The sequence below is a fragment of the Jaculus jaculus genome, chromosome 2 (assembly GCF_020740685.1).
Source record: "Jaculus jaculus isolate mJacJac1 chromosome 2, mJacJac1.mat.Y.cur, whole genome shotgun sequence".
In the NCBI taxonomy this organism is placed as follows: domain Eukaryota; kingdom Metazoa; phylum Chordata; class Mammalia; order Rodentia; family Dipodidae; genus Jaculus; species Jaculus jaculus.
The window spans coordinates 200,587,157-200,659,245 of record NC_059103.1 but is presented as its reverse complement, the minus strand read 5'-3'; positions in this window follow the sequence as shown (position 1 = coordinate 200,659,245).

Below are 72,089 nucleotides of genomic sequence, written 5' to 3'. Positions count from 1 at the left end.
TATTTATTTACCATAGACATTGCCTCAATGAGTACAGAAGCCAATAACCCCAAGACTTGCCATCTTCTCTCTGGACAACAACAGCCAGTGGTGTAGCTAAAGATTGGAAGCCCAAGTTCCAACAGCTCTGATGTACAAGGGCAGAAGAGGGTGAAGGTCCCAGCTCAGAATCTGTCTTCATACTCTCAGTAGGCCCTCACCAGATTTAGCAGATCTGAAAGTATCTATCTGCATTAGTGAAATGAGCTTTCCTTACTGAGTCTACTGATTTGAATACTAAATTCTTCTGGAAACATCCACATAGACACAATCAGAAATAATGGTTTTCTGTCTATGTGGGTACTGCTTAGCCCAGTCAAAAAAACACAAAAAATTAATAGTCACATCAAATGACTTGTTTTACATTGGATTATTTCTGTTTTAGACCAGTGAGCTCCCTCCACTCTCTAGTTCCTATGGATGCAAACTGGAATAAAAACTAATCATGAAAGGCATTTTCCTAGACCAATCTTCATTAACTAACTTTATTCCTTTGTTCTTCCTGACACTGAGCTTCAGTGTTCCTACACACTGATTTCTTATGACTTCAGATTTGAGTCTTGAAACTTAGCACACTAGTTCTTGCTGAATCTCGTGGGCCTTGATTTGCACTCATTTTTTTTCCCCCTGTGCTAATTTCCAGCCTTATTAATTGTGCCTGAAAGACCAATCACAATCCTAGGCTGCACAATGACAGGTGTCATAAGACACACACACACAAGAAAAATAAACCTGCCAGTCAGAGTGAGCTTTTCTCTTCATTCCCTATAAGGTGTATATTACCCAGAAAGACCCTTAACCCAATTGGCTCCACAGGCATCATCTAATAAAAAATGGCTTATCGAGTGTACTGTGAAATTTTGATACTTAGTACAGCACTTACATGATGTTAGAGTCTATCTGCTCAAAATAAATGTTGAATGAAGGAATGTTTAGGTCCTTAAAGTGTCCGTATATTAAAACCTTAATCACCAATGAAGGAGAATTAGGTTACGTCAGCTCCTGAGGCTGAAGCCTCAGGATAGATAGAATTTGGAACCTTTTATGAGGACCTGGAGAGTTACCTTGACCCTCTATACCAGATGAAGTTAAGGTCAGAAGTCAGCCTTTGCCAGATATAAAAGTTGCTCTACCTTGATCCTGGGCTTCCAACTGCCAAAGTCATCCAAGTTATGGTATTTATTTTCTTTATTTATTTGATAGAGAGAGGGAGATATATAGAGAAAAAACAGGTGCACCAGTGCCTCTAGCTACTACAAACAAACTCCAGATGCCCTTCTCAGTCAGAGTTGTTGACTCAAAACTCTTCCCACACTTGGTACATCAGAAACAGTTTTTGTGCCAGGGCTGGAAGACAGATGTGTTAGCATTTGAGAGGCTTCTTTGCTGAAGTATATGTTAGATGCACCAAGAAATAGCTGGACCCATCAGCCCACACAGCTCCTGATGGCTATGGTTTGGATCAGCTGGAAGGCTGGACCTAGCCCTCCTCCCTCACCATACTCTGACCAGCCAAAAAGGGAGTCTTCAAGCTTAGTTCACAGGAGGCCCAGGCTGCAGCTGTGCTCCAGAAGGACCATTTCCAGCACAGACTGGCCTGAGCTTCCTGGCTGAAGAGTCAGCCTTTCAAATGGGAAAAGTGATTACACTGAGCAGGTATTTTAGTCTGGCCCTTTGAGTATCCCTTATGAAAAGTTCTTTTAAACATGAGGCATTGTTAAGCAGAGACTAAATAAATTCTGATGTAAATTTGGTTTAAGAAATTTTTAATTTCAAACCAGAAAACACAATCCTTGAGTGGGATCTGTAGGGTTCTTTCCAGTTACTAATCTGAAACAGCACCTACCTTTCCAGCTCCAATTATCTTCTCGGCAGCATACACAGAATCCCCACATCTGGAACACTTCTCAGCACCTCCATGTTTCTGAGCAAACTTCGAAGTGTTTGGATTTGTTGTTGGCCTATAAGGTTGAGCACTTGTGCATCTGACTTACATGGGTACTGGTGAACCAAACCTGGGTCCTTAGAGTTTTCAGGAAACTGCCTTAACTGATAAGCCATCTCTTCACCACCAAGTTATGGCATTTTTTAAAAATCATTTTTATTAGTTTTGTACTCAGTGAATGTAGTCAAGTTGGTACCATTACTAGCCTCCTTCCTGGCCCCCCACTCCCACAGGGATCCTCCTTGTTGTGGAATACGGGTCATGTATTGTGGGGTTAGCCAACAGTTCTGAGTAGGAGGCAATGTCTCTGTGTATCATGTTTAAGCTTGAAAATTTGTGATATTTTATTACTCACAAAGGTAAAAGGTAAATCATCTACAGTAAAGGTGACAAGTTCAAGAGAAAATATAGAATAGATTTACCTGGACTGTAATCAATGAAGACGCTTAAATAGGAAAAGCCAAGTTTCACATCCTGCTGATGTTCCCAGACTCTGCATAGTGTGGTACCCATCAGGACTCATATAACAGAAAATGAATTGGATTAGTGTCTAGAGTGAGAGCATTCAATAAACATTTTATTTTGGCCCATCTGCCCATTACAACAAGTAGTAATTTGTTGATTATTTTTACATTGTAAAGTTATTAATACCAGATGTTCACATTCTGGAGTTTTCCATATGCAAATATGTCACTAATGGAAACAGAATTGCCGTAGAATTACATAATTGTTCAATAAAATTCACTGTGCTCCAAAACACTACTTGAGTATTCTTCAGGAAGGGACACTAACTGATATCTGTTTGACTTGTTGGCTAAAACAAGTAGCTGAATATAGACTAAGCTTTGAGTGTGCTACCATACTGAGTATGTGAAGATTGAATGTGTGTTTCATTACAAGAGCAGAATGAGGATTTTTGGCTGAATTTTACAATTTTGTCATAATCAAGAGAAGATATTATAGATGCAAAGGTATATCAGCCTGGAGCCAATCAAGTGATTAAGAACCACACACAGACTTAACAAGAGAAGTGGCAAATACATGGTCACAATGGAAGGAGAAGAATTATTTGAATTAAAAAACAACTATAAAACACTTGGCCAAGGGTTGGCAGTGTCTCCCAGGGGAGGCGCTGAGGTATGGCTGGGCTCCAAGACCACTGTGGAAAGTGCTGTGACATTCTACAGTATGACTGAGAAGGACATGGTTATCCAGGGCCGAAAGGATGCACAGTTGCTGGACAAGCAGACGGAAGGCAGGTACAGAGGCATTCAGAGGAAGGCGAAGTGCCACTGTGTCATGACACTTCTCATCTACATGAGGAGGGCCTTGAGAGACAAACCTTGAGAGGATTGAAGGAGCAAAAAGATTTGGGGTGTTGTTAAAGGTAAGAAGCAAGAAGACACAAGACCAGACCAGGCTAGATTAAGTGTGAAGGTTCACAGAAGACTGGACCTTGGTTACAGGACTCCTGCAGAGTACTATCAGAGATGCCCTCCCAGCCACACCCCTCACCATGCCTCCTGAAGGAGAAGCTCTTTCCCCCTTTTCCATGACACCTAGCCATGATTTGCTGATAAAGCTTATCATCATGCTGCCTTTAAGAGAGAAATGTGGATGGGAATCCGTTCACTGTCATGAAGGACATACTGGAGGATGAATTGGAATTGACAGACTGTAAAATGAGATCTAGCAAAGAAGGTGAGTGTGGCTTGCCCGGAATAACACCATGCCTTAGTGACATTGTCAAGATGGGAATGAGGGCTCTGTCATCTCAACCAGGAGACTGATTGCATCCTGATGACCTTCCCCTCAGTTTAATAAAAGAGGGGAGCCATAAAAGATGGGCACTGCCTGGAATGGAAGGGTGGACCTTTAATTGCTATCATATTTGGCTGTTGCATCAGAAACACATATGTGGGGAGCCCAAGTCCATTGTTCAGATGAGCTTAGAGTAGTTAACCAGCCTACCCCAAGTAGAGAGGAGTTTCAACAGCCTATACTGACTTTCATAGGCCAGATTAGCCATATCAAGCTCTTTGGAGCATAAAAATTTTGCCACAATGTTATATTTTTAGGACACTGATGGTATAGCAATGAACATGGCAAACACATTTCTGGATTCCTTAACTTTACATTTTATAAGTAAAAGGAAGAAGGCAGACAGACAACACACGATAAGAAGTACTGGTTTTCTTTTTTCTTTTTTTTTTTTTCACAAACTCATCTTTCCAAACCTTTCAGCATTACTGAAGTGCCAGGTACATTCAGGACTCAAAATCTGCACAGCTGGTTACATTACACTTTATGTACATTATGCACTATGCGTCTGACCAATCCCTTCTCCACACAGATACTTGCAAGAAGACTCACTGATCTGTGTTGGTGGCTAACTTCCACATACTTTTTTTTTTTAATTGTGTGAGTGTGTGTGTGTGTGTGTGTGTGTATGACATGGCATAGATGTGGAGGTCAGAAGACAACTTTGTTAGGTATGCTACTCTGTCCAGTGAGCTTCCAGATTCTCCTGGTTCTACCTCTTACTGCCTTGGGCACACTGGGGTTAAAGACACACAAGCTGTTTGTGTCTGACTTTAAGAAGGTGCTGGGAAATTGAACCCAAGCTAGAAGTCCTGCAAGCAAGTTCCTTTAATCACTAAGATATTGCCCTGGTCAACTAACTTACCTATTTCCAACTTCAGGGTGACACTTTCTGGGGTTGTGTTTCAGCAGTTGCCTAATCCTTTTAAGGACTAACTTGGAGCATTAGTTAACCTTGCACATTATGATACAAAAGGCATTAGAAATATGTAAAGCCACATGAAAATGTGAGGTTTAAATCTCAAGCAAAAGGTACCTAGACACCAAAGCATTTATATAATCACTTATTAAAATCTATAGAAGTGGGCTAGAGAGATGGCTTAATGGTAAGGCACTTGCCTACAAAGTCAAAAGACCCAGGTTGATTCCCCAGGACCCATGTAAGCCAGATGCACAAGGTGGTGCATGTGTGAGGAGTTCGCTTACACTGGCTGGAGGCCTTGGTGCACACTTTTTTTTTTCTCTCTCTCTCTGTCTCATAAATAAAAATTTTAAAAATTAAAAATTTACAAAAGTAATAGTAATGTGAGAAAACTTTAAGGTAGTAATCTAATTACTAAGAGATTGTAGAACAGATCATAATTTACATGCTGCATTACAATGCAAATCATATTACTAGATATAGATATGAATATAGAGATAAGTATGGATATAGACATAGACACAGATATAAATAGAGGTGGAGGCACATGGATGTAGATTCCATGTAATGGGACTTGATGCACCTTTTATTATTTTTTTATCATTTACTAAATTTATTTTATCCACAGAAAGCTATTTAGTTTTCCTAAAACTAATCAATGCACTTTGTAGTTGTAAGAACAGATTAGGAGCTAGATGTTTAGCAAAAACGTGTGGTGATTTTCATGTCCTGTGACTTTTCAAAGCACTATAGCATACCTTACTTATAAATAACCATTTTGGAAAGGTGCTGTCACTTTTTCAACTTTATTGTGAGGAAGTCAAGGTACTGACGTGGGAAGCTAAGGCACAGCTAACATGGACTGCCAAAATGGGCATCAACCCAAGGCAGGCCTCTGCCAGAATTCAGGCATGTGAGCTCTTAGCTGAGCAGTTCCCAAAGGACAGTAACTGTAAGTACAACATTTCCTGGAACTCATTATCCAATTTTGTATTATAATTTCCAACCTCTGGACTCCTGAGCAAGGAGCTCTCTTAGTGGGGTAGGGAAGATCAGCTATCAAGTAATAAATGCTATCTTTCAAAGTGATATTTTGTTTAAGTTTGATAATCAGTATTCTATCATTTTCTTCTTCATTATTTTCAATGGCATTCAAGATCCCTGTGTCTAAACTTTATCCATACCAAGTTCTATTGCAACCTCAGCTGTCTGTTTCTGAAGTGATAGATCTGTCCCACATAACCCAAGGTGAACGCCAAGAGCACTGTTGAAAATAAACTCCTCTATGAAAAGAAATTATATAAGTGGAAGAAATCAGTGGAGATATGCTACTTGAAAGAAATGAGGCCTTGATGGTGTGAACTGAACTGCAGGTACTTAATATTCTGCTAGGGAAGACAATTGTTAGTTCCATCTTCAAAACAAATAGTAGATACTTAGCATCACAAAGCATTAAAAGAAAAACACAGCACGAAAGGACGCAGAAATCACGTAAGAAGAGGGATGTGAGGCCAAGGATCTGGAGATACAGGATTGTGGGTGGGGGTCTTGCCATAATGTCACAAACATAAGCAGTGCCAGTAGGGCTATACCCCAGTGTCACAGACAGTCAGTCTATGTCTATCATGCTATCTCTCTTCTACCTATCCATCTCTCACGTATCTACCTACCTGAACAACAACAAGGGGATTTCAACATGAAAGCTTTCTGCTAATGTTCACTGGGTCTTTCAAAAGCACATTTCTCCTTCCTTCCAATGTATGTATTTACTGCTTTCACTAAAACCACACAGGCAATTTTTATGCCCCCAAAGACAAAACAATGTTCAAAACCAACTTTAATGTGTGCTCTTATTGCTCCTGTAAAGGAATTGAATCTCACTCATAAGACTTAAATGAGAAATGTTTTTACCTATTTGACACATTACAGACCTTTAAAATGCCTACCCAGAAATCCCTTCCCTGTGTTTAGCACAAACACTCACCCTGGGTGCTATGGAGAACAAACATCAGGGCACAAATGGACTATTTAAAGCATTGGCCCATCTCCTCAGTTCTTCTGGTTTCTGATACTCTGACAAATTTGCCTCTTTATATTGTATCTCCATCACTTATATTGATTGCATATAATGTTCTTGTAACTTAATCTTTTTCCCTGGGACTCACTTCTTCTGTCTCAACAAACTGATTTATGTCACACAACATCCTGCTAAGACCCTTTATGCCAATTTCTACTCAGAGCATCTATTGTGTATTACAATCTCTTCCTTCACTCAGGCATTATTTTCTCAAACATTTGGCCTCATGTCTATTCAACCTTTCATTCATCACATAACTTGGATCACATTTACAGATAATTTTTAAATAAAATTTGTAGCAGTTACCTTTTCATTGCAAGGACAAAATAAACACCCAGCCAGAAGCAGCTCATGGAAGAAAATGATTTATTTCAGGCTTACCTTTTTGAGGGAAGTTTCATCATGACACGAAAATCATAAAAGCTATCACTTATCTTAGTGGAAGTAGTCTTGAATACTGGGCTTGGAGCTGGGCTAACAGGCCACAAATTCTGCACTCAGTGACACATTTCCATCAATTCTCCACCTCCTAAAGGCTCCACACCCTTCCCAAATTGTCACCAAGCTGGGGACCAAGTGTTCAATACACATGAGCCTATGGGAGAGGGCAGTTCACATTAAAAACACCACATCATCCCTCTCTAACCTTCCCTAGCTATCTGGTAGTCCCAACTGCTGTTCAGCCCCTTAATCTGAGAACAGTTTTCATCTAAGTCAGACACTAGCATTGAACCCACATGATTAATTCTTTTTGTCCTGGAAGTTCAATCCTGAGAGCCGAGTATCCCACCTATGCATCTCCGATCCCCAAGTGGATCAGCTTCACGTGGGAAAACAGCATTTTGCACTTTGCATGTGATTTGTGCTCCTGACATTTCCAGTGGTGGTGATCCTTCGCCTTCCCTCCTCACATCAGGTTTGCCTCTGCCACATTGAATAAATCAAAGGTAAAAGTAGAAAACAAGGGAAATATTCAGCAGATGGCTGAGAATCCTCAGCTGCCTCATAGGTGATCTGGGAGACTAACATTTTTGTACCACAAGATGAGTATTACATTATATGCAAATGGGATTTGAGAGCCCATAAACCACCACAGACTCTCAGACACAGTGTGAACGTTCTCCACTTTCTGTTCTTTCCTGCCTATGGCATTGGCAGTGAGTTTGACATGTTTCACAAATAATAATTGGTTTAATCATCACAAGCACCAAAATAAACCCAGATATCTTATTCAGACATAACTGTGAGTCAAGTCAAGGGTTGTGGCCTATAATTGCTAGATCATGAGAAAATGTGAGATAAAGGGAGCTGAAGCCTAGGCTCCAAAACATGAGCTGATTATTAATTTATGTATATAGTGGTTTTTGTTCCTTATTTTATTTAGTTGTCATTCAGAGATTAGGTTATCATGCATTCTGGCATTTTCCAATACAATTTGTTTTTGTTAGCCCCTGTCCCCCTTCCTTTCCCATTGCTCCTATCCCAACAAATTTCCCTTACCCTGGTATTTTTTGCCCTTCTTTTTCAAAATTATTTTTATTTTTATTTATTTATTTGAGAGTGACAGAGAGAGAAAGAGGCAGATAGAGAAAGAAAGAATGTGCATGACAGGGCCTCCAGCCACTGCAAACAAACTCCTGATGCGTATGCCCCTTGTGCATCTAGCTAACGTAGGTCCTAGGGAATTGAGCTCGAACTGGGGTCCTTCCGCTTCACAGGCAAGTGCCTGTTATTTTTCTCTCTACTCCATCATTCATGTTGAAATACTGATGGGCCCAATAAGGTGCAGGTCATGACAGCTGCTAAGGGGTCAGGAACACAATGACCACTTGATGTCTCTTACTTATCTTCACTTGTCTCTTAACTTTCAAGAATATGCAAAGGCTTTTTAGTTTCAAGTTATCAGTTCACAGAAACAAATGAAGCATTGTGGGGCAAACTAAGAAATCAGAGGTCAATATAATGACATAAGCTGAATATTCATACTGTCCTTTGTCTGGGATGCTCAGCAAAGCCATGAGGTCAGTGTCCTCTGTCCTGCAGTCCACACATGAAGCCATACTCTTTTTATTTTATTTTACTTTTTAATTTGAGAGTAACAGACAGAGAAAGAAGGATAGAAAGAGAGAGAGAGAGAAAAAAAATAGGCACACCATGGCCTCCAGCCACAGCAAACGAACTCCTGATGCATGCCTTGAGCATCTGGCTTACCTGGGTACTGGGGAATTGAGCCTTGAACCAGGGTTCTTAGGCTTCACAGGTAAGCACTTAACCACTAGGCCATCTCCTCAGCCCAGAAACCATACTCTTAAGTAAAGGACTTGGTGAGGAACCCAGGCTCAGGCAAGGGAGTGCGTTGGTATATCTCTGTAATGGTCCTCCTGGATGCAGGGTTTCCTGGGCCAGTTCCTCTCTCTTTCTTTTTTTTTTTTTAAATTTTTTTTGTTCATTTTTATTTATTTATTTATTTATTTATTTGAGAGCAACAGACACAGAGAGAAAGACAGATAGAGGGAGAGAGAGAGAATGGGCACGCCAGGGCTTCCAGCCTCTGCAAACGAACTCCAGATACGTGCGCCCCCTTGTGCATCTGGCTAACGTGGGACCTGGGGAACCGAGCCTCGAACCGGGGTCCATAGGCTTCATAGGCGAGCGCTTAACCACTAAGCCATCTCTCCAGCCCCCTCTCTCTTTCTATTTAGCAATCCTTGCATGGTTCCAAAGCCACAATGGCAATCGCAATATCTCTCTCTCTCTCATTCCTTTTCCTATTTTTCAAGAGTCTATGAGTTCGCTGATCCTCTTCATGGCCCTCCTTATCTATGGCTTTTGATTCTGTGGACTCTAGCAACTGCCATCCAAACACATTAAGAAATATTAGTGGCACCTATCCTAAGTACATACAAACTTAATTTTCAGTACACAGACTTATTTTCCATATGTAGTCCAATGCAACAACTATTGACATAACATTTAGATTGAACTAGGTATTATTATAAGTAATCGAGAAATGATGCTAAGGATAGGAGATACCATGTGTAAATTACATGCAAATATTATCATTTGTGTGGTGCTTTGAATGTAAAAGCTCCCCATAAGGTCATGTGCTTGAGTACTTATCCCTGAGGTGGTGGTGCTATTGTGGAGTGCTGGGGAATATTTCAGGTGTTAAGCCTTGGGAAGGGAGGTATCACTGTGGGATGAGCCTTGTGGTTCTATTGTCTAGCCTTCTACCTGCTTATTCTCTATGGTCTTTTCCTCTCTACTGATGTGACAATATGACATCAGCCACCCGTTCCTGTTATGCTTTCCACACCAAAGCAGACTTTACTCTCTGGAACTAAAATTTCAATTAAACTGCCTTATGCCCTAAACTGTTCCTGGTCTGTTATTTTTGTCCCATAAATTAGAAAGTAATTTATACATTGAATGTAACCTGTTTGATATGTGAATTATTGCATCTATACTTGTCCTGGAAACAACCCTCTACTGATACTGTGATGATTATGCAATATTTTAGTGGTAGTGCATTTACTAAGCACTAATTTATTGGCTATAATTACACCATGTTTCAGTTGTTCTACAGTTTGCTTGAATTTTGCAGGATGTTCCATGGATTAAGAAATGTTGTCCTGCCGAAATTCTCAACAATGAGCAGTGTCATATACTGGTCCTGATGTTCTCATCATTTACTTCTCAAGAAGGGACTATTCATCTGGAGTAGCCCAGCCAAGAGGCATGTGCATTTATAACATGTCCACTAACAACTTTCATGCATGTACATAATGTATTTTGAGCATAACTGTCTTCCATTACTTTTTCCCCATATTTTTGTCCTCTTTCCATTGAATTACTTCTTCATTCCATTATTCCCTGTTCTATTTCTTTTATTTCTTTTATTTTTTATTTTTTGGCCTTTTCCATAATGAATGACAAAATGTAAAAGGAGTGCAGGTAATCATAGATACTATGATACTATATAATATACTATATTATAGTATCATAGATACTATAATATGCAAATGGAAGTGAACATATTTTTATCCATGGAGTAAATGAAAATGATGAGGATACTGATTATGCCAAAGTGCTGATTTGAATAAAACCACCCACCCTGTTTCCAGTGAGGTCAGAGACCTTTTCAGCTCCTGTGTTCCAATTCAAGCAGCTCCTGAATCTTGTGTGAGTGGGGATTGAGTGTAGTTATAGAAACCCCATATACCATGTAAGAGTCCTATCTTTCCTTCTACTAAAATCAACAACCTGCCTATTACCATGTGTCTTGAAGCACAAGGACTAACTCAAGTGAATTCTTTTGCTCTTTCTTTTTTTTTTTAATTTTTATTTATTTATTTGAGAGCAACAGACACAGAGAGAAAGACAGATAGAGGGAGAGAGAGAGAATGGCCACGCCAGGGCTTCCAGCCTCTGCAAACGAACTCCAGACGTGTGCGCCCCCTTGTGCATCTGGCTAACGTGTGACCTGGGGAACTGAGCCTCGAACCAGGGTCCTTAGGCTTCACAGGCAAGTGCTTAACCGCTAAGCCATCTCTCCAGCCCTGCTCTTTCTTTTAAGAAACCTCGGTCATCTTTGATTTCATGGGTTCTGCCTTCCATGTGGCTCACTGGATAGTGAGACAGATCCACCCTGACCTATGAGTTCTCTCGTCACTCTTTCTTGAACTATAATTCATTTTAAAAACCATACTGCAGGCTATGTTTGTGTTTATTTGCTTGAGTATTTCTCATTTTAATTGGTGCATATAAGAGGGTAAACTATTTTCCATTGTTCAATTGGACAGTTGTAACATCTAGAAAGGGCTTAGCATGTAGTAGATGTTTGGGAAATATAGTAAAACAATTGTGAGAGAATAAGCAAGATAGAAAAGAAACTGCATTTGAAATCTGAAAGGCAGAATGGTAAAGAGGCTGTTCCTTGGGGAGTATCAGAGGAGGCTTGCTTGATGACAGACACACCTTAGGATAACTGAACATTGCAGAGCTCTTAATTAGCAATCCTACCCTTCCACACTTCAGAAAGAAAGGAAAATGAAGCTTCCTCTGGCTTCAATTGTTATCCATGGCCACGGGGCACCTACCTCTTCCTGCTAAGACTCTGCCTTTGTACTCAATATTAATTATGAGTGAAGACTTGATTCAGTGACTTTTTATATCTTGTATACCTAGCTGTTCTCATTTTGTCCATATCCCTGAGTGAAATAAAATGGCATTTACATCTCCATAGAAAACATGCCATTAAATTGGCACAATGGTATCAAATTTTTCCCAATCTTCTTGCTTTGGGAAAGGCAACTATGAAAATTACTTCAATGACGTAGTGACCTCACTGGAAATTGGGTGAGTGGTTTTGACCACATCAGCACTTTGGCATCCTCACCATTATTATTTGTTCCATGGATAAAAATGTGTTCACTTCCATTGCATTTGACCTCATTGTATCTATGATTACTTGTGCAATGACTCATCTAAGCTGGATACTAGGAAGCAGCTTGGGGGTTGGTCTCACAGTGCAGACCTGTGCCCTTCTATTTCATTGTCCCATCCCTTACAACTATCCCGGTTCATGTTTGCTCCTTCTACTCAATTACCTTAACCTACTTCCTAGCTTTAATATAATTTCCTATCCTTCCCACTTGAAATGCCCCAACAAGTTAGCATTTGGTGTGATTATTTTGACTCATCCTTCAGTACTCAGATATTTCCAAGCTGTAAGAAATCCCGTTGTGTTGAGGACTTCCATCATATTTTCTAGGTAGTGGTACATTATCAGCTTACAAGCCTGTTCTTGGAGAGACTAAAAGAGTCTGTGAGTGCAAGTACTTGCTCTGCCCCACCCTATCGCTGTTTCTTTAAATATATTACTTTACATCTCCATGGAACATATTTGTCCATTTACATCTATAAAATGTAAATCTTAATAATTATTTCACAATGTCTTTGTTGTAGGACTATTTATCATTGTGTGTACAGTGCCTACAAGAATTATTTTATGAGGTTTAGTGCATATAAGAAGTACTTTATGAGTGCCCCCAACATAATAAAATTTAGCATAACAATGAATGATATTACTTTAGATACATGTATTTACATATAAAAACTTGAAAAGTGTATCATAAGCATGTGCTTTGAATGCTTTGAATGTATTCTGGAAATTGAATAATGAAATTCAAAAAAAAATGAAAGAAACCAGACAGTAGAAATAACAACTGCATGACACATTATGCATTATAGCCAATTAGATACAGTAGTTTTATTGAACTGGATGGAGTCCCTAGCATGCCAATTCTCTCTTTCTCTCTCATATAAAAAAAAATTGAGATAAACAACTCACAAGGGAGTTTAAAGCATGTATGAATGAAGAAAATAAACAAAAAGAATTCAAGAATGAACTGAAAGCATGACTACAGAACCAAATCAGCAGAAAGTATACAATACACATCTAAAAGAAATTACCTAGAACCAAAAAGAACTTGGACTTAGTGGTTAAGGCACTTGCCTGTGAAGCCTAAAGACCCAGGTTTGACTCCCAGTATCCATGTAAGCCAGATGCACAAGGTCATGCATGCATCTGGAGTTCATTTGCGGAGGCTGGAGGCTCTGGCATACCCATTTTCTCCTTCTCTAAAATAAATAAAATAATAAAGAACTTGACAGATGGATAAAGAAAATGGAGGATAAGCAACAAATAAATAATTTCAATAAGCAGTAGAATAAACTCAATGAGGTTATATAATTAATTGCAGGAATGAATTCCAAGAAACAGCAAGCAAACTTAATCAAGAAATGAAATTTGAATTCCACACATATGAATATTCAAAAACATGGTAATAGACAGTATTAATAAAACAAGTTTTTTTTTTCAAAGCATCCAGAGAAAGCCTCAGAAACATAATAGATCATATAGAAGGTAGTCTATCAGAACTTAAGGACAAGAAAGAAGAAACGGTCCAGCAGTCTAAAAACACTGATAATTTTGTTTAAAAAAGTGAACATAGTATGAAGGAAATATGGGACATCTTAAACAGACCAAACATTTGGATTACCGGAATGTAAGAAGCAGAAGAAATATCTCAAATATACAGAGAACATCTGCCACCAATTATTGAAGAAAATTGGATTGTCAGACACCTAAAGAATATTTCACTCTAATTCCATGGAATACACATTCTTCTCAGCAGCTCTTGGAACCTTCTCTAAAGTAAATCATATACAGTAGCTTAAAACATGATCAACAAATTCTGGAAAATCCGCATAATAGCATGCCTTATGTAAGACCTCGATGCAACAAAGCTAGAGATTACCAACAAGGAAAACAACAGAAAATCCATCAATACCTAAGGAAGAAAAAGTTGCTATTAAATAATGCATGGCTAATAGAAGAAATCAAAAAGGAAATTTAAAAATTTCTGGAATTGAAGGATAGTGAAAATTCAATATAATATAACTAAAGGCAATCATAAAATGGAGGCATATAGTACTGAATGCTTTTATTACCAAAACAGAGAGATCCAAGTCAACAACTTAACAATCCAGCTGAAAACATTGGATCAAGCAAGAACAATTCAAAGCCAATAGTACCAGATGTAAAGAAATAATCAAGATTAGAGCAGAAATCAACAAAACAAAAAAATTTAACTGATGAAACAAAGAGCTGGTTCTCCTAAAAAATAAAGAAGATAGATAAGTCCTTAGCCAATTTGATTAAAGGGGGGAAAAAGAGAAGGCTCAAATCAACAAAATCAGAAATGGAAAGGGAGATGTTATAACAGACCTTAATGAAATTAGGAAAATCATCAGGACACATTTCAAATATCTATACTTCACAAATTGAAAAACTTAGAAGAAATGTGTGACATCCTTATTCATTCCATCTAGCAAAACTAAACCCAGATGAGATAAAGTGCCTCAACTGAGAAACAACATCAAATGAAATTGGAACTGTAATTCAAAAACTCACAACAAGGCTGGAGAGGTGGTTTAGTGGATAAGGCACTAACCTGCAAAACTTATCTGCAAAACCTAAGTACCCAGGTTTGATTCTCCAGGTCCCATATAATCCAGATATACAAGGTGACACATGCATCTGGAATTCATTCGCAGTAGCTAGAGACCCTGGCACATGTATTCTCTCTCTCTTCCTCTCTCTTTCTCTCTCCCACTCTCTCACTCACTCGTTCTCTCTCTTTCTCCTTGTTTCTCTCATTCTATTCTTCTCTCTGTCTCTAATAAATAAATTAAATAAAAGTAAATTAAAAAAAAAAACTCACAAAAAAGTACAAGCCCAGACAGTTTCATTGTTGAATTCTACCAAACATCAGTGAAAAGCTAAAGCCATTTTTCTCAAACTTTTCCACATAATTGAAAAGGAAGGAATACTAATTAATTCCTTCTATGAAACCAGAATTACACTCATACAAAAAGCAGACAAAAACACAAGAAACTAGAACTATAGGCCAATATTCCTGACAAAATTACTCACAAAATTCTCAATAAAATCCTTGCAAACTGAATTGAAGAATGTATCAAAATAATCTCCATAGATACAGAAAAGGCTTTCAACAAAATTCAACATTCCTTCATAATTAAAACACTGTGGAAAGTAGGGATGGGGGTATAATAACTCAACATAATAAAGGAATATATAACAGACTTAAAGCCAATATTGTACTAAATGGGGGAAAAACTCAAATCATTCCCATTAGGATCTGGAACCAACCAGGGGTACCCACTCTCACCAGTGCTTTTCAACATAGTATGTGAAGATTGTGTTCAAGCAAAAATACAAGGAAAAGAAATAAAAAGTATTTAAATTGGACAGGAAGAAGTAAAACTAGTCCTATTTGCAGATGGCATGATTTTGTACATAAGAGAACCAAAAACTCTACCAAAAAACTCCTAAAAGTGGTAAACTCTTTCAGCAAAGAGGCAGGATATAAAATCAATACACAAAAATCAGTAGTCTTCATATATGGCAATGATAATAAGGAAAAAAGTTCACAAAAATTGTCCTGTTTAAAATAGCCACAAAGAAAAATCAAATATTTTGGAATATCCCTAATCAAGGAATTAAAAGACATATACAGTGTAAAAAAAAAAAAGCATTGGAGAGAGAAGTGGAGGAAGACATGAGAAGATGGAACACCCATCCATGCTCGTAGATTAGAAGAATTAACATTGTTATTATGCCCATCTTATCAAAATTAAAATATTGAGCCAACACACTTCCAATCAAAACCCCCATAACATTCTTCAGAGAGTTATAAAAAAATTAATCTCAGTATTCATGTGAAAGCACATAAGGTCTCAGATACCCAAAGATGTACCCAGTGATAGAAACACCCCAGGTGGTATCAATATACCTGATATCAACTTATACTATCAGGCCATAGTAATAAAAACTGTGGTACTGGCATTAAAATAGGCACATAGATCAATTGGGTAGAATTTATGATCAGGAGTGGGAGTAACTCATCTTTGACAAAGGGGCCAAAATGCTCACTAGAGCAAAACCAGCATCTTCAACAAATTGTACTCGAGAAACTGCATAGACACATGTAAAAGATTGAAGCTGCACAAAATAACAACTCCAAATGGATCAAGGACCTCCATATATAACCTGACACTCTATGTTTACTGGAAAAAAAAAGTATGGAGAATAAACAAAGATATCGTTGTAGACAAGTACTTTCTGAATAAGACTCCAAGGACCCAAGGAATTAGGCAACACTTAACAACTGGAACCTCATGAAAATAAAAAGCTATTGTACAAATAAATGAACCATCAACAGAGTCAATAGAAACCTACTGAATTGGAGAAATTATTCACCAGCTATACCTCTGATAAAGGTTTAATATCTAGAATCTACCAAGAACTTAAAAACCTGAAAAATAAAAATTCAAGTACCCCACTCAAAAAACTTGTCAGAGAATTGAACAGAGATTTCTCAAAAGAAGAAATACAAATGACCATTAAACACAAGAGGTGTTCAAACATCTCTACTCATCAGGAAATGAAAATTAATATAGCCATGAGATTCCTTCTCACTGAGACCCTACCTTAAAACAACAACCAAATATATATATAAATATGTATATATGTATATATGTATATATGTGTATATATATATATATATATATATATATATATATATATATATATATATATATATCTCAAATGACAGCACATGCTGGTAGGAGTGTGGAGAACGTGGAACCCTCATCTACTGCTAGTATGAGTGCAAACTTGTACAGCCATTACAGAAATCAGTATGCAGAATCCTCAAAGACCAAATTACCATTAGAATCAGTTCCATAGAAACCTTCCTCTTGGATATCATTCTAAAAGTTATCACCCCCCAAGAAGGAGAGGGAGACCCAAACAGAAGAGTCCCATAGAAGGTGGAGAAAGCATGACCCTATATCCATGTGCCCTGGCTGGTGATTTCAGAGCTAAAATTGGTTTTTCCCACAGTGTGGTGTTGGTCAGGGAGACTCATGTAGTTCCCAAAATAATACAGACCATTGTCAAAATACTTGGTTACCTCTAAGAGCTAACAGGTAAGTCCTTATTGCTGAAGACATCACAGGGCACCACGTCGCCATGCTGTAACTGAGAGGGAAACCAGCTCCCTCTCAGGTTGCCCTCATACTGCTGAAAGGTGCTATGAGAGCTGATGAAGAATAATGGTTGCCAACAGAGTGAGTTAGCAGGGGATCCTGCCAGACATAAAATCAACCAGCTGAGCAAGATATATACACGGTACTACAGTGTGACACAGCAGGTAGCCAACTTCTTGTGGGTTGGACATGAGACCCTCTCAGTGGGGTAGAAATCACATCTAGTTCTCGGAACTATGCCAGATTCCCTGGGACAGGAAACCAATAGGCTCCAGAGAGAAACTCAACTGCTCTTTAACTAAGAATAGTGGACATACATATCAATACGTGTTTCTAATAACTAGGCTTACTCCCTTTAATTCAAATTGCTCTCACTTTTGGTTAGAGACGCTGATCTTTCTTACATATGGTGGAGAATAGTGGGGAGGCCAAGGATAAACCAGTACATCAAGAATAGAGAGAAATATGTCTACCATGAGATGGGTCACCTCCACCTCATCTGCCCAGAACCAGCAGTCATTAGAGAGAAAGTGCTGACGTGAATACTGGCTAGCCTGAAAACCGGTTCCCAGGTGGTGGTGACAGAAACTGGTCACTCAAACCTCATCAAAGTAGAGATCCAGAGGCTACAAAGAAAGCAACACAAAATCATATCCCCATCTTGCTTGTTAAAAGCTTTGGGAACATTGCAGAAGAGGGGACACAAAGATTGTGAGTTGCCTCAGGATGGGTGGGAATAACCTAAGGCACCACGTCCAAACCCTCCACCCTGCAGAGACTGACTGAGACTTCTTGGTTCCCACCATGAATACCAATCACCCCACCAAAAAAGACCCTCAGCAGAATTAGAGTGGGAGTGAGAGGGTCTAAGGGCATAAACCTTATTTTTTTTATAAAAAAATCAATAAATAATTATAAAAATTTAAAATGCATAAGAATTATATTTTTTACCTTTAATTACAATAAAGTAAATGATTCAAGTACATAAAGTCCATGTTGATTGCTCATTTCAAGAGGTCATATAGAATACAGTCCAGAGAAGAATCTACAAAGAACTCAAAAAACTAAACAATAAAAAGTAAAGCAACCCACTCACAAAATGGGGCAAAATACTGGATAGTCAGCTCACAGAGGAAGAAACACAAATGGTAAACGCACACGTAAGAAAATGCCCATCATCCCTAATCATCAGGGAAATGCAAATTAAAACAACTATGAGATTCCACCTTACCCCAGTAAGGTTAACAAACATCAAAAAATCAAATGAAAATAATTGCTGGAAAGGATGTGGAAATAGGAACCCTCATCCACTGTTGGTGGTTCAGTCAAGATTTTTGACTAAATTATGTTACTTTATAGACCAAAGTTCCTTAACAATAACCCCATGTACACACTTTCTGATCTTTCCTTCATTGTGTTAACTTAGGAGCATTTTCTTAACTTTATAAATTCTACGGAGTTCTTTAAGGAATTCCATGAGAGTGTATATGTGCAAAATTTTAAAAAAAGGATTATTCAAATGTGAGAAGTTATTATCAAATAACGAATGGAATGAGTTCAAGGTAAATCTTCTTTTACTGCGCTTGTCTCTGGTCAATAAATTACATGCCAGGATATGGACATGATGCCAAAGTGATCCCTGGACAAAAACCTTCCTTGTTTCTGGCATTGTTTGTTCTTTCCTTTTTATCTCTTACACTGAACCTGTGCTGGAATGATAGGAAGAGGAAATATAGGCCCTGCCCTCCATTTCCATGAATGTACAGAAGGGTGAAGAAAACTTGAGTATGACTTCAGGCCCTGGCGTGGACATTTCATACTGTTCCTCACCCACATTACTCTCTGCAGGATACATGGAAAAAACAAACAAACAAAAAAAAACAGTACCTCTTTCTCTTTCGGTTTTCTACTCATGTGGAAAAAATCATTAAAAAAAGACCAACAGGATAATAAAATAGAAAAATATAGCCAAGAACTCAGGGATTTTCAGTCTGTTAACTGGGCATATGACGTGCAATGAGAGAAGGACAGCAGCTAGAGACTGCTTTGGGGAGATAGAGGGAAGAAGTGGCCATTGGTAGAGTGCTGCAAGAATGCCCTACAATTGCTGTGTCTGCACCCCAGAAATTTTGCCTTGGGAATTTTGATGCAAAATATATCATAGTACAAGAACCCTGGCAGAAAGTAAGAACACTTTTAGTGATTGTTTTACAGAGGGCAGCTTGGGGTCCTGGAAGTCCAAAGCCTTGGATTCATTACTTCATGAACTTAACAGAGCTTCACAGAATACTCGCCTAGTGTCAGAATAGTCATAAACAGGCAGTATATAAATTTAATATGTTTCTGTCCATAATGTGAAAAGTGCATTTGGTCACCAGGGAAACAAAATCTTAAATAGTCTGGTTGGAGCATTTCGCAGGAAATTTCCGTCCAGACGGGGCAGAGAGTGAGGAAGCTGAGTGGAAGTGAGCACGACATGACTGAGGACGGATGCAAACCTGTTTAAGTCTAAAGTGGTGAACTTTTGACTGGATGAGCATCTTATAAAAGATGCTTTGAGAGCATGAACAAAGCCACGATGGTTGGTATGAGGTTCTAGGATAATATCAGATTCCCAGTGCTGCACAGTGCATGGAGAGAAGCAGACCAGTGTGAGGAGCACAGAACAGAGTCCTGCACCTGACATGATATCCAGATGCCAGCTTCAAGATCATCTTTAATGTTCTAGGTCCCCTTTTGTTATAGAACTTGCCACATTAATGAATAAATGAGGAAGAAAGGTGGGGAAAGGCACTGAATGTCCATTACAGTCTACCATCAAGATTCAATTGTGTACAGTGTACCAAACTTGAATTGCTGAAAATGCTTTTATCCTATCTTTGTTTTCACATATAGTTTCTCTTTCCCCTCCAATGAGCTTGTTCTTTGGAACCACACAGTGGCATAGTTTTCCCAATTCTCATTTCCACTCTAAAGACAACTCGTTTCTGTCATCTATAGTTAGCTCCTGAGCATTTTTTTAATGCAACATTCTCATGTGTTAGGGATTGTAAAATGTGTAAAGGGGAGACAGTTGCTCTATATTTTTAGTTTCCCAGCTTTGATATCCTTAGAAGATTAGGAAGCATGAAGTAATGGTTAACCGTCATTGTCAACTTGACTGGAATTAGAATTATTTAGGAGATACTTCAGGACATGTCTGTGAGGTCATTTCCAGAGAGGTTTAACTGAGAAGAGTAGACCCAACCTAAATCTGGGTGGCACCACCCCATGAGCTAAGGTCCCATCCTGACTAAAAAGAGACAAATCTAGCTGGCTTCCTGAGTGTGGATGCTATATGCCCATCATGCATCTTTCCTTCTTTCAAGTATTTGGTCACAGCAATGAGAAAAACAAGCCACCTTGCATACAGCCAAGAACTAAACCTGTGAATGCATCCAAATGGGCTATGTGCTCACATAGTAAATAGTGACAATTATGATAAGCTTGCATTAGGAAAAACTGGAAGGAGCTTTATCCTTGATGTATGTGGTCTCAATTTTGACATAGCTGTCTGCTTTCAGAAAACTTGGCGGCAGGCAATTCTAACTTTGGAAAAGGCGCTCTGGTTTTAACTACCGTCAGTCTTTCTCAGAATCAGCTTCTATATTCCTAACTGTTATGTTCATTTCTCACCTCAACGTTTGAAAAATATCAGGAAGTATCTATCTCTTGTTTCACATGTGAAGTTGTTTATGACAAGCATCCCTGCTGTTTCTTGGAAACTGGACTCTTATGAAACTTAACCAGAAGGACTAGAAGCATGAGGAAGTTATAGCTCCGACCTATCATGACACTGAATTGCTTTACTGTGATGATTGCAGACAAACAGTCCCAGGGCTCCTTGGGTGCAAACGCTTGTGTTTTACCAGTCCTGATTTCCTTCTAAGCAGCATTGTCAGCTATATACGATACCAATATCTCTCCGGTGAAGTATTTACCTGTGACTCACTAGATATTCACAGGTATCTGCTTAATATGAAACCTGACTATGAGAAAGATTACATGATCCTCTATGAGGGTCGTCTAAGAATTAAGACTAGGCATTAACAAGGGGATCCAAGCCTGGCTGAATTATGTTCGGCTTAGCAGCAAATGGTGGGGAGAATGTCAGAAAGTTCGATGAGTAAGAAGAGCTAAACATGGAGGCTGAAGCTGTGAGGAAGAATGGAGGTCACAGAGGTGATCCAGAAAGAGGAGGAGGCTGCCACGCAGGGTGTTACCTGAATGCCCGCCCTCATTTCACATGCCCAGAGATAGGAAAAGTCTGGTTTTGAATAGGACAGGGAAACCTTTGTCTTCACATGTCTCATGGTATGAAAAGACCCCTCCATAGATACAGACTATGGGGCTCAGTGACCACATGCTATTTCTTGGTGTCTCTAACTGCTTGAATTTCACTGAAGTAAGAAGAATTAATGAAACCATGCTCTCTATATAAAAAGCTGAATGTCTTTTCTTCCCCAAAATGAGGTCCAAGGTCGTTAAGGACAAGCTGGCAGGTCAGATTTGATAAAAGAAGCTCATGGTTAAAAATGTGATTCCACTTCATGGATCTGAATCAGTGAACATCATATAGTGGCATCATTTCTCCATGAAAAAAATAAAAGACAAACCATTGTATATAAGACCTAAGGATATTAAATGAAATGACTCAAACTTGGAAAGACCCAAATTGCATGTTCTTTCTGATATACTGGACTTTGGTTATTTAACCAAATGTGGTTAAACACTATAGACATATAACTATAACAATTTTTTATGTAAATAGTTAAGCCAGAAGAGGTGGGGGATAATGGCAAAAGAATACTTCTGACATGTCAACAGAAACAAGAAAAATACAAAGGGATGGAATTAGGGAAGTGGCGGCATAAAAGGAAGGATCGGAATCAACATAAACATTATATTTAAAAATTCCATAAATAAAAAAATTCTGGGAAAAGAAATGAATTGTAATAATGTTTGTCTTTTATCTGCATGTCTAGTGACAATCAACTCCAAACTTCGCGTCTTTTGTATATGACTCACACTTACTAAGGTCCACAGTGAAGACATGAGTGTCACGTATAGAACATGAGATAAATAGAATGAAAGAAGGAATAAGAAGGGGAATCAATAAATTAGCAGGAAATAGTCCTTATACCAGCACCCTATGAAAATCTTTCTTTATGGAGAGTTTTGGGTTCTTTGGCACTTTTCAAAACTCCATACCTTATTTATAATTGTTAGGGAGACAATGATGGCTTCTTGTTAAGAATATAGTAAGGAGAAATCAGAGTTACCTACAGAGGTTGCCCTGAATTAAGAACTCAAAATTGCTCTGGTCAGCCCTATTCCAGGTGCTCACGTGTCTCTCTGTTCCTTAGTGTGGGTTTATCCATTGCACAGCTGTGTGGAGTATACATTACATGAGTTGCTCTGAACAGCAAAGGGAGCTCTTGCCAATCCAGTGGGTTTCCAAGCAGGAGACTTCATCAGCATCTAAATCTCACTTGGGCAACATGAATTACTGCAGGGCAGCCCAGCTGGCTGGCTGACAGCACAAGGTCTTGCAACAGGTCGAGTTATTTATAAGGAGACAACAGATGTGAAGAAAAGAGAAGCTCCCATATTCTTTGGGAAATGGAGGCATAAAAGTCACCCAGCCTACCCTAAGGAAATGAGTGGATTTATATCAGCTTTGAGCTAAAGATATGACAGCTTGAGGGAAAAAAAAATATGGACCCAGGACATGATGTCCACAACTTAAGATGAACAAGAACCTAGAAACTCAACTTCCAATCAGAATACCTTGTGCAAAATATACCTATCATTATTTCCCACTAGCTGGAGGATCTGAGAGAGGGTTCACAGGTAGATAAACATTTACATGCATTGGGGAAATGGTGACCCTTTGGCCTTCTGAGAAGCAGGAGTTCTTTCAGCTGGTCTTCACCCACAATTCCACAAGGAGTCACAGAAACTGACACCTTATTAATAGGACATTAGCAAATCTTTTCTTGGCATCTTTTTCCTTTCTCCCAGCACCACCTGTTTTGGCATGCCACCACTTTAAGGAAGGGAACATTTCAAGGTTGCATTGTTTTTGCAGGGGCAGACAGGCAAGGGAAGCTCAGGGTTCAAGACCAGCACTTACCTGGCTAACAACACCCCAGTGTAAAATGAACACAGCCACCTGTAACACAAAATGTATGAGCCAATATCATCCACCCACCTTGCTCTGACCTCACACCTGTTTTCTTGGAACAAAAGTGACTGTTTTGTAAGTATTGGGTGGCAATATATCATGATGGAATAAACCATAGATCTTTGTATACTTATTTCTTCCATCATTGTCTTGTACAAGCTCACTGCCCATGTATGTGTCTTTATTAACAGGTTATATACTTTTATCCCCTCACCCCAACTCCCATTATCCTGGGGGTCTTCCTCAGTGGGGTAATGATAATCACTGGGGGGGGGTCATGAAGTTCTCAATTGGTCGCTATTGATCCTTAGCATTGGAACTGAAATTTACCAGCAGAAATTTCCAGTTCTATTAACATGTGACATACAGGATACAAGTAAGCAGGGTGACAGATAAAAGTTCTGTCTTGAGAAATCAGTAAAGATGAAGTGTTCTTTGGAGGAAAACAGAGGAAGAACCCCATCCATTCCAGATCCACTGTCCCTACACTAAAACATTTAGCCAGTCCAGTGTGTCTGACGTGTCTCTTTCTACAACACCTCACTCACTTTCTCCTGGAATGAGTTCTACATCAGGGAAAGGATTCAGACATGTTAAAAGTAACAAGATACACCAGGAGGACCAGATGGCATAAGCTGCTCAGAACTTTCACAGGACTGGCCGGTGCATCTTCCAAACTAGGTGCTGTGATCCCTGCAGTACACAGACGATGTTGTAGACCGGTACAGACTACAGCCATGGCTGAACACCAAGGGGCCTGCTTCAAGAGTGCAATCATTTCTTCATACATATATAAATATATATAAAAAAATGAGGCCACACATACTGAAATGTAGGTTTCCTTTCTATTCAAGACCCTGTCTACCCTGGAAAGAAGCAGCATTGTGAATTTCTTGAGGGTGCTTTTGAAAACGTCCTGTTCTCTCTCTTAACCACTCTTTTAGCTCACTTCATCAAGCCCAGTAAACATGCACTGTGAGTTACGATAAACTGGGATATTTAGCATAAAAAATTATTTTATAGGTAGATGTGTGGCTGAAAGGAGAACCACCTGCATGGCAAATTTTTATGGAAGGGATAACTTGAAGAAATGAAACAGAGGGTTAGTTGTTGGCTCAAAGTCAACAAGAAACTTCTAGAAGTCAAATGAGAGAATAACCAGAGTATCCTATGTCACAAGCACTTCAACAGGGGTCCTACCTGTGCTAGGTAACAGGTCAAATGGAGGACATCCAAGAATTCATGTAACTTGTCCAACATGCCTAGAAACACAAAGTATCCTGATAGTGGCCTGGCTCAGCCTTCCTCAATTCTGAAACCACTTCTCTTTTAACATTCCTCCACAGTGATTACATATATTTCTGTTACACCTCAAGTATAATTTTACCAGTGTGTGTTTGTCTCCAGAAATGTTTTGAACACCTTGGAGGTGGGAGGGCTCCTGAGTCCCCCAAGAACACAGCACTGTGCCCACTGGGAACCAGTGTTCCTAGGACTACTAGGTAGATGACCAGGGACCATGTGTGGCCCAGCATGAGGCTAGGGCAGATTATGCCTACGGAGTTAAATTCTCCTCCAGCTGAGCCATGCTGGGTGTCCAGTACTGCGTAAACTCTGCTGGATGGTAAGTTTTAGAAATCTACATATCAATGCACCTACCTAGGATAAGCCAATGCCTTTGATACCTGTTCACATTGATTTAGCAGTTTACCAGTGGCAGGGGATGGAAGTTTACATGGATAACCCCTGAAGAAATTACTGAGGCAGACATCACTCATTACCCCCTTTTTACAAAGAAACTGAGGTTCAGCATCTATAGCAAGGAGGAGCAAGTGAGCAGAGAAATTAGAACTCTAATCAGGCCCCAGAGTCTGTCCTGCTATGCCTGTCTTCTGCATCACAGCAATATTTACGAGGAGCCATTGGACAGCTTCTGTCTTTAGCAGGCGTGTCAGAAACTTAATAGTCTCTGCAATTTGTTCACCATGCTATGTGCTTAAGGTAAATAGGACAGTTCTCATTTTATTTTCATTTATTTATTATGTAAATGTGTGAGAGAAAGACAGACAGAGAAATGGGGGAATGGAGGATAGACATGCCAGGGAAGGTCCCTGGGTCCCCCGGGCAAGCTGTGGTTCCCCTGAAGACATCCAGGCAACCATGGAGAGTGAGCACAAAAACCCAACCAACAAACAAAACAACAAAAACAAAAACTTTCAGGAGACAGTCTCTGTGAACAGCTCAGTTTAATCAATAGGGAAATAGGTTTATAAGCAGTTGAGGGTTGTAAGAGGATTGGCTGTAGAAGGTTGTTTGCTGATGCCTAATCAGCATATGGGAACATACATTCCAGCACAGAAGCAATGGCTGGGAGAGGGCATAGGGTACAGGGGGGTGGGCTGTGCAAAGGTTGCTGGCTGATGGCATATAAGGAGTTTCCTAGGCAACTGACCAAAAGTCACAGGGAAAGGCCTAAGCCCAGGAGTGCCGGACTTGGAGAGGGTGTGGTGGCCTCCTATAACCTGGGGGACCTTAGCCATGTCTGGGCAGCACAGGCCCATCTACTAAAGGCTCCAGCCTGTGCCTGGCAGTGCCCAACACTTCTCCTTTGTTTTTATAATTGGGCAGTGTCATTCTGAATGAGTTTTACATAATTTACCATAGGTCCAGATAGAGCTACATGAGGACCTGATTAGTAGCAACCTTAGCAATATTAGTTATTTGTTATCTGAGAAATTTGATGAGACAAGGGGCTATAAGCAATAGGGTTCCTATAGCAAGAAGGGGGCTAAGGAATTGAAGAAGCCGAGTAACTAAAGGTTCAGAGAACCAGGGGGTGAGGTCCTCAGGCTTGTAGCAGTTAAGCAGCTCCTTGCTTGAGTTTTTAACATTTTGTTTAACATTTGATTCATTAACAAAAACAAAAACAAAAAAATGTTCCAAAACTACATATTTTCCCCCAAGCTGCAGTAATAAGGTCTAAGGCTAGACAGTTTTGAAGTACCACTCCTATGAGAGAGCTCAGTTGTCTCTGGAAAGATTCGAGGGTGTTGGTCATGGGAGGCACCCAGAGATTGCATCACTCAGAGGCCCACAAACTCATCTCACCCCAAATTAACCATCTTTTAATAAGACTATTAAGAGAAACTACACCAAATTGATTAATCCTATTACTCACTGACAATCAAGTAGTCTAGATTAAAGACAATTTTATGTCACTAATACCTCTAACACACTTGGAAATGACTTTATTAGGAGTGACTAAGGCAAATTCTGTTTCTCTCTTGAGGCAGGCTGTCCTTTTAAGTAACAGAACATAACAATCTTGATTAAAATACTTGGCAAATTATAAGTCACCACCTCAGAGTGAATTTTGTTTTTTTCAGTAATCCTCTATGTAAGTTGAAGTTGACCTAGAACATAAATTCAATAATTATATTTATGATATCATGTGACAAATTAAGGCATTGTTTACATAAAACTTCAGTTTACCACAGGCTTTAGTTAAACATGACCTTTTGCTTTTTCCTTACTACTTCATATCAGCCCCAACCTGCTCCTGGGCTCTCACCCTGGGTAGGGTCTGGTACAGGTGGAGGTGATGGTAAAGACAACTGCTGGCTCACTGGCCCCCCAAAGGAGAAAGAAGGGAGGGGGCCCCGAGTCTGCCGGGGGCTGCTAGAAAAGGAAGGAGGCTCCCAGAACCACTAGGAGCTGCTGGAAAAGGAGGCTGAGAAATTGCACCTACATCAGCTGAGGCGCCATTATCTCAGTACCCATGAACCTGTTACTGGATCCAAGCCACTGTGGAGTGGAGTGCTGGCAAAGCTGGCTTGTAGTTTTGCTGCTGCCCTAGTGGAGAAATTTGAAAGGAGATGAAAAGGGAGTGAGGTGAAATTTCCTTCCTGAACTTTTCATTTCCTAGCCAGAGAAGCTATGCATGTCCACATGTCTGGGACACATAGATGCCCAAAGATCATCCAGAGGGTGACCTGGAGGACTTCTTGCCAAAAGGATCTGGCCTCTCTCTGGGAGAGTTTAATTCCCCTAACTTTTGTGAGAGCCCTTAATCTACGAATCTGTGATTTCTTTTGGTGGGAGACAATATTATTAATGATAGAAAAAGAGTGGAAATGCAAAGACCAGAAGGCAAGTTTCTCAAGGTCTGACAAACACCGTGGGAGATTCCCCAATAGTCAGGGCATAAGCTTGTCCACAAGGTTAAGAAACTGGTGACCTGCCCTACAGGATTTTACGAGGTTGATGAGTTGCTGGATTTTTTTGTGTTGGAGAGAAGCAGATAGAAAGCCTTTGCCAATACCCAACAGGCTCTCAAGGTCCAGGCAGAGGACCTTGAGAATACTGAAGAGTGGCCTCAGCCAAGAGATGTCAGTTGCCAGTTAATCATGTCTGGTCCCTCACAATGGGGTGAACCAAAAATAAAGGAGGAAAAAGAGAAACCTGCCAGCCCTCAAAAACATGGAGGCAAGGCCACATGAGCCAATATCTCCCAGTCTGTCTGGGAGAGCACTCACCTATCCTGTCCCATTGCATAGGGTCCCTCTTCAGGTGCCAGCTGTGGGTTCCTGAGAATTCAGGGCAGCTACATTTCCCCTGAAGGTGTCCAGGAAACCTTGGAGAGTAAACGCAATAAAAAAAAAAAACACTTTCAGGAAACAGTCTCTATGAACATCTCAGTTTAACCCATAGGGAAATGAGTTTATAAGCAGTTGAGAGCAGGAAGAGGTTCCTAACAGGATTAGATGTACAAGGCTGCTTGATGATGCCTAATCATTCCAGCATTAATGTCCAGGAGACATTCATTCCAACACCTAGGCAATGGCAGGGAGAAGGTATAGGGTACAGGGGAATGGGCTGAACAAAGGTAGCTGCTTGATACCATATAATGAGTTTCCTAGGCAACTGGCCCAAAGTCACAGAGCAAAGCCTAAATTTAAATGTAGTGGGCTTGGAGAGAGAGTGAACTCCTGTAGCCCAGGGGTCCTTAGCAATGCCTGGCAGCTCAGGCCTATCTACTGAAGGCTCCAGCCTGTGCCTTGCAGTGCCTGACATGCCAGGGTCTCTTACCACTACAAACAAATTCCACATTCATGCACTACTTTCTGTGCTTGGCTTTATGTGGTCCTGACAGTTCTTATTTTAAAGGCGAGCCAAAAATATTGACCCACATTATATAAAAAATTAAAGGGCACTTTACTTTTGCCTAATTCTCAATCAGGGATCCTACAGGAACTGAATATTTTGAAAATTGGTATTGAATACTGAGAATATCTCAAACTATAGTGTTGGTAGCACTTCAGCTGTTTTGCTTCTACCATCCTCTATCCCAGAGCTAACATGTGACTACTATGAAGGACCCTCTTCAACTTCTTACATAAATCTACACAGACTGCAGAATCCTTCTCCACCATGTTATTGTAATATGCAATGTGCTAAAAGTAAAGGGGTTCCATTATGATATGTTGACTCTAAAATACATGCATGTACTTTTCCCACAACATTGATGGCTTTCTATAGCAAAGCATCATAGAATGGGGATGTAGAGACACATCCCTTTTTACCAGAAGAAGCATTGTGGTCAATGTCTGGAGACTGAGAAGTCCAAGGTCAAGGCACTTACAGACTCAAGGTCTGACAAAGACTTGTTTTTGTTTATAGCTTTCTATCTCCTCACAGTCACCTCACAGGCCAGAAAGGACAAAGAGACACTCTGGGGTGTCATTTATAAGGACATTAATTCCATTCATGAAGGTTCCTTCCACTATCTAATCACCTACTAAAAACCTCCCATGATAGTACCATCATATTAGAAGTTGGCACTGAAAATATGAATTTTGGTTATACAAATATTCAATATAATACCATGTAGTCAAACTTCACTTACTGTTTAATAAACTTGTTTTTCTCTGATAGCATAATTTATTATATTTTTGTCATATATAATTGTTTACTAATGCATTATAATTGTTACTTTCTTATTGTGGGGATGTTTGTTTTCTGTTTTGTAATACAGTCTACCTCTATCCAAGGTTGACATAGAACTCAGTCTGTAGCCCAGGCTGGCCTCTAACTCATGTCAATCTTAATGGTTCAACATTTCAAGTGCTGGTATTATAGTCATGATTCCCCATGTCAGGTGAGTGTTTTAATGATGTATACAATAACTTAATAATAAGTAGCTATTGATGTGAATATCTTTTCCATCTTAAATTAAATTAAAAAATAAATTAAATTAAAATAATTAAAAATAAATTAAATATAATTAAAGTAAATTTTAAAAGCTCTGGATTAATTTTTCTTCTATAAAAATAGATATGCATATTATATGTTTGTGGACATATAATCTGAGCTCTTAGAGGAATTTTGAGGGTCAGGATGATTGCACACCTGAAGCTTGTCATCTATGTTACCAAAGTGTCCCCTGGAGTCTGTCATTTTCCAGTCCCATAATGATGGTGCGAAATTAATCATAGCCCAGGCCCTCAGCAACTGAGGTTTAAGACTTGTAACCTTTAGTTATCAAATAGAAAGATGATGTCTTCTTTCTTATGCCCTGGCATGCATTTACATTTAAGTCATTCCTCTCAGTGCTTTGGGACTGGTTAGATTAATTTGCCTCCACTTCTAGAACTTCTGAGTTACTTTGGAGCAGAATCCACATAACTCACTTCTTTACAGACAACCTGCTTCAAAGTATATGCCCAGTGATGTTTTTACTGAATAAATACAACTTTCTGTGTAGTGATAAGGATGGTGAGGAGTCTCAGGAATCCATCTCTTTTACCAATGTGGAAAACAAGTGCTCACAACGATGCCAGGCTGGAATTAACCTATGTCTACTTCTCCTAGCTCCAGATTCAGAACAACTTTTCCTGGCGAACAGGGCACTAAGTGAACTGTCACACTGTGTCTGCTGACTGCACATCCATAGCCTGTTTCTTCCTATGGTGCATAGAATTTTCCTTTCCTGGGAGAAGAACTCACAAGTTGACAGAATATACAGACAAGCTCCCTTTGGTATTTCCACTTCGAATGCAGGGATTTCCACTTCTCCATTTGGAATAGAGCCACATTCTCAGAGCAGGTGTGTGTGAATATGCATTTCCAATGTCACTGCCATTCTCCTCTACAGTCGCAGCTTGGATTTTGGTATCCTTCCAGGGCAATTTACCCTTAGGGGGCACCTGGACATACCTCATTGCACCTACCTTGACTCTAAATCTGTCTCAAAATGTTTTACAACCTGGGACTTTCTTACAAGTCCCCATCCCTTGCCAGATTTATTAATTCATTAATTCATCCACTTATTAAAAAATAGCTAACATTTATGGAATGTTTACCATCTGCCAAGCATTATCCTAAATGCCTTACATATGGTAAATTATTGAATCCACACGAGTTCTGTAAGGTGGATACTAATACCTTCACTCTGTGGTGCAGCTGGGGGCTTTCTAAGCTGAAGCTGCAGTGCCAAGACAGAAAAGAAAGCTGAAGCCAGGTATATCTGACTCCAAAGCCTGAATTCCTAAAAGATTCCTAAAACAAAGATTTCTTGAAATCTATGAAGTGCAACAGTCTTAGCTTTGAAGCCACTTGTGTTTGCATGCACTTCCTGCCTCAGGTCTCTTGTGTGAGGTTTTGTTATTTGGCCATCTTGCATGGGGCTTTCTTTCTGATCACAGTTACAGCATTGAGGTAAAATTTGTGTCTGAATGTGCTTGGCATATCTGAACAAAAAAGGTAGTGTTTTGTACAATTGCGAAAAGCAAAGCTATGTACTAAAATATTCCACATGCCTTGTGTGTTGGTTTTATTTACCACAGCTGACTCTTAAGGGATGTTATTGCCCTATATCTGATTATTTGGTGCCTCTTAATGGTCTCTAACTTTTCTCTTCTATCACCTGCCCCACAGAGTAATGTCTAACTCGTATTTCTATTTATTGATAGCAACTTATACGTGTATTTGATCTTAATCCCCTCCTATTACATTCTCTTGGCTTCTTTCCCCATTCCTTTCATCTTAACCTCACCATATTCCTAAGCGCTCCTATACTGTGAAGTCTGACTGCCTTTTCTAAAACATAACTCCGACAATATTACCATTCAATTGAAAATCTTTCTGTGAATCCCAAGTTCTCTCATAGCTTTTTCTTTCCTAGTCACACTTACAAAGATATATTTAGGGTGTAACCAATATACCCTCCAGTTAAATAAATTTATTTTCCAGCTATATGTTAATCTGTTTCTTATAGTCTGTGCTTGTTTCCTTCTGACACACAGATAAGTCATGTTTGGGATAACTACCCATTTGTTGACTCGTTATTGACAGTCTCTACACATATGGACAACATACCATGATAATAATCTCTTCTTGCCACCCTACCATCCTCCTGTTTTCTCCTCCAAAATCCCCTCGGTGGTGTATTCCATTCTTTTCTAAGTAGCCTTTATTCTATTTTTTATGTCATCATTTTTCCCTCCCATGATGCAGGTCTTGTGTAGGCAATAACATCAGCCCCTGTAAGGTCATTACTATCACAACTATTTTGTGTCTAGAAGACAGGACTGTGAACACTCTCCCTTTCTGTTATGGCATTTCAGCCAATAAATGTTTCTTTTGGGGGATGTCTTACTTCATTGGTGTTCCTTTTCTCTGTCTTCTTTTCCTTTTTGAGAACTTTTCTTTTATGCTTATAATTCATTCATTCTTTTCCTCTCTTTATTTTTTCCTGAACACATGTATGATATCACAAAATCTCATCTACATTTTACCAATTCTGAAGGTTTTGAATCCCATCATCAAAATCAAGAATAATGCATGGGGAGAAGTTTGGTATTACACCTCCAATGGCAAAAATACCTTCCATCTGTGAACATGTGAAAGTAGAAAAGGAGTTATCTGCTTCCTAAACATAGCATTATGGCAGATGTTGGATAGCATTGCATTTCCAGATGGGGAAAGTGAAAGAAGAAAGGATGCTACTCATCCAAATCAAATCCTAAACCCAAGAGGGTAGGAATAGTTTGACAAAGTTATAGGAACACATATTTTTTTTAAATAGCTCTGTTTTTATAAACAACAACAACGAAAAAAAAAACAGGACTGGAGAGCAGTCTTTCGCAGTTAAGACCTTTGCATGGAAAGAAGAGATGTCAAAGAAAAGTAGCAGTTGTACAGAACTCAGAGATCAGAGAAAGAAGCCAAGTGCCAGGAGTAAAAAATAGCGAGAAAACATCTCCATGGGAGCAAAACTGAAGTCTAACCAAAGCTGTTTCCCTGACATCCCTGAGATCACTCAGTCAGGGATGTACCAATTTGGGCCCATCTAGACTTCAGAATTGCAGAATACCTGAAGTGGCTATGTCCTTCATATCCCTCCATATGTAACAAAAGGTTTCATTGTTTATCTAAAGATGGTCTAGAACTTCAAATCTTCCTCCTTCAGCCTCCTGAGTGCTGGGATGGCAGTACCACTTGGGACTTCCCTCCCTATTTCAACACAGGTGACTGTATTTTATTTTTGAGGCAAGCCCAACAAGCTGGCCTTTTTTTAAATGTGAGAGAGCAGCAAGAGGGGGAGCAAGTGGGAGTGAGAGAGGGACAGAAAATAGTAATGCCAGGGCCTCTGGCCACTGTAATCAAACTTGGCACATGTACCACCTAGTACACATTTGCAACCTTGCACACTTGCATCACCTTGCGTCTGGTTACATGGGACCTGGAGGATTGAAGATGAGTACCTTAGGCTTTACAGGCAAGCACCTTATCCTCTAAGCCATATCTCCAGCTCATAAGTGACTGCATATTATACTTTATTTTCAAAGATGGTATATAATTTTAATTTTGGCAAATAGACATCCGGACCTGAGTATCAGCCAGGTAGAATCTGTCCCATCCTACTTTGATGAGTGATTTCCTTGTTTCCACGATTTAATGCCCAACCAGATGCAACTTAAAGAAGGGAAGGGTTTACTCTGGCTCACAGTTTTGAAAAAATATATACCATCATGGCAGGGAGGTATGCCCAAAGGAGCTGCCATAGTCAGTAGGCAGAGGATAAATAGGAAGTTGGGCTGTCCCATAAAACCTCAAGACCTGCTCCCAGTGACTCACATCCTTTAGTAAGTTTCTATCTCCCAAAGGTTCCACAACTTCCCTTAACAGTGTCAACAACTGGGAACCATGTGTTCAAACACAATAGCCCAAGAGGGACATTTCACATTCAAACTATCCCACCAGTGGACCAACCCAACTTGAGATCAGAATTTATAGCCACCTGTTCTAACTGATATATGTTTTGAGGGTCCTGATGTTTAAAGTAGCTTTAACTGTAAGCTTGTTTCTCATCTGACAAGAGCTGGAGATTGGCTTTTTATTTTAGAAGAACAATTCTATTACAGCCACAGGGACAGGCTTCTCCTGGCTCTGGTACCCAACAAGGAATATGTTGGTCAAGTTACATGTGTGACTTCTCACTAAATGGCAGAATAAAGGGAAAGAGGCAATTAATTCTCCAGCCCTTACAAGTAGACTCCCAATATATCTTTCAGTGCTCCATGTTATTGTCTAAAACCAAAACTCAAGCCTTAGTTGAGTAAGTGGAGAGCCAAATCTTTGTGAAAAGTGTCCAGGTAAGACATAGGCTTCTGGAAAAGGTGATAATGCATAGAAGAGTAGATGAAAGGGGATTATGCAGTGAAATGGGTTAGAATGTATAGCTACATATTGTGACTGGTACCAAAGAGATATTCCATATCCTATGTATTTCTGAATATCATCTTCCTACTGAAAGTGAATGTCTTCTTCACCTTTTCCAATAATTGACTTGGAAGAAAGATTGTGTTTACCACAAAGAATTGTAACTAAAATAAAAGGATATGTACTATAGCCTCATATTAAGATCAAAAGCAATAAAGACAGCTACCATTTTAATGAACTACTCATGCAATAAAAAGCTAAAGATTGGTAGGGAGTTATCTTTTTGATCATTTTTTTCAACCCTGAAAGATTGTTGTAAAGCTCCCATTTTAAAAAAGAAAGACAGATTTATTTCAGAGTACTTGATGACCCACCAAAGGTTAGTGGTAAGACCCTACTGCTGAAGACACCTTATGGGGTCGACACATAAAATGGAATGGCATGGCTGGATGCTAGAAGAGAGTCAGTCCACAGACAGTTAGCACATCTAGTGCCAGAAGGTTCTACATGGGCGACTGGGGGACATGACCAATATCTGTCCAACCAACTCATGGTCTAACCTACTTGGCAGCAAATAACCTGTTGTGATGTCCACACAAGTGCAATAGTGGCACACAGCCATGGTGGGGAACCAACTGCTGTTGATTCGGCTAACTGATCCCCTCAGTGGTACAGGACCCATAGCTGGAACTGGGAAACAAGTCAGAACCATATCCAAACATAAGACAACTCTCCATTATCAAGCTACCATCAATCCTGGGCTACAAGAGGGCGTACAACTATTAAATTCTCTATAAAAAAAAGTAAGGGTTATCTCATTTGTCCTGGTGCTAACTTACTCTCCATTGGAGAACCTGCTTTTCTTTTTCAGTAGATGTAGATCCTAAGGAGAGAGCCACCTCATCATACCTCAAAAGTGCTCTGGCTGAAACTAAGAAAAAATGGCGAAACAAGCAAGGGTGATGTTTTCCTGATGAACCAGGTACCAACACAAGGGAGAAGGAGACCAACACAGAGAAAAATCAACTCCTACCAAAACAGAGATCCAGAAAACCTGAGGCCCCCAATACCTCATCACTGAAGCAGACCAAAAATGAACCCAACATGGCTCAGGGAAATTTTGTGGAAGAGGGAGCAAAAAGAATGTCAGAGCCACATGTTAGATCATGATATGCAGGGACATTTCTCCTACCCATAACAGTGGGCTAACTCCAGAATGCATGACCCACATACCTCAACAAGGAGGGGCCAAGGGGAGGGGGTAAGACATGGATGAGGCTAATAATGGTACCAAACTGACTGTATCTGCTGAATACAAAACTAATTAATAAAATAAATAAATAAATGTGACCATAAAAACTAATAAAGTGAATTTCACATTGCAAAAAAAAAAAAAAAAAAAAAAGATTTCTAACCATTTTATTGAGTATGTTGTTTCTACTTAAAAAGACCAGACTGTATATGACTATATAACTTAAAAATGGGTTTGCAAGTATGTGGTGGGAAGAAGGAAAATGGTAGAACTATACTGTTTCTGCTGTACTACACTTTCTAAAAATATCAGCAATTCTATAAATAGTGTGAAAAATGAATTTTTGTAATTTTGAATAATGCATATACTGTTGTTATAGAATGTTTATCTTACATTTATTGAACTTGTCTACATACCAATATCTTTGAGGAAAAATAAAATGACCAATAAAGAACAAACAAAAATGAAGAAATAAAGTGTCATAGAGCATGAATAACTTGCTAATTACTATACTGGCCACTCAGGTTTCTGCAAAATATTTCCCTATATAAACATTTAATTCCATTTTTCTGTGGACATCAGACTCAGGCATACCTGAAATTCAGTAGCCTACTACCTAATAACCAGGTACCAGTGAGCAAATCAACAAGAGCTTTCAGTTGTAGTTATGCTTCAATGAAAATGGGACACTCTGTTCTTGACTTTTCTTGTTGCTGTTGTTGTTGTTTTTCAAGGTAGGGTTTCACGCTAGCCCAGACTACCTGGAATTCACTATGGAGCCTGAGGGTGGCCTTGAATTTATGGCAATCCTCCTACCTCTGCTTCCTGAGTGCTGGAATTAAAGGCTTGCACCACCATGCTTAAAGACATTTTTTTATTACTGGAAGAAATATGTTTTCCACTGTGTTATCTGTATCCCCTCGTCAATACTGCAGGTCAGCAACTATGAGCACAAGCTTTAATCTGTTATGAACTCACACATATGTACAAACACACTTGCACAGTGTGTCCTTACACATATACATACTTGAACACACACACACACACACACACACATGCATGCACAGATGGTTGTATAGTAACTCTGAGCTGTTGACTGCCATCCAATCAGGATTATGTCATTTCTCACTGCATCCATCTACATAGTCTTTTCATTTATAAACTATTGTTATATTTCTCCTATCTCTTTGATGCTTTGGTTTGATCTGTGATTAATATCAGTGATGACCCCTCACATGTCAGAGAGGAAACACTAATAGCAGTAGGTTTCAAGTAATATTCCAGTTGTTACTGTGAGGGTAATTTCCACACCTAAGTTCATTAAACTCTTCAAAATAGAAAGGCCAGTAGTGATTTATTCTCTGACAGCAAACTCAGCAGAAATCATTTACAAACAGTACTTCAGTCTTGACATATGACAAGGCTAATGGTTACATAAAATAATTTCATAAGGCCGTAAGATGTTTGTTTTGGCTGCCTTGTGACGGGAAAATCTAAAATCTAAAAACATCCTCCTCCAATTGGAGGAGGAGAAGAGAAAGGAACCTGAGAGCCAAATGCTTTGGTTAGATGATCAATTTTATGGGTCAATCTGACTAGTACTAGGAATATCTAGATAGATGGAAAAGCCTATTTCTGAGTGTGCCCATGAGGGACTGTCTGAAAAAAAAAAAAAAAACTTAAATGTGAATTTGTAGATTGACAAGACCTGTTCTCATTAATGTAGGTGAGCATCATTTAGACCACTGAGGATCTACAGAACTATTGTGAGGAAGGGAGCTTAGACCTTCCTGTATGGCCTGGGAAGTCTGTGCCTTGGGTCCTCAAGCCTTCCAACTAGAGCTGGGAGTTTCACCATCAGCTCCTTTCTGGTATTTAGCTCTTATGAATCCTAATTATGGAATTCTGGCTCTCTGTCAGTTTTCAGATAGCAGAGTTAGCAACTTCTCAGCGTCTATAACTGCAAGTTCCAATGCTCACTTTTTCCCTGGCTTCTATGTCTCACTCACTTGTTCCCTGATCCAGTATACTGAAGCATTAACAATACCTCAGGGCTTGTGTCCCCATGTCCATCTCCATCACAACATCCAGAACCACACAGTGCTTGTGTTCTCAGAGCATCATATGGGCATATCATTTTACCATGATAACGTTGACTCACACTGGTTTAGAAAAAAGCAAAAAAAATAAAAGCAGCCTTTGATCATTTGTGTGTGGAAATGTGGATGGCAGGGAAAAGGAAGGTGTTTTCTAAGGACAGTCTTAGGAGAACACAGGTAGGGAAGGCTCGCTTACTCTGGCCTTGATCCCTTTCACCAGTGATGTGAGGACCATGGGTACTGTGAAAACACACAAAACTCTGGAATCCCAGTTGTCTTTTATAACCTTGCATGCTATGGTCTGTGAGAGTAATGTAGCTCTAAGCAGAGAAACTCTCATTGTATAATACAAGCACATAGAATGCATCTGAAGACGCCCTTTCTCCTTTATCTAAGTCACTTGATCTGAAACGATGAAGTGAAAACCAGTGATAACTATAAAAATGCTGTTAAAGTTAAGTTAAAAGTTCAAAACAAAAAAAGAAAAGGAGGACTGGAAAGATGGTTTAGCAGTTAAGGTACTTGCCTGAGAAGTCTAAGGACCCAGGACTCCCTAGAACACACCTAAACCAGATGCACATGATGATGCATGCATCTGGAGTTCATTCACAGTGGTTAGAGGCCCTGGCATGCCCCCTCTCTCTTTAATAAATAAATAAAAGTATTTTTAAAGAAAAAGAGTGAGTTAAGCAGCATTGTTAAAAGTAGCCTAGTTATCATGAAGAAATGTTCAGTTTCTTCGGCCAGAAGAAAATTGTCTTTCAAAAGGTTGTAGCAATATTCCACTGAAGTTCAGAAGGAGGGGCATGCTTCCAAAACAAAGTGTACCCATCACAGTTTCTATCACTGCTGTTTGAACAGGACCCTTGGTAACAAGAGTAAGATGGGAAGACTGTAAGGCAGGAGGCTACCACATTAAGCAGAATAAGGTGACGCCTTTCAAAGGTGATGTGAGTAAAGAAAGCTAAGTGAGGACAAGAACGATGGCGCAGCAGTCAAATCCACTTCCTGGGCAACCACGAGGCCTGAGGAGGTCCCAGAGACAGCTACTTTAACACTCAGGATGTCTGTGAACAGCTTGATGTGCTCATAAATCTCTATAATCCTGGCCCCATAGGAAAGCAAACATCTAATAATCTTCAAAATTCAGTAAAACCCTGCAAGCTTAAGTATTAATAAGAGATTTTAGTTCAGATAACATGGAATAAAAAAGCCATAGAGGTGGACACTCAATGTTTCACATCAGCCACTCCAGGCAAGCACATCCCACTATAGGCAAGCCCATGGAGCATGCACGGGCACACGCATGTGCATTCATCATACACACTATATTATAACACACACACACACAAGCACACACACGTGAAAGATTCAAAAACTCCTTGCAGAGAGAATGCCAGAGGGGGTGGGGGGAAGATCAGGAATGACTAGCCTTGTTCACTGTGAACAGGAACTCTCATGTCAAGAGAAGTTTTCTGTTTATTTTTGATTGCTAAGAATCCTCACAAACTAAATAGTTGAACCTTCATTAGGCCCTTAGAGCTTAGAGGGAACACCTGAATCACAAGACCCTGGAAAGGGTATGATGAAGACTGACCTTAATCTTCTGTTTCTCTCTCTCTCTCTCTCTCTCTCTCTCTCTCTCTCTCTCTCTCCCTCCCTCCCTCCCTCCCTCCCTCCCTTTTCTCTCTCTTCTCCCTATCTCTTTTATATTATTTTTTTTCTTCCTTATCTTCTTGGGTGCTGACCTGTAACTCCCAGTACAAGCATGTAGCTAACATATACAATGAGCTATTGATCAGAGAGACCTACAGGGTTTTCCAAAAGTAGACAGATTTCTGTCAGAGTACTTGATGACCCATCAAAGGCTAGTGGTAAGACCCTACTGCTGAAGACACCATATGCTGTTGATATGTAATATGCAGTGAACTGGCTGGAATCTGGAAGAGAGTCATTCCCCAGACAGCTTGTCTAGTGACAGAAGGTGCTACATGACTGAATGGGGAAAATGACCAACATCTTTCCAAGCACCTCTTGGTCTAAGCTACTCAGCATCAAACAACCTGATGCTCACACAAGTGCAATAGTGGTGCATAGCCATGGTGGGAAACAAACGGATCTTGATTTGGCTAACTGATCTGCTCAGTGGAATATAACCCATAGCTAGAGCTGGAAATCAAGTCAGAACCATATCCAAAAACAAACCCACTCTCCATTACCAAGCTCCCACCAATGGTGCACTACAAGAGGACCTACACATATTAAATTTTCTCTAGTAAAACAAAGGTAATCCCATTTATCTGGCACTAACTTCACTTTCTGTTGGAGAACCTGCTTCTCTTTTTCAGATGTATACAGATTCTAAGGAGATAACAAGCCCATCACACCTCAAAAGGGCCCCAGCTGAAACTAAGACTAATTGGGGAAATGAGAAAGAGTGCTGCTTTCTTGGTGAACCTGGTACCAGGGTGAAAAGATGAAAACAAAGAACATTCAGCTCCTACAAAACCAGAGATCCAGAGACACAGAGGCTCCCAAGACCTCATCACTGAAGCAGACCTAAAATGAACCCAACATGGCTCAGGAAAATTTGTGGAAGAGGGGGCAGAAAGAATGTTAGAGCCACACATTGGATCATTATGCACAGAGACATTACCTCTTCTCCATAACTGATGGCTAACCCCACAATGCACAATGCATATTCCTCAACAAGGAGGGTCACTGCAGAGGGGGTAGGACAGGGAGGAGGCTAATGATGGTACCAACATGACTGTATACACTGTGTACATGACTAATAAAAAAGGAATCCTCATAGAAAGCGTAAGTCTAATCATACTTGTGTCATTGAAGACCCAGCTAAGATTGAGGATATGCCTTTGCTTAACGACACTAGCTACACTTTGGTTCTTTCCCCCTATCCATTGTTACATAAGCCCAACAGTTATGCATTCTTACTGACCTGCATCTGGGAATTTTCAAGACTGCTATGATGGAGTTTGGCATTTAAAAATGTGCAAAGTGCTTAAGAAAAAGAGCTTAGAAGGATAAGGAGTAACAGGAATAAAACACCACAAAATAATGGGACTGAATATCTCCTTGCTCCTGATGTGAGTAAGAAAGGAGCAGAGTGAAAAGATAGATCACTCCCATGGAGAGGCTTCTGTTTTGCATTTTAGTAATATGCAATTTAAATAGAAGATTTTAGAGACTATAACAGAGGTAGAAATGGAAATGCAGTTCTCAGGGAGCGTGGAGGCATGGGTTTACAGTCAGAATACAGGCTTCGTGAGGGGCAGGTGGATTGATAACCTTGAAGGAGTGTCTCCAGTCACAGGGTTTGCCACTAGAAGGCCAGTGGGAGAAGCACTCCCATATACCAGGTAGTTCCATGCATTATGCACACTGGGGGTCGGGGGGCACCATTCACCTTGCACATTATAAACAGGTACCCATTTACCCTCCCTTGAATACATGAATCCATAAAATTATCATCTTCCCAACACATAGTTTTGCATTTAGATTTAAATTATGCCATTAAATCAACTTTTTGGAGGAAGCCCATTATTATTTTTTTTCTTTCTCCTCATATTCTGTTAACAGCCCATGTTATATCATTTGCCCTGTAGTAGTTTAGCCACAGTAACAGAATACCACACATTGAGTGGGTTCAGCAAGAAATATTCATTTTCTCCCACCTTTGGAAGCTGGAAGTCCAAGATTAAGGTGTCAACTTACTTGGCTTCTCTTGAAGCTTTTATAAATAGCTCAGAGACAGCCGCCAGCTATAGCCCTAGGCTTGTACAAATACTGTTATATGTGTTTCTTCTTCATTTTGTTTAGCAGGCAGCCTAGTAGATTAGCACATTATTCTTTTTGTCAATTTTATTTGTTAATTCACCTATTTTTAGATGTCATATAGATTTATGCATTAGTCATTATGACATTTTCAAATGCGCTTTACTTTTGTTCATTCATATTTCCCATCTTATCCAATTCCCCTATTACCCCTAACTCCCCTCCCTCATATTACACATATCTTTTAATCTTTGTAATTTTATGATCATCTTTTATCCTAATTATCTCTTTTTTGTATTTCCTCCAACATTCATTAATAAAATCGTTACCTGTCATTGAATGTCACTGACATTTCATTATGGTTTTTTAAATTTTTTTCCTTGAGAAATTTAAAATATAAACATATTAAAATTGTTTATACTTCCACAAAGTTATATTCTTAAGTCCCATATCCCCTGCCCCCATTCCACTGAGAGCTGTTCTCAGTGTAGTTACCAGTAATAACTATGGGATCATGGATGCACCCAAGGGTTCCATCGCCAAATAAAATGATGTTTGAATAGCCAGGATTTGAACACATGAAATTTGTCAGAAACATGCTCTGGTGCCCATGCTTTGGGTCTCTCTGTCTGTCATTCTCGGTTATTCTCTGAATATAATAAGTAAAAGATGATTAATCAAGCACCTAGTTTGTATAATATGCTGGCATAGGCTTCAATAGGTGTTCACTCTAAGTAAAGGTATATTCTCACCAACCAGGTAAAGAGTACATGTTTGATGAATGTTGTAGGTAGATTTTCCAGACATCTCTGACTTTCAGTTGAACTCCATTGGAAACACACAGGCTTAGAAGATGGAAACTTCCATGCCCCATTGCTTCATTATGATCAAAGCTGTTATACTAAAGATAGCCAGAAAACCTATGAAACGTTACCAGAATCTATGCTTTCTTCTTCCTGGGATCTTATAAGGACCCATACCTCACTGATTTGTTCTGCTATAACAGTTTACCACAGACTAAGTGATTTCTCATAGTTATAGAGGTTGACTCTATGTTTGACTCCCAAGAACCTATGTGAGCCAGACACACAAAGTAAGAAATGTGCAAAATCATGCATGCGCAAGTGGTCCATGACTCTGGAGTTCTAGTGCAGTGGCTGGAGGCCCTGGCATGCCTCTTATTTCTCACTGACTCTCATAAAAAATAAATAAATAAAACAGGTAAAGAAGTTGGGTACCCAAAGTTAAAGTTGTCACAGGTGCTCCCTCTAGGTTGCTTTCTGCTTCCAAGAAAAAGATATTTGCTGCCTTCTCCATAAGTGAAGAATGAGACTGCCTCACATGAAGGAAAATACATGATATAAGAGATTTCTCTGCATCAACCTCAAATTATTATTTATTATATTATCTTTTTATTCAGTTTTTTGTTGCAGCTTGAGCCATGGGACTCAAGCATGTTAGTACTGCTACGTCATGCTGTGTGCTGTGTTGTATGGTGTTATATTACATGTTATGCTTTTCCCAACCCCTTTAAGCCTGTTTTGAATGTTGCTAATCCCATTTATAAAGTTGAAGACTTTACAACATAAACTTCTCCCAACACTCAAGAATCCTAATTCTGTTGAGTAATTTATTAAGGCTCAACATGAATTTTGGAGGGGTTATTCACTCAAGAAAGGCTCAAACACTGTCACCAAAAGTTGGTTGGTTATATTTTCATGCTATTAAGATAAAAAAAAAATTCCTAAAATTACTATTTGATATTTGATTTCCTTTATAGATGATTGAAATGGACTTTCATAAATTCAAATATATCACCCACATTCCCTGCACAGCTGTGTGTGCATTTTTATATGCATATGTAAAATTCGTTGGTATCTTCAGGCTTCAAAAATGACTTTATTCCAAATGTCTCTACTATCAAGCATTTGTTTTTTCTAAATACTTTTTTCCATTTTTCATAGTTTATTACAGCCAAAACATTTTGAGGACATCTTAGAAGATTTTGAAAATAACTCACAGAAGTAATGGAACACAAATGTTACTGTCCCCTGCTAACAGCTGAATTGTAGTAATATGTTCAAGTATGACTCTCTTACACCATTACCACTTACTTGAATTAAAGCCAAATTTGTATTTATGCTATATAATTAGGAATTACAGGTAAGAGACAGAAACATTCTCATTAGTGGCCATATGTTTGGAAAGAATTGGCAATATGAAAATTCCAATGAATCCATTGGCAAAAGCACTCACACAGCAAAGATGAGTGCTGAAAGAGAATTGCTCACTGTCAGGGTGAAATGATGGCACAGAGATTAAGTCACAGAGCTAGTGAGCAGTAGGCCCAGGCTATAACCATATGGTGACAGTTAATTCTCATTTGTCAACTTGACTGGGTTAGAAACATGTTGGGATTAGTTGAAGCACACCAGCACACCAGTGAGTTTGTTGGTGAGGATATTTTAGATCATGGGGGCTTTAACCAATAAATGGATTAATCTATAGATGGATTCATAGCATAATGGCAGTACTTCGGGGGTGGAAAACGGTAGGAGGTGTGGCTGACTGAAAAGAATAGGTTTCTGAAGGATGGACTTTCAGACTATATCCTCCCCTGATTTCTTCCTCCATTTGGCTTCTCACTGCATCCTGGATGCCATGATGTACAGACTATCCTGCTCTGCCGTTCTCTCCCCACAATGATAGATGGACACCTATTTGTAAGAAAAAATATAGCCTTCCTTCTCTAAGTTTCCCTTTAAAGAATTCAGATCACAATTATGCAGAAGTAACTAATATAACCACTTTATCTATCACTTCATCTGAAACAATTTACATTTCAAGAAGTCTCCTTTCCAAACTACTCATGCATATCCGTGTTTATTGAACCCATTCATAACTTATTAAACATTGATCATGCAGACAGCTTCATGAACAAGCCAACTGAAGGTTAAGCAAAGAGATTTAGTGTCCAGTCTTTCAAGAGAGCAATAGTGTTGATAATCATACCTATTGCTCTGTTCTAAGAAAAAGCCCCTCTTGATGAACATCAGTAGCTTCTCTTTTATTTTCTTGTGACATTGTTGTCAGTGCTTTCCACTTTCATGATGGTGCCATTGACATTATTGTGCACTGATCATCAGCAGATGGGGCCCTGAAGGTCTCGGCATTCATGTACAGAAATACAGGCCCATACCCAACTTACACGTACATGGACATTTGAACCATGTACTTTCCAACAAAGACAATTGACCTAGTTAGGAGTGGAGGGATTATGTGGCAAGATAATGGATGGCGAGTTCTACCACCCAGAGGTTAGTTAAATTTCCATGTGATTTAGCCCTTAAGGCCTATTTTACACTCTCATTCATTTCATGATAATTTTCCAACGACCACTGTTATGGTAGTTACCTTCTCATTGTTGGGACAAAGCACCCAACCAAAAAAAATAGCTGATAGGAGGAAAGCTTTTATTTTGACTTAGAGTCTCAAGGGGAAGCTTCATGTTGGCAGGAGACTAGACATCACCTCTGCCACAGCAGGAAAAACAGCAGCAAGAGAGTGACCCAAACTCTGCAAGGGGGGGGCTGGCCATAAAACCCTAAGCCTGACCCCAATAGTGCATCTTCATCTATAATTTTTAATATATTTTATTTATTTATGAGAGAGAGATAGAGAGAGAGAATGGGCACTCCAGGGCCTCCACCCATTGCAAACAAACTCCAGATGCATACACCCCTTGCACGTCTGGCTTACGTGGGTCCTGGAGAGTTGAACTGGGATCCTTTGGCTTTGCAGGCAAACCTCTTTCCTGCTAAGCCAACTCGCCATCCAGTAGTGCAGCTTTTCCAGCAGGTGATGCCTCCAAAACTGCCATGAGCTGGGGAACAACAATTAAAACATACGAATTTATGGGGGCCAGTCAAAAGGTAAAGTTAGGGGTTGGAGATATGGCTTAGAAGTTAGAGCGCTTGTCTGCAAAGCCTAAGGACCAGATTCAATTCCTCAGTAGCCGCATAAAGCAAGATGCACAAGATGGTGCATTTGTCTAGAGTTAATTTGCAGTAGCTAGAGGCCCTTTTGCTCTCATTGTCTCTCTTGCTCTCTCTCTCTCTCTCTTAAATAAGTAACTAAATAAATAAATAACAATTTTTTTAGTAAAGAACTTAAGGGTAAGTAGAATCGGCCAGAAACAGAAAAGGGCAGACACAGTGAGAAAAATCAATGAAATAAATTAGGCAAAGGAATGCAAAAAGGTAGCTAGAAAGATAGCAATGCATTGACAAGACAGATGGAGACAAAGTACACATCAAATAAAGGTTGCTGTCAAGTTTGAATCAGAAATTTAGAGACAGAAAAGATTTTCAAAGGTGTATTATGGAAAATCCTGTCCACCAGGCTTTCCATGGTGAAGCAAATGCTATTCCCATTCTTTTCCTCCACCTCCATGCCTTCCTCCCAGTGATGGCAGCTGGATAGAGGTAAATCATGTTCAGGGCCTGTTGTCTCGTTTTTATGATTTACTAGTTCAGTCTTCCAGCAGGGCGAGAATGTAGTATGTGCAGGATGGCATAGACTCAGTGAATTTATGTTGCATAGCTGAACATCATGTCTGTCTATCTCTTCCCAGTAATCTCCAATAATACCCAAATGGGCTTTTTATTTTAAACATCTGGACAGCCTTATGTTGGCTGAGAATTAAGGTGCTGAGAGAAGAAAACAGCATAGTCGTAACGTCTGTCAGATAAACAAAGCTTTCTTTGGAACATTAACTGCTTTACTGAGCAATCGTCTCTCTTCCTCAAAACACACTTAGTAACTTTACGTCTTCATCTCCAGGTACACTTTTCTCCTGCAAATACTCTCATGGCATTTAATGGGACCATTAAGGCTGGAAAGTATGAGGTATTAGCATAAAAAGTACATCACAAGAAAAAAAAAATAAGATGCACGAGGCATCTTGCACAGGCTTTCCCTACCCCCAACCCTCTGGCATTTGCTCTTGTTTTATAACAGTAGGAAGAAATCCCGATTGTGGGTTGTGGTAATTTCAGGTAGATAATAACTCTGTCCACACTGTCATAAATTGGCAAACAGCATGTATTTCAGTGAGGGCAGTGAGGCTGGAGTAGAGAGTAGTCAAGTATTTTTATTTGCTTTTAATACACACAGAAATTCAATAAACAGAGGCTGCTGTGTTTGTCTTCTTCTCAGAGATCTCTCAGCGGTCCTTCTTTCCCCAAAATGGTATATGCAAACTTTAACACCTCTGAGTCCTTGCCATGTTGGACCATCTGTTCGCGCCCTCCCTGCCCTGCAGTTTCTGACAAATGGTATCCCTTTACCTTCTTAGTCTCAGCATATGCTGTCCTCACTGAGAGCTTGTCTGAACCCTGCAAGGCATGGACTGGGGCTCCATGATCTTAGATGGAGTAAGACATGATCCCTTCTCAAACTGCCTTGTCAGTGCATGTATTAGTTACTTTCTTGTTGCTGAGACAAAAATAGCTGACCAGAAACAAGTTAGGGAAGGAAGGGTTTATTTTATCTCACAGTTCCAGGTTATAGTCCATCATGGCAGGGCAGGCATGGTTGCAGGATCTTGCAGAAGCAGAGAATGCTGCTTCTCAGCCAGTTCTCTCAGTTTATATGGTCCAGGACCCTGACCCATGGAGTGGTGTTGCTCACGGTTAATGGGAGTTCTTTAAACTCAATTAGCCTTATCAAGAAGCTGGCCCAGAGGTTAATGTAATCCAGATTATCCCTTATATGTGATTCTAGGTCAAGAACATTCTCCTATCTGTCTTGAATTGTCTGACATATTTCTTGGGGTTTTGTGCAGTTCTTAGCACAGATGAAGGTATTCAAGTGTTTTAGTGTATTAGTTTTCTGTCATTGCAGGGTAAGGTGCCACATATTGCAGCTAAAAACAGAACACAACACCCTGGTGTCGCTATAGCCCAGTGCCCCAAGCAAGTCTAACTGCACTCTCCATATTCAGTCCCATGGTTGTATCAAGGCACTAAGCAGGGCTGAGTTCTCATCAGAGACTCTAAGATATGCCACCCCTCACTCTGAAGAACTCATTTGCTTGTATCTATGGAGCTCATGTCAATTTTCTTCTTTAAACCATGAACCTTGAGACTCCAGAGACAGTATGCTATCCAGCCACAGTTTTAGATATAATAATGTAATCACAAGAGTGGCATCAGTTGACTTTACACATCCTATCAATCAGAAGCAAATCTCAATTTTCAAGCCTCGGGAGATTACACAACAGTCCTAATAGCAGAACATCAGATGGTAATGCTCTTCGTGTTCATCCATGGTTCATGCTACAGCTTACTCCATACTCATATATTTCAAACCCAGACAAGCTGCTGGCTTTAATAATTCATTGTTCATCATGATAGTGTTAATCCTGGTATTGCTGCCTACTATATATTTTAGGTACTTGAGGTCCCTTTGTTCCATATCTGACTTCTAAGCCACATGTCCCATTCATCCTATTGAATAGTACATCCACAGTGCTGAACAAAGGCTTGGCATAGGTAAGGTACTCAATACTTATATGCCAAATGAATACTAATTCAAGTCATGGAGAACTATGCAAATATGCTCATTGCCTAGGACATGCCACACAGGTGTGCACCCAAGCCTATTTTCATGGAATTATTTCTTTCCATGTAAAGGTTGGACTGGAAATGAATAAAGCACCACTTTTTCTAGAAGCTAATTTCTTTCCATTATCACATATATTCATTAAAGGCTTTGCATGGACACATCCTGGCACAGAGGAGTCAGAGAGTCTAGAGGGATTCAAACATAGAATAGTCAACCATAGGTTACTATGGAAGCACTTGGAAGCCTTCCCCTGGGCCTTGTGTTTTGTGCCTTTATCCACCATCCCTATGTGCTCTTGCAGACTTGATTCTCTTCTCCATAGCTGTGTAGTTTCAGATTCTTCCTGAACATTATTTCATTCTTTCAAGGCTTAATTACATTTGGCTGCTTCCTCGCCTTGCATAGCCCTAAATATTTGATTTACCATTCTCAGTAATTTTTACTTTATTTTCACTCATAATCATGGAAAATTTGGACAGTTACCTACCATAAGTGCAACAGCATTAACTCTGTGCTACCACCAAGCAATGACCTCTGAGGATATGTGTGATAACCGGACATGAGATCATAAATTTCTCCATTTTTGTAACTTCAAGTGTAGTGACTCCTAAACCATGCAATATCCTTCAGAGGAACATCATAGACATTTTGAAAGAGGACAGCAATGAGCACAGACTAATCATTTCCAGGTTCCTTCCACATCCTTCTGTCCATAGCACCTCTGGGCAAGAGCTCCAAGAAAACACACTACATGTATCCATGCCAGTTTCACACCTAGAAAGGTGTGTATCATGATTTTTGAAAAGTGATGTACATGATTACTTCTCTCTTCATGCCCTTCCTTTGTTCACCCATGTTCTTTCATACAGCTAGTAATGAAGGAACAAAAAAGATAATGAGTGATAGGATCCAGGCTTTAAAACAATGTGTGTGCTTTCACATTTCACAGAATTCCACACTGTTAGTTTGGATCCCATGAATTCATCATGACAAGAGACCTGTGATACTGCTATGCTGAGGCTGTTGGAAGGCAGGATGCATCCGCTCCATCATTTATGCTTCAGCAGTTTAGAGTCTGCAATCTAACAGGGTGAGCTTACATGGTAGGTGGCAGGGATAAGGGAGGGAGGGGAAAGAGATATACAAAACTAAAGACAACATCAGTTACTACAATAGAAGCCTACTTCATTCATTGTTAGCTTATAAATTACATATCTGTCTTAGAGAGAGGGAGAGACTGAGATGTAGTTTGGGTGTGAATACCCAGCTGAGACTAAGAAAATTACCCTGAGACTACAGACTATTGCTGGTATAGCCCATTGCCAAAATTGGGTCAAGTCCCATAGTGAGCTGTTGATCAGGGAGAACCATGAGGCCCTTTTACAGGGAGATGACAGTAGATGCTGAGGCTATTCATAGCTGAATACTAAACTGGACTCGGCTTAGGAAATGTTGTGGAAGAAGGGGAAGAAAGACTGTAAGAGATACAGTGTAGAAAACCATTTTGTTTTGTATTGCCCTCCCCATACAGACTGGCACATTCATGACTTGGCAGTGATACTGGTAACCCCACTAAGGAGAGGTAACCACACTGAATGGAATGTTAACTAGGGAAAGAGGACATAAGAGAATAATTATATGGGAATATCACCAATTTTCAATATATTCATATACTAAAATTCCCAATAAATTCAACGGCTACTTGGATCATATTTTTCTTACTAAGGGGAGCCAAATAAATGAAATCAACATTATTCTTAGTTACACCTGTCACAGTAACAATACTGAACACTGTTATGTGATATGTAATCATGAAGCTTTCAGTAACTTGAGAATAAGTATAAGAGAAGTCAATCTAAAGAGCAAAAAATATTTAGCCCCCATCACATTCTGTGAGATGTTATATGATTTAAATTCAAACAACCTCACATTTCTCAAGAATATGTCTAGGTTCACAGGATTCAAAGCACAACAGACATACTGATCAGGCTATAATTTAAAGTTACTTGGCTTAGAAGCAATGCGGAAGATTAGACCAAGATTCCATAGAAATGCCAGACTGCTAAGAATTATCTCAGCATGGCATGTTGGCATCAGCATCAGATGACCCTTAAATTATCTGCATACTCACCTCTGGTGGTGTTAAAGGACCTTTTCTCTTATGAGTGATATATAACCTAGAATAAAGGAATGAGTGAAAATTCTAAAGCTCATAAGCAGCATGAAAACTGGAAGAGAAGGAAAGAATAATGGCTTGATAGGCTCATCAGTAAAATGCAGAGGTTAGGGGCAAGTTGATATTTGTCTTGCTTGTGTGTGTGGTGTGAGATATGTCTAGTGCCTGGATAGGCACGTGCTCTCCTGGCACCCCAAGTGCTTCCCTGCTACTGGGCACACGTCCCTGTGGTGTAGGGTGTTGGGTGTCCAGCTGCAATGCTTTCTCACTGGTTCTTATTTATTTCAGCTTGAGCATCTTGCTGATATCAGACCTTATCGTAGTTTTAATGAGCACTGGTGATTCAAAGGGCTCGGTTATCCCACAGGACTGGGGTTACACATTCATGGTCATGCCAGGCTCTTTATGTGGGCTCTGAGTTATGAATTCAGTGGTTTCTCAGGTTGTCTTGAGCTCTCATGACTGCACAGGAAGTGCTGTTAACCACTGGACCATTGCTCCAGGAAAAATTGGTAGTTGGGGTTCTCTATTTGTAAAAGAAATTAAAAATAAGAAGGAAGAATATTTTATACATACATAAGGCAATAAGTGTTCTAAGGAGCACGTGCTTATCAGTTCAGAACTCGTAGAGATAAACTGAATCAGGAACGACATGCACTTGAAGACATAATGGCTGACCCACCCCCGGGTTTACAAAAATGCTTAAGTTTATAGACTGCTAACGCTTACTGAGCTCTGAGTAGGATAAAGACAAAGAAGACCTGCTAGACTGAGTGCAGTCAGCTTCCAGAAAGAGACACAAAGGAACAATCCTGTAAGTAATATGAGCAAAGAAAAAACAAAATCAGGTTTCAAAGGTGAAGTTGTTTTGAACTAACACTGACTTCTGTGGAGGACTTTGGGTAGCATTTTTCAAGAGATGAATAGTATATTGTTAAATAAGAATTTTGTTTTCAGGCCTGGAGAGATAGTTCAGTGGTTAAAGTCACTTGTTTGCTAAGCCTGGCACCTGGGTTCAGTTCCCAAGTGCCACCTAAAGCCACATACACAAAGTGAAACACATGTCTAGAGTTCATTTGCAGTGGCAGGAATCTCTGGAATGTTCATTCTCTCTCTCTCTCTCTCTCAAATAAATAAATAAGTAAAATGAAAACAGAATTTTATTTTCATAAAAAGTATATTTAGGGATAAATATGGAAAGAAGCATTTTCTGATAATGAGAAACAATGAGATTTCATCCCTCACAGGAGGAAGGATGTTGGATACTGTTTCAATTACCAGATGCAACTGAGACTTCTAGGATGAAATAAGAACTGAATTATTGAAACAATAACAATTCATGATCAAATGATATGATGTATACATAGGTGTACATTATTTGACTCATAAGCACACAACATTTGATGGGAATGAAGAGATAATAAATAGCATTCAAACAGTAGATATGAAAATTCTGAGGTGTCATGAGTTATCAGATAAAATATGCCCTAGAGGATGCTCATTAAATTAGATGACAGTCTACTGGTGTGGACATCCAGGGGACACCTTTGTAACAATTGAGAAAAACTTTCCATGGTGAGTCTTGCTTAGGAATGTAGGGGTTACAATCTTCTTTGCACCTAATTACAAGCTTCACAGATGCAGAATTTCCTCCTCATATATTTTCTTACTATTAAGGCCCATGTGTCTGCTTGGGAAAGAATTCCACCAGTGACTACTGAGTGCATGACCAGTCATCACTTCTCAGGACACAATCGCCCATGGACATGTGACTCTAGTTAGCACTCAGACGTGCACACAAATGCATTCTGATGCAGTCACCTCAGCCACTTGGTGATGGGCTCTACTCCCGAGACAGCCTCTTTTCTTGGACACCTGCCTCACCAACAACACGAGCTTACTGTAAAAACTATTGTGTTGCAGGCATTGTCACGTAGCCTACCCTAGCTACTCTTAGGCAGTGTTATGAGCATGGGGTATTAGTTCCCCTGCTTTTCTCCATAATGTTGGAATTAAAATTGCAGAGGAACCATGAATTGAGTGACTGAAATTTTAATGTATGTGTATTTATAACAAGCCACAGATTGTGAGTAAGGATATCTAAACTTGATATTTAGCTTGAAGAAAGCCATCCAGGAAGGAGAGGCAGCAGAGGATATGCAAAGAGACTGATGGAGCCAAGCACATGGAAAGGAGATTTGGACAGGCTCACAGTCATGCTTTCAGCTGGCTCTGCATTCCCATCTGTGAGCCTTATGAAAACCAGAAATACTTCTAAATGACTTTGTTGTATTCTTTCTCATACTTAAAAAAAAAAAAAAACTTCGCAAATATCCTCATTTACCTCATAGTTACTTCTAATCAGAAATGCCTCCCCCACTCATAATCTTTAAAAAATTTAAAACAGAAAGATTATAAGATACATATTTCAAACCAAGGGAAAGGAGGGGAGAGAAATATCTGGGGAGAAGCAAGAATTTCTCAATTTCCCTACAACTTCCCATGTTGCAGCTGCCTTTTCTCCCTACACAGCAGGAAGCTCTGGCTGGGCAAGTTCTGGACCTGTAGAAGCAAGCTGTGGCGCCAGGAAGGGAAGCACTCAGTTGTATGTTCTACCACCTCGTTCTTCACCCCACACTGGCCGCACCTGCCATCCACCCTGCACTTGTCTGCTTGCTCTGCTTGCAACTCACTACTCCCCTGCACACAGCACAGAGGAAACCTTATTTCAATCTCCTCATGATCCTATTAGATTCAGTAAGCAACATGGCTCACTTCAATCAGATGGATAGAAATAGGTATTTTCAGCCCCTACTCTCCACTTCAGCCAATATGTTACTGTGAACTTGGAACAAGAAGAACTAGTGTGAATTATGAAAATAAAAGTTTACAATAACCAGATGATGGTGACTTCTGTCCTCTACACTTTGATACAGATACACACACACACACACAAACACATGCACACACACACATGCACACACACATACACACACACACACACACACACACACACATACATTTAATTTATACCTTATACTCCTTACAAATATACAGTATATGCCCACCTCCCACATGCACATATAGCCATGCACACTTAAACATACATGTACTTACCCCATGATTTGACCATTTAGTCTAAGCTTATGATTAATATTATAAATTTTATAAATTTTATGAGCAGTGATTTTATCTTTCTGTTTACCCAATCAACTCATACTTGAAAGACATTGTCAGGCATAACAGGCAAATGAAAAGTTGGTTATGATTAAGGTAACAATGAAAATATAAACATGGAGAATATTTCCCAACAGTTATACAAAATAGGAATCTGAGAGTCTGGAAACCAAGGTCCTACCACCACGTAAATCAAAGGACAGACCTACAAAGAAAATCCACAAGAACAACTATTCTAGAAATGATTTTATAAAATGAACTTAATAAGTTAATGCTGAAAGCTAAGGAAAGGGAATATTGAGATAAAACAGAGGATTTGACCACAAAATTTATCTACTCAATTCTTATGGGTTGAATAGTAAATGTCCCAGTAAGCTCAAGTACTTGAAAACTTAATCCCCAGCAGATGTTGCTGTTTGGGGAGGTTATTGGACTTTTAGGAGGTGAGGCCTAGCTGACAAAAGTGGCTTCATAGGTGGTTGGCCTTGAGGGTTATAAAACTGGCCACATTTCTGGACTGAGCTCACTCTGCTTCCTGCTCCACCAGGATGTAAGGAAAAGCTGTACTGTGAGATCCCACCATGGACACATTCATGACCAGCCATCCCTAGGGCTGTGGTGCCAGCAATAGGAGGTCAAAGCCGAGAAAGAAGGCAAGGGAGCCAGTGTCTCTTCTTCCAGGTCTAGGCCTTATCTCCGCACTGGAGGATGGAGCGGAGGGTGGCCAGGCAAGCTGTAGAACGCTGGATCTTTGTATGAGAAACAATCTACTACCTGACAGAACAGGATCTGACAGGTCATTGCATGGGCATAAATTTCAGTAGGAAATGTATTAAACCCAAATATCTTTAAAATGTCCTTCTTATCCTTATGGCATGAAGGAGAGGCCTGATGGAAATCCTGATGAGAATGGAGAAGAACCATCCACAAAAACAGCAAAGAAAGGTTCAAAGAAAACCAAACCCATTTGCACTGCCCATGTAATTTGAAAGTTGAGATTAAGGTTCAGCAGAAGGGTTGATGGTTTGGCTGTTTGTTTGCTGTATTTGTCTTTAGCTGTTAACTTTTTGTTTCAGTCACAACTAAAAACCTACACTTATGCCCTGAAGCCCCAAATAGCTATAAACAATTGTATATATATATATATATGGATTTAGATTATCCTAATAAACTTTTAATGATAATGAAATTTGAAATTTGTGTAATTATCACATGTTATGTGATATTACACACTTGTTGATGGTTTTGCTATGGATTTAACACTAAACCTCACCATACCCCTTATAGCCCCCACGGAGCCCAGCGTTAGATGCATCCTGCTTGCCTGTATACTTTCCATAAATTCAAAAATATCAGGCTGGAAATTATCATTTTTGCAGAGTTAAAGTTTTCTTGTCTGATATATCTTACTGGATCAAAGTAATACTGGGTATGGGAAAACACAGATAAAATGAGAAGGCCAGACCTGTGATGGCTAATTATAATATTCAACTTGTTTGGATTTAGTACCACCAGATACACTTCTGTGCATGTCTATAAGTGTATTTCCAGAGGTCTAACTAAGGAAAATGACCCACTGTAGCAGACAGCTTCAGATTTGCTGAGATGAACTTCCAGACCAGGCACAGTTATTGAGGAAGGGTATTTATTAAATTTTACCAATCTAGGGGAAGTTCCATAATGACAGAAGAAATTGGCCTGCTTTTATAGGACCAAACACACAGAAAGAAACACAAGCCTGAAATCCAAAAGCCACACAGCACAGCACACTTCTAGGACACAGCACACAGCTAGGACTGGGTACTTTGCATATGTTTACGTTGGAATTTCAAATCCACCTCCACACCTTAGGACTGGACCCTAAAATATGCCCAGTGACACCTCCTCTAGCTAGGTGGCTACAGATCCAAACTACAAACTAATAAAACACTGAATATATTCGGGGGTATTTATTCATACTACCACATTACACCCTGGCTCCCCAATATATTCAAAACTATCACACATTGTAAATTGTATTCAGTCCAATTTCAAAGGTTCCCCAGTCTTGACCAACTTAATATAGTGAGACCTGTAAAATCAAGCAAGTTATATACTTTCAATATATAAAGGCACAGAATAAACATTTTCAGGAGGAATAATGCATAACTACAAGAGACTAAAACAATTCAAACTCAATCATCATCAAACTTCTGCAGTAAAGGTCCAATATAACCAGAGTCTGACAGTCTCCAGATTTTCTGAGTCCACCCCTCCAACTGGTCAGAGTAGCCAGGGAACACTTTAATCCCAAGCCAACAGTGCACTCCATGGTAGCCCTTGAACAGTCCTGGTATATCCAAAACATCTTCAGGTCTCCATGCAAATCACAGTCCATCTTCCAAAGGTTCTTTCAGCCTACCAGGGTCATCACACCTTGCCTCTACATCAGTGGTTCCTGGAGTTGTGTTTGCACTTCATGATCACTCCATGCATTTTTCATGTTTCCAAAACAACTAGGTGGGCTGGAGAGATGGCTTAGCGGTTAAGCACTTGCCTGTGAAGCCTAAGGACCCCAGTTCAAGGCTCGGTTCCCCAGGTTCCACGTTAGCCAGATGCACAAGGGGGCGCACGCGTCTGGAGTTTGTTTGCAGAGGCTGGAAGCCCTGGCACGCCCATTCTCTCTCTCTCCCTCTATCTGTCTTTCTCTGTGTGTCTGTCGCTCTCAAAAAAATAAATAAATTTTAAAAATTAAAAAATAAACAACTAGGTGTGCAGGACACAGTCATATTCTTAATTCGGGGACAAAATAAATCATAACCTTGAAAAGCAGGTTCCTTTATTAGCCAACTCTTTCCAATACAGTTTGCATTTCTATGATAGTCTTTCCTCAGGTACCCTTTTCATTGTTTTAATGTAAAGCAGTTGGGCCATCTTCCTTAAGATTGCTAATGTGTTTGACAATAGAAGGTTCAATAACCTAAGACTAGTCTCAGTGCCTGTAATTTTAACTTGCTTAATGTTTTCTAACTTAAAATCTTAAGTCTTTCACTCCACTATCTTTAGCCAAGCACATTATCCATAAGAAAAAAAAAAATAACCTTGATCAAACTCTACGGGCCTGGGCAGCAGGATGCAACCAGCCCTTATGCCAGTAGCCCAATTTCAACAAAGTCCTCTTCAGTCTTTCCTTCCCCTTAGAAAGCTCATAAGTCAAACTTCAAAGTTCAATACTGTCTGCACTTCGCATTCTCAAATTCTCATCAGAATAATCCATAAAATTTGACTTACCTCTCCAGAAAGTATCTTCAGTTGCAAGCACCAAGTCCATGCCCATTCCTCTAAAACAAAGTTTCCAAAAGACTAACATCTGCATGGTCAGGTTCATCTCACCCCACTCTCAGTACCAACTTCTATAACAGACAGCTTCAGGTATTCTGAGATGAACTACCAGACCAGGCACAGGTAGAAGGAAGAAGGGATATTTATTGAAGCTTACAGATCCAGGGGAAGTTCCATAATGGCAGAAGAAATTGACATGCTTTCACAGGACCAAACAGAGAGAGAGAAGCACAAGCCTAAAAGCCAAAAGCTATACAGCACAGCACACTTCAGGAACTCCATCTAAGACACGGTACTTTGTATATCTTTACATTGGGATTTCAAATCCACCTCCACACCTTAGGACTTCACCCTAAGATCTACCCATTGACACCTCCTCCAACTAGGTAGCTGCAGATCCAAACTACAAACTAATAGAACACTGAATACATCGGAGGTCATCTATTCAAACTACTACACCCACCTTGGAACATGTACATCGTATGGATTAGTGTCTTCCACTGAATTAAAAGGAAAAATGGCAAAAACCAGCTGAGCCCCAGCTTTGTTTCTCTCTCCTTCCTGACTGTGGGTGTAATGTGACCAACTGTCTCCTGCCCTTGCCAGCACAGCCAGCACCATCCTCACTGTCACGCCTTTTCTGTTATGATGGGTAATACCTTTAAGTTCCAAGCCAAAAGAACCTACACTTTACTGTTTTTATTTTTAACTTGGATATGTATTTTATTACTGAACTGAGAAAAATTACTAATATAATAATCAAATCCTCAATCACCAAATATGCTTTACTTTTACATGAATTATTTTCCAAAAAAAAAAAAAACATAAAAACTTACAGAAAACATGTGGATGAAAAACAAACTTCTGTTTTCAAATGACATTATTGGAAAGCGGTGCCCTCAAGACCCACTTCCTCTCACGGAGAAGCTCCACCAAGACTGAGTCAACCTCAACTCCCACCTTCTTCCTCTCCTCACTACCCCCTCACTTGGCAGCTCCACAGAAGCTAAGGAAAAGTCACCCTCCATCGCTTTCTTACTCTGTCCACATAGGGCTCTGACAATCAAGCAGAGAAAGGGGGATGTAGACACCACAAAGGAAAAGGCTAAAACTACATGGTGCATATGCAACCAGGAATCTCAGGGTCCAAAACCCACTTCCACTTTGAGTTATCAACATTTTGGCATAGTAAATAATTTATAAGCCTTTTTTTTTCATTTTTAAAGAAATAGAGCTTATATTCCATGTGATCATTATAAAGATTAAATAGATAGATTTGTGTAGATTGCTTGAAGCAATACTTGATGCAGATGGGGCATCAAAATATTATTCACTCTCAACTCTGGTTATCTAAACTGTTGTTGGTTTCTGGTGTATTAGAGGATCAATTCCATGCCCAACTCCATGAGTGCTGTCTCAAGCTGTGGCCACAAAGGACTTTTCAACATTGTACAAGGCTCTACCCTCCATACTTCTGTCCTCACTATTGGGATATCATGTCCAATTCTATGTATTAAACCTCACACATCCTTCAGATCAGCTCCAAAGAAGTTTGTTTTTGTTCCCTGTTCTCCATCACCTAAAGTTAATTGCTGTTATCACCTTTTCCTCTATAGCCTCCACTCACACATATCACATAATGTAATTCAGTGGGTAAAAACTATTTTTTCCTAGATGCATCCCATAACATTTGCTTTCTCAACATAGTTACAGGTTGAGTTTATTTTTCTTCTCTTTTTTATCTTTTCCTTGCTTTGTTTTGTTTGAATATATTCAGGGCTCTGACTCAAGAAATTTCCTTCCTTTTGTTCCCCTTGGTACAGTTAACTGTGTGAACAACAGATGTTATATGAAAGCTCAGAGGGACAGGTTATGAGAGAGGCAGAATATAGGGCATGAAAGGGCTGGAAACAGTAGTGAGTAGGGAACTTGAGGAAGGATTTAAACAAAAGTTAAGACAACATGAATCAGTTCCATAGAAAAGTCACCTTCTGGCTAGCAATCTTAGCAATCTTATATATATATATATATGTACCTCCACCAAAACAAGGGCACATGGGGGTAGTTCAGACAGAAAGTGGGGAAAGCTTAACCTTAAAACCATGTGCTCAGTCTGGTAAAGTCAGGCCATTGCCAAAATTCTTGATTACCTGTCAGAACTAAAAGGCAAGACTCTATTGCTAAATACATCATAATCTGCAGTCACAGGACATTGGAATACCATGCTGGAACAAAAAGAGAAACTAACTACCTCCTGGCTAGCTTTATAGAACTGGAAATCCCTATGGGAGCTACTGAAGGGCAAGGGTCACCAACAGCATGAACATGTAGGGGAACCTGTGCCAGCCAGACAAGAAGTACACACTTGTGTAATAGTATCACACAGCCAATGCAGGTAACCAACTTTTCTATGATTGGACAGGATGTCCCCTCAGTAGGAGAGAACTCATATCAGGTAGTGGAAACCAAGACAGAATCCCATGGTCTGGAAACTCGTAGATTTCAGAGAGAAGACCCCACTGCTCTAGGAGAAGAGTGCACTTGTACACCAAAATGTCTCTCAAAAGGCTGTGTATATACCCTTTGACCCAAGCTGCTCTCAATCTTAGCTAAAGAATCTGTTTTGATTTAAAGGAGGCAGAGAAAACAGAGTAGAACCAAGATCCATCCACAAGAAAATAAGATAGCCAACTACTCACCACAAAATATGCCACCTCTATCACATCTGCTAGGGCCAAGGAGAAACTGCAGAGGAGGCAGAAATATGAACACTGCTCTTACTGCTAGCCTGACAACCAGCTCCAGGGTGATGATGACAGATATGGTGATCAACCAAAACCCATCAAAGCATAAATCAAGGACATACATAGGACTCAACACTAAATAAGACTGCCAAAAGGCCTGCCATGGCTCAGGGAACATTGTAGAAAAGAGCGTGGAAATATTGTAAGAGATACAGAGTGGCTAGAAATACTCTGAGGCATAGTCCCTTGCTGCCCCACAGGGACCGAGTGAAGCCTTCATGAATCCATAGTAAATGTCATAACACCACTGAGGAGAGCCCAGGGAAACAGAAGGAGGTGAAGAGGATGAAAGATTATAATCTGTTGTAATATAGAACATTTAAAATAATACAAAAAAACCCCAAAGGGATATAAGTAAAGGGGACACACATGCAGGAATAATAACATGGACACTAGATGCCCTACTGGCTTAGAACACAAGAAGAAAGCAGAAGGAAGTTGTATTCCAAGCTCAGAGTACTAAGTTCAGATCCTTCCCCCTCCTTCCCAGAGAGCCAATGCTGTTGTGACTGGGAGCAAGTCTGTCTATTCTATCTGCGAGAGTGGTTTTCTTCTAAAAAGCCACGTATTATTAACATATCAAGTGCTGTCAACTAATGCCAACAACTTACCTTAGGAACAACATTCTGTATCAGGCCTGACTCAGTGCAGGTACTGTGGCTACTGGGGGAGGACTTTCTTTGTGTTTATGTGTTGGTTTTGCATGTTTACAACCTTAGGAAATAACCATTTTCTTCCAAAGGGATAGCACAATATCTAGGGAAATGCCTTCTGATTCACGATCAACCCCAGCCTGCTTTCTGCTAAAACCTAGATGACTGTGAAGTCTAATAAAAGACCTGCTAGATCTGAAAGCTTTGGCAGAGCTTTTAGATGAATGTTGGTAAATGTGCCCATTTAGAGCACAGCTCGATGGTACACAGACCTAGTCCCACATATCCCTGGTCTCTGATCTAAAAAGCTGTCCATGCTATTCTCCCCTAGAGAGACAGGACCTAATATTGACAAAAAACAAGATTTTATGCTGCAATTATCCCCATCACAATACAGTTACAGAATAAAGTAGATCATCAAGTAGTAATTACTATGTAAGAACTGCTTTGATCACACTGTAACCACAGCATCCAGGGCAACAGGACATGCAAAACAGGTGCACAAACTACAAAGCTCTCTAAACCCTCCAACCTGAGACCATGCACAAAATCAGTCCAGGGCAGGACTGTTCTCAGCTCGAAGCAAACAAATTAAAAACTGAAGAAGAAGAAAGGGGAGAATGAGAAGAAAGTCATATAGTTTCATGCAGTCTATAAAGTCATAGTTAAAGGGAGTCCTATTTAAAGTAGAATGAGAGACCAGATGAGGTGATGCACAGAGCAGGACTGTAACCCAGATTACTGAAGGGGCTCTGTGGTGACAGTGATGGTGGCAGTCACATTGAGCAAAATCCATCTAAAAGCAGAAATAGAAAAGCAAAAGGCTATGCTTAAAGTAGATGTATTTTAGAGTATATAACTTGTACTTCAATGAATATATGATTAATTGCCCAAAGAGCCATCTGTGTTTTAGCCAAAGATGTCCTGCCATCAACCCAGCTTTTATGGACAAGTAACAGGAGTGGGAATGTGTTCTAGCATGTGTACATACATGTGTGCCCTGGAGTGTATGCTCTTTAGGGCAGTACGCTGAAGCAAGGTAATTCCTGTCATAGATTTTGGAAAAAATGATGTTCACTATGATTTTGGTGATTTGGGAACATGGACCTCAGAAGACATGTTTTAAGGGCAGGCAGGACGGTGAGCTACTTGAGAACCTCACAGGTTCCGGGAATCTATGTCTGGATGAAGAGAAATTCTGATCAGAAAAAGCATTTGTCTGTAACCCTTACCTGGGAGGGGTCCATAGGTGACCCAGAAACCAGAGGAAATTCACCATGGAGCAGAAGACTGGCAGAAGTTCCCTTAAGGGAAGTCTCAGATTTCCACACTTAACGTGTAGTGTTATGCTTAAGAAGTGGGAGTCATGCTTGTGCCTTGCTTCTGATGTTTAAGTTTCCTGGGAGCTCCAGTTCCCCCACCTTGTGTGATATATGTTCATTCAAGGGTCAGTATCAGTATAAGGCTCTGGCATGACAAACTGTCCTTAGAAATGCAAGGCAGTTACTCCAGTGGAAGACTTTTAACTTACACAATGGAAAACTTTGGGCAAATTGTGTTCTCCTCTCCCCTTCTCCCAATGTTTGTGTGTTCATTTTTGTGGGGAAAGGATTGTAATATGTGGGGGAATATAGCATTCAGTTCCCACCACCAAACTGATAATAACCCAAACTATAGCAGTGGAATTAAAAAAAAACAATTGCTAATTCAACCTTGGAAATGTAGGTAGGGTTGGATAGGTATCCAAGTGATTGAGAAATGTGAGCTGAATCACAGCTTTAAATCTATTCTGTGTTTTACCAGATCCACCTACATTTGTCAACAATACTTGGAAAAGAATAATCTTCTATGTTGACTCAATTATTCTATTGAACCACCTGCTTTTGAGTCATTTGCACGGGAGCAATCTGGCTTCATCAGACCACCTGGAGCTATGGTAACTGGCTTGGTTTGCAAAGGTGACAATGAGGGTTGAGCTTCACTGATACTCACACTGAATGCTTTCCTGATTCCTCTAATTCTTAGCACAATCCAGGGGGAAATGAAGTATTATTATATACATTTACAGCTGAAGACAATTAAGTCCCATGAGGTTAAGACAACTTGGCCAAATCTTAAAACAACAGGTGAGATGTCCCAGGTACAAACCAGGGTCCAATCTGCTATAGTCTGAATCTTCATGTGGTACCATGAAATAGTGCAAGACTCCATTTTGACTGTAAAATTGTTATGCTTCTTGAAGGAGAAATCATTTGCTGGTGACATAATAATCACACATGTTGAAGTGGTATTTAAAGCAATTATATGAGGTTAAGCACACAAAACAAGCATATTTTATAAAGACTTTATAAAATCACTGTGAAGGGATGCCCATGGGATTGTTTAAAGCTGGTAGGTTTTCAGATTATTAACAAAGGTAATCCCTTTAAGTTTAGATACAATTATATGATAAAATAAGAGAAAGCTCCTCCATAGAGAATAACTTAATGATAATAGGTAGAAACAGTTAATTCCAAAGAAAACATTAGACAAATAATTAGGTATTTAAAGGACTTATAATTGCTTTATGTTCTCACCTGCCCACATGCTTCTAAATAAATCCCTCAACAGCTACAGGTAAGATTTCAAATAGTAACTTCTAGAGAAACAATAGAAATAGAAAGGGAAATTTACCAAATCTCTGGAGATAGCCATGTTATTTTGAATTTTTTAAAAGAGGGAAAATTCCATAAAGTAAAAATAAGCACATTTGAATATACAAAAGCTAAAATGTTCCCTACCAAAAAGCCACCTGAATTAAAGAGGCAAACGTGTCCTGGTATTTTCAGCAAGGAATTTTTCAAAGTATATTGTGTTTAATTATGTAAGGATTTCCAGTGCTAAATGAAATAGAATCAAGACCCCATGGACAATGAAAGACCTTAGTGGAAAACTCCCAAAGTGGAAATATATATATAGATATCAAACATGTGGAAATAATCAACATTAAGTGTAATATAAAACAATATACTTCACATAAAGGAAACAAGATTTTCTTGCATTCCTGTTTAAGTTAAAAATACACTTACATCGACTGGTTAAGGTAAAAATACACTGCATCAACTCCGCAAATAAAGCTGTCACTCTCTCCATTCCCACTCTGCCTACCTGCAATCAGACCAAAGCACCTTCACAGTCATGTATTGCTTACAGCGATGGCAATTGGCAAAGCCATTTGGAATGTAATTAAGACAGTTAGCTTCTATAAATCAGAAATCAACAGAGCGTGTAGTTATCCAGGGTAAGTTTTAAATCCATTTAAATGGCTTAACTTAAAGAATAGATTTGAGTAGATCATAAATCATTAGATAAAAATAGACAATGTGAACTGTGTGCATATGGGTCCCCCAATAATGTGATCTAAGCATACATCGGTGCTGGCTGAGGTGAAAGGTATAGTTCAGTGAGATGCTGAAAACACAAAAGAGAAGAGCAACATTAGGACCAAACTATTAAGTTGTTTTAAATATTTTAGAACATCAGGACAGGGATGAAAACCAGCAAATTAGGAAAAAAAAATCACCACATATGTGTGATGCAAGAAGTCAAAAGATAAGTGAAAAGAAAATAATTCTGATCCTATCAAAGAGCTACAGGATTCATTCCCATATAAGGAACCAGCATAGAGATATGCATGAAACAGGCATGTGCAGACATGTGTTGTGGAACAAAGGAGGCATAATTTACAGGGCTGGGGTGTGTTGTATGATTGGCCCAGATTTCTTTTTTGAGAGTGCTCCCAGAATGCAGAGTAGGAAGACAGGACATGCTAAGTGTGGTGGACTAGAAATAGGGAGCAGATAAGATAGGAATGATGTTGGAGGTTGCATCTGATGGACAAGGAGCAGAGTGCAGAAGGGGAGTCATCCACGGACATGTCCATGAATGCTGCCCGTGGTTAACATAAAGATCAATCAGTGATTCCATGTAAAGAAACCCTCTAAAGGTTGAAGAAAGTCACAGATAGGAAACAAAATGCTCGTGGCTGATGGTCAAGGAGGATAAGAAAGAACGCCTGCTGCAGTCAGCCCAGAAACGCCCAAAGCACCGAGAACATGGGACTACTGTGCTATGCCTCCCTAGCCATAAACTGAATTCTGTTCTGATGATGCTCATTAATACTCACAGAAAGGTCAGCTTTATTTCAAGTAACTGCTTTAGAATGAAGGAAAGAGCAATTGTGCTGCTGTGGAAATCTGTAACAGAGATCAAATCTCCGTGGACGAAGTACGGTAGTGTAAACATACAGAAGAATGAGATCCACAGGTGGATGGGTGTGATGACTCATGACTGCACTTATGTTAAAGGCAGTAATAGCATGCTGAGACAGTTATTACAATGTACCAGAGCATAGGCAGTGGCAGGAAAGACATAAACCCAATGTCTTGGGATGGAATTTCTCTGAATGAGATTAAAAACGGATTTAAACCTTCAGAAGAAATGTTTGTGTGAACTTGAAAATATAGCAATGATAACAGCCCAAATTAAATGAGGGAAAAAGATATGATAATAATCATGTCAATAAACATGAATCATTGAGCCATGAGTTGACTCAGAAGGCAAGATTGAAGATTCCAAAGAGGAGGACAAAGGAGGGTATAAGAAAAATAACTGAAGAAACTTATTATTTTAATTCTTTTCCTATTTGCTAATAACCATAAACCTGTAGTGAAGATGTTAATACTGTATGACAGAATGTGTGCACATTTTCTTATGTTACAGTCTTAACATCTTCACTACAGGTTTATGGTTATTAGCAAATAGGAAAAGAATTAAAATCACACCACCAATTCATTACCTGAAATTATAAAACTGTAAGAGACATCACATACATAACATAGAAAAGCAAGACAAAACGACAGCCAACTTATACAGAAAATAAAGCAAATGAAAACAGTGTAATAACTTTATAGAGCTGATAGAAAAAGAAAAACTCTGTCCACTTGGAATTAAATTCCTGGTGTAAATATTTCTATGAATTTCTAAAGTGCAGTGGGTATAGAACAAATAAGAAAAGAAAGAACTCCATGCCAAGATTTTGAACTTGGAGAAGTCATAAAGATAAAAAGAAGTATACTACAGGGAAATATGACACCTCACACATGAAGGATAGAAAGGAATGTATACTACACAGAAGTATGATATCTCACACAGGAAAGATAAAAAGAAACATGTACTGGATAAAAATGATACTTGACACAGGAAGGAATGCCATGCGTATAGTCATTAGATAAATATGTAAAACATGTTACTGTTGGTTAATACCATTGAGATATTTTGCTTCTTAGAAAATTAATGGCAATTCATTATGAGATTTATAACCTATGTAATCAAAATGGTGGCAAGAACAAAAGGATTGGTAACAAAAATATAGAAACATGGTATTTTAAGGATATTTTCTTATGCATAAGTTAGAATGTTACCTAAATAAGACTGTATGTTTTTGTTTGTTTGTTTTGTTTTGAGGTAGGGTCTTGCTCTAGCCTGGGCTGACTTGGAATTTACTATGTAGTCTCAGGGTGGCCTCAAACTCACAGCAATCGTTCTACCTCAACCTCCTGTATCACCAAACCCAGGAGAGAGATAGAGATAATATTGGCATGCCAGGTCCTCCAGCCACTGCAAACGAACTGGAGGTAAATGTACCACTTTGTGAATATGGCTTTACATGGGTACTGGGAAATTGAACTCAGATTGTTAGGCTTTGTAGGCACACACCTTAACCACTGAGCAATCTCTCCAGCCATAAATATATATCTATATCTATATCTATCTATATCTATATCTATCTACATATACATATACATCTATATCTATATCTATATCTATATCTATATCTATATCTATATCTATATCTATATCTATAGATAGATAGATATATTGAACTAAGAACAAATTCTAACCTAACAAATAAACTCAATGATAGAATTGAGAATTCAGTGAGCCGGGCGTGGTGGCTCACGCCTTTAATCCCAGCACTTGGGAGGCAGAGGTAGGAGGATTGCCATGAGTTCAAGGCCACCCTGAGATGACAAAGTTAATTCCAGGTCAGCCTGGACCAGAGTGAGACCCTACCTCGAAAAAACCAAAAAAAAAAAAAAAAAAAAAAGAGTTCAGTGAAGTAAAGTGAAATTATAAAAAGTGTGCAATTGAGGGGCTGGGAACATGGTTCAGAGGTAAAAGGCACTTGCTTACAAACCTGCTGAATTGTTTTCAATTCCCCATACCCATGTAAAGCCAGAGGCAAAGTGGCACATGTGTCTATCTTCCTATGGCAATGTGAGGCAGACCCAGGAGAATTCAGAAGCTCATGGGCTAGCTAGCCTGGTACACATAAAGTGGCCAAAATAAAAGCAGCATTAAAGGGATTTCTGTCTCAAGCAAAGTGGAAGGAGAAAAACACCTGAAGATTGTCCTCAGATCTCCATATATGTGCCATGGCACACATGTGTCCCCCCCATACACATGATATGCATCATACATTTCCACACATGTACATGCTTACATAATAAAAATCATTCATTAGATTAAACAAACATAAGCTATATTGTCTGTGTTAAACAATGTACATGGCTTACAAAATAATCACAAATAAAAGTGATTTTATGATGATTGCTTGCATTGTCAATTTATGATGGAAACATAAAATTATTAAGAGTTCATGCAGTTGTCTCATCACGTTCTGCCATGAAAACATGGTAATATTTTAATTAAAACTAAAGTTGGGGTTTAAAATATGATATTTATTTATTTGCAAGCAGAGAGGGAGAAAAGAGAGACAGAGAGACAGAAATAATGGGCATGCCAGGGCCTCCAGCCACTGCAAATGAACACTTTGTGCATCTGGTTTACATGGGTACTGGGGAATCAAGCCCCAGTTGTTAGGTTTTTCTGAGACATCTCTCCAACTCAAACTGGGCATTTTTCAGCCATGACAATTATCATGCTTGTGAATATTATTGTGATGAATCTAATTAAAAAGTAACAGAGCTAATAAAAAACGTTCAAACCATGTGGAGAAAATCAAGATATATCTGCAAGGAGAAACAGACAAGTGTAAAACCACAGTATAAAATGTTTGGTGGATTCTCAATAGCTAATGGAACAAGTTTGAATAAATCATGCAAAAACACAAAATTGAAGGGTTTTTTTTTTTTTTTCAATTTGGCATGTCGTCTATACTCATAAACAACACATGTGTGAATTTTTCTTTCCAAGTACATGTGGAACATTTATTGAGATAGAGCATGGGTATTCATGTGCATAAACGATCCACAACAAGCTTAAAGGGAAAGAGGTTACCCACAGGTCGTTTCCTGAGCCTGGAGTCATTAAAAGTTGGTCACAAAGAGTTGTCTAGAATACTCCCAAATATTTATAGATACACAAAGCCTATCAAAGTAACTAACAGCTTAAAATTTTTAAAAAGGAAAAATGGACAGGGTTTAAACAAATTTAAATGAAAATGTACTAAAATGTATGGATCACCACTAATGGTAATCCATTGTACTGGGGAAAAGGAAATCCAACATTTCAGCTTCTATCCCAAGAAATGGGGGTGGGAGAAGGAAGCAGGTCAGTGTTAGAGAAGGATGTCAGAGGTATGGCTGGAAAACGAAAAAGAGAAACAGCATAGTTTTAAATCACTGCAGATGCTACTTTCTGGGAAACAGCCGTGTCATCCTCAATTGCCTATCAATCGAGCAAAATATAAAGATGACAATATCATGAAGACAAACAGATCTAACTACAGACTTCACAAATAATGCCATAGGAAACATATGTCAGTAATTAAAAATATAAGAAATAAAATGGACATATCTTTGAACTACAAAATAGAGCAAAGTTGTTTTTTTTTTTTTTCCAGGAAGAAACAGTCCTATAACTATTGCAATTGAATTCATAGTTTAAAACCTTCCCACAAAGAGCCCTCTAGTCCCTGAAAATTACATATCTATCAAACAATAATGATGAAACATTTGAAGAAAATGGGCCATTTCTCAACTAATTCTAGGAAGCTATCAATAAGTGATCATTATAAATGAGGCACACATTCAGAGGAAAGAATCCTCAGATGGGCATGTCTAATCAACAAGGACAATGATCTGTAAACACAATGTCAATAAATTATGCCCACCAAGATCAGTAGTGGACGAGAGATGGTAAGATGAGAAGGGGTAGATATATTTATAAAAATACAATTGAATCAATTAATATATGCTAATATTTTAGAAGATAATTATCTTTTTAATATTCCAATGGAGATTTGTCCAAGAAATGTAAGAATGGAAATTTATGTTTTGTGTGTATGTATGCATCTGGTGTTTTTACATATGCTTTCATGTTTTGATATGTATGGGTACATGTGTGTGAATTTGTGTGCAGCTGTGTAGAGACCAGAAATTGATATCAGGGGTCTTCTTTGATTGCTTTTTAATTACCTTACTGGCCAATGCATCTCACTTGCACTCTGGACTCACTGAAGTGGCCAGGCTAGCTAACAAGCTTACCACAGGGATCCCTTGTTTCTGCCTTCAGGGCTCTTCCGTGGTAAGCAGGCTGACACCCACCCCCACCCCGGCATTTCTTTGGCTGCGTGGGTATAGAGATCTGAACTCTCATCCTTACGCTTGTGCAGCAAGAGCTTTACCAACAAGCTCTGTCACTAGCTCTTATGCTTGTTTGAAAGTTAAAAAAATTTGTTGAGTTGTTTTTGAAGGTTAGCATACAGTTATAATGTAGACTCAATATTCAACTCTTACATATTATATCAGAGAAATTAAAGTACATATTCCTAGACGTATTAGTCAGGGTTCTCTAGAGGAACAGAATTACTAGAATGAATTATTTTATAAAGGGAATTTATTGGATTAGCTTACAGTAGTCCAATAGCAGTTGCAGGCCTGAGAATCACCGAACCTGGTAGCTGCTCAGTCCACGTGGCCAGATGCCTCAGCAGTCCCGACCCGGCACTGCAGATGGTGCCAGAAAGCCTGGAAGCCTGCTGAGGAACTGGAAAGCCTGGAGGCTTCCTGAAGAGCTGCTGGGTTTCGATCCACGCGGGTCTTCAGTTGATGTTGGTCTTTAGTCCGTACTGGTCTTCAATCCACGCTAGAAGGTAGGGAGCAGCTCCGGCAGCCAAGTGGAAGGAAGGAAGGAAAAAAGGGAACTCTTCTACCCAGAGCTTCCTTATATCAAGTCCCTCTCTGAGCGGGACCGCCCACTCTGGGGGAAGGGCTCACCCTGGGGGAAAGACCTCCTCCTTTAGTTGATCCTTCCTAGAAGCAGCCTGTGGATTACTAAACAGATCAAGTTGACAACACCTTAACTATCACACTAGAAGAATATAAATGAATGATCCAAGTGAGCTTTATCAGTTATAGTCAACCTTGAAATAACCCACATTTCCACCGCTGTAATATGGCCATTCAATAGGAAGTTTTTCATCAGTAGAGAGGAATATATTGGCAATACATGCTACAATTATTTGAATTTCAGAATAATTATGTTCTATTAAGCAAGTCTACTAAGAAAAGAATGCACTTAATGTTTCTGTTTATATAAATTTTATGGTGACACCAGGTAGATCACAGAATGATAGCAGAGGCTGAGGGGGATGGGAGGTATATGGCAACGGAGCTCAAGGGGACTTGCAGGAGCAATCTGTGTGTCCACCTCATTGGCTGTAGAGATGGATTTTCATATAAACACACACACCAACATGTGTCAGGCTTTATATTTTCAATATGTACATTATCACCCACTAGTCATTTCACAAAAAAATATGTTTAATAAGCATAATTTGAGAGCATAAACCATATGAGAAACTCAGATTTAGGAACATACTCTTCACAGATATTTACCCTGAAAAGTAATAGATTTTTGACTATTGCATATACAATTACTGTTGTAGTTTAGTAAAGAGACGAAAAAACTTCACAAGTTTCAAGTAAATCAAGATCAAGATCACTGTGAAGGGTCTTGAGACCTGGCTCAGGCAGCAAAACACTGAGCTGCAAGCATGATAACCAGAGAGCAGGTCCCCAGCACCCACGTCAGTGCTGGACAGGAGTACTGGCTTACCTGTCATCCCAGCACTGTGGAAGCAGAGACAGATGGATCCGTACGCAAGCTGGGCACCTGGGTTAGTGAAATCGGTGATCTCTGAGTTCAAGAGAGAGACTCAGTCCTGGTAAAAGATGTGAAGAAAGGAAGAGAGAAAATTGATGTTGGCCTCTGGCCTCTATGCATATATATGCATATGTGCACCCATATACCCACATTCACACATACATGCACAGATGACACACGTATACACATGTAGACATAAATAATTTTTTAAAGTTATTCTGGGGCTAGGAGTTGGTTAAATGGTTACAGTTATTTGCTTGCAAAACCTACTTGCCTGGTTTGGTGACCCAGAACCCATGTAAAGCCAGATGTGCAAAGTTGTGCATGTATCTCGAGTTCCATTTTAGTGGCAAGAGGACCTGGCAGGCCCATATAAGTAATAATTTAAAAAAAATTTAAAAAGTTGTTCTGGATAACATGAGAACTAACCCCACTTAATTCAGTTAATTAATTTGGTATCACCATCAATCACAAAATACAAAAAAATGCTATGAGTTGATGAAATATCAATTATTCAACAAAACAGATTTTATAAGAAGAAAATATTTTGAGACATGAAATCAAATAAAACACAATTATAAACTCTCAGAAAGTTGATATAATGCAGGAGTAAATATGTAGCTCACCACAGCAAACAGGATGCCAATGCAGACAGCAAGTGGGTTGAAGATGCAGATAATGCATGGAATGCAGGTGCAGAAAGTGTGTGGAATACAGATGCAAACAGCACATAGGATTCAGATGCATACAGTGCATGTGATTCAGACGCAGACAGCACGTGAGCTGCTAACATAGACAGCACATGGGGTGCAGACACATTATTGTCTTGTGTTTGGAAGACTTTGGTAATACCTTTTGACAAATGTCGGTTCATTTTCAATTAGATTAACTATCAAATGCTTAATATTAATGGACAGTGTGAATACTACCTACCATCTTCCCACGGTATAGGTGAATGCTTTCGTATGTTTAAGAGGCTCTCTGAATCCGGTTAATGACCTGTGTAATATCTATAATGCACACATATGGGCAGAGTGGTCACGTGGGTAGGAGTAGAACCCTTTATTTAGAATTCAGAAGGGCTTAATTTTCCTTCAGCTTTTGCAGCACCTGGCCTACTTACATCACACCAGTGAATCAATCCCACGAGCAGTCGGAACTGCCCCTGTTAGCCATCTCGATGCATCTCATTGGTTCCCCTCAGCACAGTCACATCGCATTAACCCTGTCATTTAGCACGGCTCTGTACTGCTGGGCATACCAGCAAAAATGCCAGGGCCACCTGAGATACACGAAACAGATGGATTTATAGAATGACCTTGAAATAAAATTTCCAAATGACTAACACAATGGCCCATAGTGCTTCAGAAATCGCATGCAGACAAGCTGCGGTGAACTTCGTTTTCCATGATGGACGAGTCCATCACAGTCCTGTCATCATTTCTTACTTAAGTTGAAATAATATAGGAAGTGTTGATCCAAAAATGATTGAAATATTTCTGATGGTTCAAGGAGGTCTGCACTCATAGCTCCACTGAGGAAACATACATTGTACTGAAATGTCTGCTTAGAACCCTCTCTTTCTGGAGTGATTGGGGCATCAGGCTTTGTTTCTGGCTGACCTG